This window comes from Gouania willdenowi, chromosome 14 (assembly GCF_900634775.1).
Source record: "Gouania willdenowi chromosome 14, fGouWil2.1, whole genome shotgun sequence".
Classification (NCBI taxonomy): domain Eukaryota; kingdom Metazoa; phylum Chordata; class Actinopteri; order Blenniiformes; family Gobiesocidae; genus Gouania; species Gouania willdenowi.
Window position 1 is genome coordinate 18,165,355 of NC_041057.1, and position 60,948 is coordinate 18,226,302.

The 60,948-nt window shown below is 38.3% G+C and overlaps 5 protein-coding genes across 10 annotated transcripts in view; 1 reads left to right on the plus strand and 4 right to left on the minus strand.

The window, feature by feature from the left end:
• Positions 1–1,781, minus strand: part of LOC114475516 (Down syndrome cell adhesion molecule-like protein 1 homolog) — a 75,267-nt gene extending 73,486 nt beyond the window's left edge. For all 5 annotated transcript variants that reach the window (XM_028466391.1, XM_028466390.1, XM_028466389.1 and 2 more), the window contains exon 1: positions 1,340–1,781. In XM_028466391.1, coding sequence (XP_028322192.1) covers positions 1,340–1,595 — 256 coding nt within the window. In that variant the 5' untranslated portion in view covers positions 1,596–1,781. The remainder of the gene's footprint in view (positions 1–1,339) is intronic.
• Positions 1,782–9,594: 7,813 nt separating this feature from the next.
• On the minus strand, positions 9,595–17,636 carry scn4bb (sodium channel, voltage-gated, type IV, beta b). 2 transcript variants are annotated; one of them, XM_028466676.1, is made up of 6 exons: positions 17,310–17,636; positions 16,920–17,135; positions 12,862–13,025; positions 12,576–12,795; positions 11,990–12,119; positions 9,595–11,825 (listed from the first exon to the last, which is right to left on the minus strand). In XM_028466676.1, the coding sequence occupies exons 2-6, from the start codon at positions 17,002–17,004 to the stop codon at positions 11,729–11,731; spliced, it is 696 nt and encodes a 231-aa protein (XP_028322477.1). In that variant the 5' UTR covers positions 17,005–17,135; positions 17,310–17,636; the 3' UTR covers positions 9,595–11,728. The 2 variants fall into 2 exon arrangements, with proteins under 2 accessions (XP_028322477.1, XP_028322476.1); XM_028466675.1 differs by having other exon boundaries at positions 16,920–17,159.
• Positions 17,637–21,330: 3,694 nt separating this feature from the next.
• Positions 21,331–31,832, minus strand: mpzl2b (myelin protein zero-like 2b). The gene is made up of 5 exons (XM_028467534.1): positions 31,617–31,832; positions 26,902–27,071; positions 26,348–26,558; positions 22,984–23,158; positions 21,331–22,154 (listed from the first exon to the last, which is right to left on the minus strand). The coding sequence occupies exons 1-5, from the start codon at positions 31,675–31,677 to the stop codon at positions 21,956–21,958; spliced, it is 816 nt and encodes a 271-aa protein (XP_028323335.1). The 5' UTR covers positions 31,678–31,832; the 3' UTR covers positions 21,331–21,955.
• A 2,328-nt stretch (positions 31,833–34,160) lies between these two features.
• Positions 34,161–42,455, plus strand: pafah1b2 (platelet-activating factor acetylhydrolase 1b, catalytic subunit 2). Its single transcript, XM_028466576.1, has 6 exons — positions 34,161–34,455; positions 34,743–34,824; positions 36,071–36,160; positions 36,910–37,026; positions 37,534–37,656; positions 40,822–42,455. Exons 2-6 carry the CDS (start codon positions 34,744–34,746, stop codon positions 41,104–41,106), a joined length of 696 nt encoding a protein of 231 aa, XP_028322377.1. The 5' UTR covers positions 34,161–34,455; position 34,743; the 3' UTR covers positions 41,107–42,455.
• Positions 42,456–51,814: 9,359 nt separating this feature from the next.
• On the minus strand, positions 51,815–56,447 carry LOC114475953 (transgelin-like). The gene is made up of 5 exons (XM_028467177.1): positions 56,120–56,447; positions 52,887–53,076; positions 52,633–52,804; positions 52,458–52,560; positions 51,815–52,344 (listed from the first exon to the last, which is right to left on the minus strand). Exons 2-5 carry the CDS (start codon positions 53,067–53,069, stop codon positions 52,200–52,202), a joined length of 603 nt encoding a protein of 200 aa, XP_028322978.1. The 5' UTR covers positions 53,070–53,076; positions 56,120–56,447; the 3' UTR covers positions 51,815–52,199.
• Between the last annotated feature and the right edge of the window lie 4,501 nt (positions 56,448–60,948).

Genomic DNA, 60,948 nt, shown 5'->3' on the forward strand with positions numbered 1-60,948 from the left:
AACAATCAACTCAGGTTTGAGGGAAAATCTGGCACATTATATTCCCCCAATTTAAGTTCTCATTAATGATTTTAATTGATAACAATTAAAAAGCCGAAATGATAAATAAACAGAATCCAATCGGGCTGAGGCCTATTTTAATCACTGGCGCCGAACGCGCCATATTTCCTAATACAGAAAATCCATAATCTCTCCCCGTGTTTTACCATTTTCTCTATAAATAAATGATCTCCTTCATCAAGCCTGTCTTGATCCGAATGAAAAACAACACCATGTAAACATGTTTCAACAGGCAGAGGACACAAAGGCCAAGGAATTGCCCTCATGTGGAGATAGCTGGTGATTTCTTGTTATTTTCGACGCAGATTTGTGCAGGATTATTATAATGCACTGTAATAGCACAAGATCAACTTTGCCTTGGGATCAGGGATTTGGTGTGTACACTGAACAAGACATGGGGAGAAAAAATAAATAGAAATTCAATAATACTAAACAGTCCAAATTAACACAGGATATTTCAAGGGAGATCAAATGAATTAAACAAGCACCAGGAATGTGAATGCACTAATTATGGCCTTTATGTGGCTGTCGAGCAATTAAACTAATAAGGCCTCTGTGTAGGAAAATGGGGGGCCTTTTTGTTACCTTTCAAATTAAATTGTAACAATTTGTCGTGAAAGAAAGAAAGAAATAACGTGTTTAATCTCGTAAAACGTAAAAGCTTCTCCGTTGAAGCGATGTGCCAAAACCAGCCCATCAAAACAGCTGCAATTAGCCAAGACTGCACAATAAAAATATTACTGTTCAAAACGACAAAAAAATAAAAATAAATAAATCACCTCCAACTTTACAGAAGGGAAACATTTCTGTCCAGATTTGCTCCAAAATTGTCGCCCAATTGATATAATTAGAGGCCGCGACGTGTTACGTTCCTGCAGCCTCCCTCAGTGTTTGCACCTCATTCTTCCTATTCAGCCATTTTACATATTCATAACTGGAGTTGGTAATGCGAAAACAATCGGTGCCAAGAGCACCAGGGTCCGCTGCGTAAAACCCACAAACACCCAGGTGCATCCTGCACATCAAGCTACAGGCTTGGACTTTGGCATTTTTACGCACGAGAAGAGAAAAAAAAAAAAGATTTTAGACTATTTGATTTTTTCCAACCAAATGTGCATCGTTCGGTCTGATGTCCCATCAAAGCAGAATCCATCCTTTATCCACCACTCCAAAATTAACGACACGCGGTCAACAAACACTTTCTTCTCAAACTTAAAACACAAGCCAACCCCGTGCGCAAAAGAGGGTGAAATGTGTCAAGCGTTTCTTTCATTCTTACCTTCTTGGAGAGAGTACAACAGGAGTAAAGTTACAAGCCACATGCCATAAATAGCAGGTATATTTTTCAGGAATATTTGGCAATCCTGGCAAGTTTGAGCCGCGTGTTTTTGGCCAGGCGGGTCTCCGTGCTGGACTGGCGACTGTGCTCCCCGGAGGTCTCTCCAGCCCTGCTGCCCCGCTAAGCATGGAGGGGGAATGAGAGGCGCCTCAGCCCCGCCCATGTCCCCTTCTCTCCTCCCAAGACTACCGTGCATACAAACGCATCCTCCATGCACTAATCAAACACCGCGGAAGGATCATTCTCAGGCTGCAGCGTTGCTTTGACCCGGTGTGTGTGCGCGCCTCTTCGGTCCACTTGGTGACCAAACCTTCCCGCTGTGAGGACGCTGGATCTGTTCCGTTGGCACCTTGGAGAGCGCGCCCACCTGTGCGCCTCTGATCACCACGATTCTGTGAGCAATAAGGACCTCTATGAGCCACTCAGACTGCACAGTAGTGCATTTGGTTTTTATCATTCACTGTAAATGTAAGATTTAATCTCATATGTACTACATGGACACGCTGCAACAGTTTCTCTTTGTCTTTCGGAGGCACGCACCGGACACGTTTTGCGCACAGATTATATGCACTGCAGAGGAAAATGAGGAGGGGGAAAAAGAGTGGCGGTATTTGGGACATAGGCATTTAGCACAGCAAATAAAACCAGGCCAAAATACACAATTAAAAGCCTCAACAAAGACCTTAAAATCCATGAGCAACTTTGCACAGCCATGCTTTCCCCTTCACCCTGTTTTTTTTTTTTTTTTTTTTTTTTTTTTTTTTTAAATCTGTCTGCTGTGGAAGCTTCTCTGCATAAATAAGCGTGAGCACACAGGGGAAGGCTGCTGACAGACACTCCCTGGTCGTGTAAAGATTTAAAAATCACTATGGATCCTAGTAATGAGTTTGGGGTGTGATCCGCTGCTACAACAGCACTTAAAAATGTATTTAGAATAACTTTCAATGTGTAGATCTGTTTTATGGAGAGAGAGAGAGAGAAAAAAAAAAGGTTTTAATTCTCACCACAATGGCTTTTCAAAGTTCTCCAAAGTTTTGAGACATTTCATTAATCAGGCTTCATATCATGGAACTAAGTTTAAGTTCTGACATTCTCTCTATACATCTAGGAGGTGGAAAACTTTCTTTTGATAAACATTATTAGTGAGCTCAGATAACCATGAACCTTGTCCTTTTTCATGATTCTCTTGATACATTTATTCTATATATATATATTTTTTTTATTAAATCAAGCTCATTCCACACTTTAATACATTTTACTCACCTCAAAGCTAAGAAAAGTTACAGTATAAAACTTTTTTTTTCTCTTTGCTTCCTAAATTTACACATTAAGGACTCTACAAGGTCCACTTGTGAAAAAGTTCTGCTTTTATGCATAGCTTAACATCCCATAAAGTTAATTAATAAACAACTAATATCTACAATATCAAGATTTTTTTTTATTTTTTTTTATTAGGACTACTTATTTTTGAATTCTTGCGCACACCATCTTAGCAGTCATGGTGTAAACTACGTGGTAGTGAAATAATGATGTGTTTCTCATTCCCAGCATGAATCAAAGCGACATTAACGTTGTTGAATTCATATGTACAAGTTGTGTCAGACTCAGGGGTCAGAGGTCACTTTGGGTTTCCTTAGGGAAAGGTGAGCAGCAGCTCAGTCTGCTGATGGCTGCAGGGCTCACAGCGGAATAAAAACACTTTTGTTTGCACATTCAGGCCAAGGCTGACACCTGCTGGCTGACATTGGGATTGACACGTGTGTACAAACTAAAGAAAATCTGCCCTCGTGTATCAAAATGTTTGGCGAGTTGCTTCTTTTGTATTAGAATAGTTCAAATTAAATAATAATAATGATGACATCTGAAAACCATACAAATATGTCATACATAGAATTCTGAACTTTGCACTTTCAGTGACCCATGTTCAATTCGAATTCAATTATGATTACAGTTACCAGCATATTTCCCAATTACAATTATTTTTATCCTAAAAAAGTAAATTACAATCTCAATTACTAAAGTTACAATTACAATGAATCACAATTACTGAGCCTTAAATAAATAACCTAATAGAAGTTAACTTTCCTCTTGTGCTTGCATCTCTTATGATAAATACACTAAAGACAAATATCATCCAATTTATTTCCTATGTATTGGTTACAATGTTAAGCTTCCTAATCAATGAAAATATAGGGTTTAATACATTGGTAAATTGTAAATTGTGGAAAAGTTTGATATGAAACAAATTTTAATATTTGTTAGCTGCATACAGTATGTGTGCATAGAACTGTAACATGATTCCCCAGTTTTGCATTGAATTATAATATTTATAGTTTTTTCATGGCAATTACAAAGTACAAATATCTGAACTCAATTGCAATTTAATTACGATTACGACAGCAACAGATTTTTAAAATTACAATTGTAGTGGTGGACAGTAACAGTACGTTCTATAGTTCCAGAAATGTCCTATTTTTTACTCTCCCGTCAGGTTGCAGTCTTTTCATTGCTCCAGTGCTAATATAAGAAAAGTTTCTGTTGATCCTCATACGCTTGACCCAGGTCTACTACCAGACCTTTAATATGTCATGCTTATCAGTGCATGAGCAAATGAGAGAGAAGTGGGTCACGTGCAAGTGTTGTTGTGGTGAAGACAATTGCTTACTAGAGATGGATCACAGGAAAGATGGGAATACTCAACCTGAGCCTCCGTGGTCATATTTTAGGCCCATATTCCAAGTTTTTGAAACAAAATTAAATTTAATGTTAGAAAGATATAGTAGTGAAACTAAATATGCACTGAACATTGCTTCATTAGTTGTTCAGCTTTTATTAAATGTACCTTCTTGTGATGCTCTAATTTTACTACTAGTAATGGATATATTTGTTGTGATAATGCATTATTATCACAAAATATCATGTTTTTTTTGGTTGGTGAACGCAGCTGAGATTGTTAATTGAGACTTGTCTTTATTTGTGATATGTTGAGTCTCGTAAACAGCTATGTGTTCAATAAATACATACATAAATGTGATGGCAGTTAATATTAAACGCCTGTACTCAGTTGTACAACTATAAACGTGTTTTCTAAATTTCACACGTTGATTCATTCAAATTCTACTGACTAAGTTATTTTTCTTGTATTGAAGGAGTATATGTATTTTTTCTTGTGTAATAAAGAAAAGTACTTTGTATTGTCTCTTTCAGTGTGTGTTGTTTCTTGGCAGTGGCTATCCATACATTCTATCCGTATGTAGCGCCCCTATTTCGGTCACTTGCCTAAGACTAAACCTTACCTTAAAAATTGTTGCGATATTGGGTTATAACCCAACGCTAACACGCTACGTACTTGTACATCGGTAACCGTAACAATAGCACCGGGGGTTGTACGTACACCAAGTGTACAAATTGACACTTTTTTGTTTCTTCAGTGGTTTCTGATTGGAAGTGGGAATTGAATTCCACTTTTGTCATATAGATTTTTTTTTCATTTTATCATATTTAACACGGTAAATTTCACCTTTAAAAATACATGTACAAAAAAAAAAAAAAAAAAAAAAACATTTCAGGGTATTTGCTGGGTTAGGGTTAAAATAAAAGCGTTAGCGGGGTAGCTAAAATATATATATGAGCTAAAATAAAACTGACGGAACTTTAAGTCACGTGGTGCACCTATCACGTGACCTAAATTAGCCAATGCGGGGTGCAGCATATGAATAGACTGGCAGTCTTTTCATATGTTTCCGTATCAATAGCCACAGCCAGTCTGATTTCCTCCTATTATACAGAAAAGCACCACAGCCTGGTGAGTGAGTGCTGACACGCACCAAACAGAAAAACCACTGGAATTCTGTGATTGTCACAGCCTTGAAATATAAAACAACTTTAGGAAGTGGTGAATCAGTGTTACATCTGGTGCCTCCTGACCTCTCCACCTGATTACTGATGTGAATCAGGTGAACGCCAATGAAACACTAAATCTACAGAAACACCAAAACAGGACTACCACAAATCTAAACTAAAACAACAAACTTACAAAATGTCGAGTGGGGAAGCTGAAGAACTCTCCCCACATGTCTGCTGCTGGACAAATGTTGTGTTTCCTTCCTTCTCCTCATAGCAGCCCTTTAAGCTCCTCCTCCCTCTCCACCTTGATTACTGATGTGAATCAGGTGTGTGTTAGGTGAGAGTGCGTTAGGTTGAGAGGCCAGGAGGCTCCAGCCGTAACAATCAGGAATATTAAGGTTGATGAATATAAAGGAACAGCTTTCTATCATTCTGGTCTGCTGAATTTTAGATGCTAGTTTTAACAAGAATATTTGCAATTTCCTGAAGAAAATGCAAATGAAGATGCAGGTGCTGGCCTGTATTGCACTGCTTTAGCTTAGTATTAGCTTTAACCTAGCAATGGCATTAGCCTAGCATTTGGTATAAAGCTAGCATTAACTGAGCATTAAAAAAGATTGAAAAATGTTGAATTTGGTTGAAAAAGTTTAAAAAAAGGTTGAAATGGGTTGAAAAAATTTAAAATGGGTTGAAAAAGTGAAGATGAAGGGATTAAAGGTTGAAAAAGCTGAAATTCCCAATAGAAATGAATGGGAAAGAAAAAATGTAATGAAAAAAAGTTTAAAAGTTACAAATTATAAAAGTACAAGCATAAATCTTGGGAACTTTCAGATTTTTTTGATGGCTTATTTATCAAAATCGGACAGACGGCGTTAACGCAGATGGAAGAAAAAACTGGGATAAAATTAGTAGTTGAAGCAACTTGGAGGTGCATCAGAAATGAAAATAATTAATAAATAATAATTATCTCAAAATTTGGCAAGAAAATATTTTTTTGGACACAAACCTGTTTATTTTGATGACTAACACTTTAAAGTTATGTTTTTTTTATTTACAAAAACATGACAGACAAAACATCCTATTCAAAATTTTATTTCATTTCGTGTGTTTTGTTTTTTTTTTTCTTTTCTTTTTTAAAAAGGAGAAATGCATGAATGGGAGGCTGAAAATACAGACATCATGGGGGTGTGTCTGTGTGCAAAGGGCTGCCATGGAGCATGACCTGTTCAGTCTTTCTCCAGGCTCTGATTCTGATCCTCCACGTCCATCCTCCATCCCACCGTGTCAGTTCTCCAATCAGGTCAAATCTTTATCACCACGGAACCTTTTTACATACAGTAACTCACAAAAACAACTCAAAACTCAAGTTTAGGCTGTTGGTGGACTCAGTTCTGCTGGGGTTTGCATAGAACAGCCTGACACAGTGTTCGCTTCCTTTTCTCAATGACACATCGAAAGAAAACAAATAAATACTGACAAGACAAATAAATATAATAGATGGACTAAGGTTTGATCAAACAAAGATTTTTCAATGCAGAAACAAAGCAGACAATAGACTTTAAAAAACAAACAAACAAATAAAGTGAAAACACATTCATCATTTCATTCGGCATAACATGACGCTAAACCACCAGCTTTGCACACTATTTGTTTAAAACCAGTGGAAAGTCACCAGAAAACCCTGCAATCAATCACCACTAACAACACGACTTGGCATTTTTTCACTTTGGTTTCCACAGGAATGACAGAAGGACATTTGATCATCTTTCCCATAACGGCAGAGACGTTTGTTTGAAATCGAGTAAATATATGTATTTTTAAAAAAGTATATTCCACTAAGTCAAACTTAAGACTTTAAAATTGAAAATAAGTAATAAAAATAAATATTGCACCATGTAAAGGACCTACATGTTTGATTTCCAGTGTTCTACTTCCTGTCACTATTGGATGAACAGCGTGACTAAACACCCTGCTTTGAATTGAACAAAAACACCATTTTCAAAGTGCACAACTCCATCTCTTTACATTATATTGCTTCAAGCCAGTCATTAAGAACTGGAGGCACATTATTGTTATTATTATTATTATCATACAACACTGAGAGCCATCCAAATGTCACACTCACAGAACGGCATGTTACTTTCACACTTGTCGAGTTGCATGTACAGAACCTGACACGCTGTGTCCTCAAACACACACATGCTCCAGAGGTATTTCTTTTAAAGCCTGACATTCAGAGTCTTGAATGTGCAAGATAATACAGCGTAAAAGTTGTATGTAGCAGCTTCACTGAGTTTGGTGCAGAAACACTCGTCTCCTGATGTGATCATGCTCACAGGATAGGATACACTTCCCTGTTTGGCACAGTCGCTGCTGGGATCACAGGATCCTCAGCAGGATGCCCACTTTAATCTGGGGCGCCGATTGTAAAGTTGTACATGCTAAAATTAACAGCAACATTTAGCAACAAAGCATTTTTTAAAAAAAGTATGTAATTTTTTTGTGTTACTTTTGACTAGATTTGCAGCAATACAATTTGTGAATTTTTTTTCTCGTGACAATGTAATGTCTACATGGTGAATCTAAATCTAAATGGTGAATGTAAATCTAAATGTTGAATCTGAATCTAAATGTTAAATATTAAATGTTAACTGTAAATGTTAAATGTAAATGTTAAGTGTAAATATTAAATGTAAATGTTAAATGTAAATAGTAAATGTAAATAGTAAATGTAAATGTTAAATGTAAATATTAAATGTAAATGTTAAATGTAAATGTTAAATGTTAAATCCAACAATGAAATCTAAATCTTAAATCTGAATCTAAATGTTAGATCTGAATCTTAATGTTAAATGTAAATCTTAAAAGATAATATTAAATCTACATATCTCAATAGTAACATTTAGATTTAGATTTAACATTTAGATTCAACATTTAACATTTAGATTTAGATTTAACATTTAGATTCAACATTTAACATTTAGATTTAACCTTTAAGATTTACATTTAAAATTTAGATTTAGATTAAACATTTAGATTTAATATTTAAAATTTTGATTTAATATTTAAAATTTTGATTTAACATTTAGATTCAGATTTAACATTTAGATTCAGATTTAACATTTAGATTCACTATTTAACATTTAGATTTACTATTTAACATTTAGATTTAACATTGTTGTTATATTTTTACGAGAGGAAAAAAATCACAAATTTCACAAAGATTGCTGTAAATCTGCTCAAAAGTAACATAAAAAATTCTCATACCTTTTTAAATGTGGTTTATTCCTAAATGTTGCAAAAAGTTGCTGTTTATTTTAGCATGTGCAACTTTACAATTGGCGCCCCACACTTTAAATACAGCCAGCATCATTAACCTGTTCTCTTTAATAAACATCATATGGATGGTTAACTGTAGGCATGTGCGAGGTAACCACATTGTCATTCCCTGCTGCAGAGCGACAGGTGGGATTTGCTTCCTGTAACATGTAAAGCAATGACGACTACATCATCCATTATTTGAGTTAAGTGAACAGCTAACTCGAGGACAATAGTGCGCACTAAGCAGAGATTGAATGTATATCGGGCATTCAGTTGTCACCAATAAATGCTAAGCCTTAGCCATTGTTTGCAGGATAAATTTAGCGCAATTTACAGTTAACCTTAAAGCTAAAGCAATTCATGTTAGTGGGCTATAGGATAACATGTGTGTTCCATAAGTGCATCTTTTTTTTAAAAAACATCAGGTCTACGAGGTGAAGCACATGCTGAAATACACAGGTTATCTGAGGGATTTTTATGTTTCTCTGGCTGCTTAAGGTTGCTTTAGGGATTGGACTGTTGTGTCAGTACAAAAGCTCCATCATCTCTTTTTTTATACATTGCACTGCTTTATGTGGCTGACAAGACTGACAGAGCGTAGACGCAAAAACAGGCATCCACGTTTACCTTTGGGTTACACAACTGGGCTGAATCCTCCGATCAGCTGTCAGTATGACATTTTACCAAATAAGCAACGACTATAGTTGACGGATCAATAGCATTTATTGTGTTTCTTGTTTGTTATTTGAGGGGTTGTTAACTGAAGGCTCAGCCCAGCTGGAACTACACTGTTAGTTTCCCTTGTGTCACATGTCTGGGGATTGAGTTCAGATGTAAAACTGACACTTTTTTTTTTTCAGTCAACTCTGGCTGTGGCAAAATCCTGCATTGCACACATTGACAAACTACTGGAAACAGTGGCCATGTGGTAAATAAATAACACACAACCTGATTCACAAGAGAAAACACACTTCACATCATCTCAGGGGCTTGAGTTAGCTCTATTAGCTTTATTAGCTCTATGAGAGCCTCTTTAAAAATCAATGATCAATTATGATTTGCCATTTTTGTTGTGAGATAAGCAACAAGATGTAGCCTGTGTTTGTTTTAATAGCGACCAAAATTTGAGACGTTTGAGTAATTTATTTCTGTCTCTGTATGACAATTTGTGATGGTGAACTTTTATTTAAAGTGTGCTTTTTTGTTTGTTTCGTTGATTACCTAATCAGTGGTTTTAAACTTTGTTTAATTTTAGCGCTACTTCAGGGTTTTTCCAAAATCCGAGCAAGATCGCCTAATGTGCACATAGAATTTCTATATTTGTTTTGGGGGTGAACAATTGAAAAAACAGTTGCAAATGGCCGATGAAATGATGAGTGCAGTTCTAAACGTGAGTGGTGGAACCAAAGTTTATTTATCCCCAATGGAGATAAGGCTCTGGATTTTTGTCACATATAAAAACAGCAGCAGTGTTTTACTTGTTTATCTTTTCTTTTTCTTTTTGTTGATAATGCATTGTTTTGTGTGTGTGTGTGTAATATTTGATTTGGGCATTGTTATTAAGTCCTATCCAGGCCATTAATTTTCAATCGAACAACAGAAACATTGAGGGATCAATCCTTGGCAACCCTGGTTTTCATGGTCTCCCTGTGTGTATGTTGTTTCCTCTAAATAAAAATAATAAGTGTGTTAGTTTAATGAAAGTCTCTAAATGACTTTAGGATAAAGGCTGCACCCTCAGCCCTGCACATCCTTTGATAAACTCCATCACTATTACAATCTTTTAAACAGAAAAAGCATCTATGGATGATGGGAAATATATACCATGCAGCTTTGGGTTGAGTTTTTCTAAATTGGAAGAGAATCGTTTCGACTGAATTGTTTGTCATTCTGTAAAAGTAATTACCTTCAGTTTCAAAAACATTGTTTTAAGTTACTTTGAGTGTTGCGCAGAGCCTTATGGTACGTTCACACCAAACACGTTTTCGGACGTCAAAATCGTGCTACACCTAGTTGGACGCTTGTGCTCAATGAATACAGACGCTTGTCACCAGCGTCGAACATACTCGGAACGCACGTCGAGGGGAGGGGCTTCTCTGTTGCCGGTGGTGTTCATACAATAGATGATAATGTGGCGATCAGTTAGGTTCATAATTCACTCAGTGAGTGTGAAGTGGCACATTGTGTTGAGAAGGCTGTGTTTCTGGTGGGATGTATTTTGGTGTGACTCAGTGTGTGCACTTTAGAGGGTGTAGAGAAGTGTGGTTGAATGGAGGAAAGTTTGGAGTTCTTTGCTGAACACGCCGTCTCCGACCCCCGTTCATCAGCTCTACATTATCCAGAGAGTTGATTGGCTTTATTTGCACCTCGGCGCCGTTTCTGGATTCACCAGAGCTGCGGTTGGACGAGAGTCACTTTCAGCACTACTTCCGTCTCTACCGTGCCCAGTTTGACGACCTGCTGACCCGCATCGGCGCTCACATCTCCTACCAGGACACCAACTACAGGTTCTCTATTCAAGCAGAAGAGCCTGTCCATCCGTCTCCACCTCCGTTTGGTGTTTTTTCCTGATTGGTCAACGCGCAGCAATATGCCCCAAAAGTTCAACAATCCCAACTCCAGCGTCGGGTGTGTTGGAGGCGCCGGACGCACGCCAAAAGCGTCCGCCGCGCTAAAAGCTTCAAACCGCACCACACAGGAGGCACGGGACGCACAGCGGGACCTCCGACACTCCCTAGAAGCATGGTACCATGGTTTGTGATGGTAAATGGGTGTGTCACTGTGTTGTCCTTGTGATCGACTGGTTTTCTGTGCAGGCTGTACCTGGACCTGTGCCCTGTTGGTGATCATGATACTTATGTGAACCCTGTACAGCAATAAGCATTTCATTTATAAAAGATGATTGAATGAACAAATGTACCTCACGTTTATAACTTCCTGTTTTTGTGGTTGTATATAACTTACAGTTTCCCCTGGGAGAGTACTTTTGGTATTACATACTGTGTACATAAAGCATTACTGCCACAGCCAGAGTTTTTAAGCTCTTAACCTGAACCGACTGAAACTGCATATATCCAAACAAATCTGCATCTACATTCATATGCACAGAGGGTGTGTGTGTGAGTGTGTGTGTGTGTGTGTGTAGCGCTACATGCAATTGTTTCACTTCTTTTTTGGTGTAGGTTTGGAATCCGCTTTGGATCCCGAGAGGCCATTTTCTGTGTTATCAATCCCTGATGAAGATACAAGGCACTCCTTACTGTAGTGGGAAAAAGAGAGGAGGGGGTGGGGAAGAGACAGAAAAGTCAAGAGTCCATACAAACTTACAATTTGTAAAAGTACTCCAACATAAAGACTGAACCTAAGAAGTGTAATCTGATGAAATATTTTGAAAAAGTAATGTCTCTATGTTTAAAAACGTACTTTTTCTCCTCAAGCTTAGAAAGAACAAAGAGGGTCAGGTTCTTGAGCAACATGAAGCCAATCAGCAGTCCGATGGCTCCGCCCACAGCAGAGGCTATGATGATGGTCAGAGTGTTGTCCACCACTCTCACTGCGGGCATTCACAGATCACCAAAAGAACAGAGCCATAAGGAAACATTTTAACACTGGATACAATTCTAGTTTGGTTCAACTTTCAATAGTTTTTGGCATTATAACTCCATCAGACCACAAACACACAAAAAAGGCATCATGTCTTAGGATTTGGTCATTTTGGTATTATTCTTGTCAATAATCCTTCAGATATGATTGTTTCTGCAACTTTGAAAGGGCTATTTCTACTCCTTTCAAGCTCCAATTAAAAACCATTAAATGTATGGGAATGGTTTATTGACTTCTAGTTCTAGATTTAAACCAAAAGCTGTGTCCACAATAACATCTCGGGAAGCACCTTAATGAATACGGTGCTTCTCTAGATGCTTTAAAAACAGTGTATTAGTTCTTAATAAAAGCCATGGATGAACAAACTTTACAAAATGAATTTAGGCCAAAGCAAAAGAATACTTACACTCCTCTACCACCATGAGGTGGAATTTGGCACTATGGTTCCTGCCCTTTTCTTTGGGATTGACTCCAAAACATGTGTAGAAGCCTGCATCTTCAAAAGTGATGTTCCACAACAGGATGGAGACATTGTTGTGATGGTTCTTTCCTATAAACGTCACTCGGTCTTCAAAGATCGTCACATCTGGCTCCACCTCCTCGGATGGAATTGTTGATTCACACACCTAAAAAAAACATTTTAATGTAAAAAAAACTTAGGGACATCTCCGACTTTCAAGGGTCTTTTTCACCTTTTTCATTGTGCCGCTTTGATTGAACTGCCAGTTAAAGTAGAGATTCTCAATCCCAATACAGCTAGCGTAGGTGCAAGGCAGCATGACAGTACTGCCATTCACTGCTTCCAGGGAGGGAATCTTCCCCACAGACATTTCAAGAGCTTGTGCAGACCATGCACCTAAGGACACAGAGCAGAGAGCATGATAAACAGAATTAATGGGTCTGTTTATAAAGCTAATATGTTACAAAAATAATCTAATTCTTAATCAAATATTTGTACAAAATTGGAGAAGATCACCTCATCCCATCCTGGTTTTAATCTGAACCCTTTACCTTTGCCTAAATTTAGTCAGAATGTGAAAACATTTAGGGTTGTTCAGATACATTCAACATCATTCATCCAGCGCAGAAACTCCCCTCTCTGGCAGCATCTGCAGCAGTAAAATCACATCTAATCTACTGCAGTTAAGTGACGGAGCCATCTGCACAGAAGCAGCAGTGGCAAAATTTCAAGAGACCGAAAATATTTCATTTTTTAGAAATTCATTCTTACTTTGCTGGCCAATAACAAAAGCTGCCACGAGCCAGTGGGAGAGGACCACTAAGTTAAGATGCTTCAGGTGAGAGTGTGGACCATCAGACTCTTTGTTTATATGTTGGGGTTTACCTCGATGGATGAGAGGGTTGTTTCCCTGCACTTTTAGTTTAGGGCACAAGTACTTACAATTGTTTGTGCCCGTGCCCCAAACAGCAAGTAGAGTACTCGTGCTTTCTGGAGTCTTTCTCAAAGCTCAAGATTGGCCTTGCTGTTGACTTTTGTCAAGGTAGTTGAAACAAGCTGTGGCTACAAGGCTACTAGTACAAATCACTGCAGTAATCCTCAAACCAATTGGAGATCACATATCAACAGAAAGGAATGGAGCAGTCATGTTGAACTGTAGACTAAGCAGTGTATGACAGTCTTAGTCAAAATGGCAAAAAACTCAAGTGTGGGAGGAGTTCCAGCTCGTCCGACCATGCAGGAAGAGTGTCAATTGGTTTTCAAAGAGGTTTTTGAAAGCTATTTGACACATTGAGGGAGAAGCTTAACAACTTGCCCACTCTTTGTACAGTTGAAATGAAATCTGAAAGCTGTGGATGGTGTAGGGCTGTCATGGCTAGGACGACACTGCAACATTAAGTGTAAATCAGAGCCAGTTGGTGTAGAGAGATAAAGTGAGAAAGAGTGTCAAATATAGGGGCATCCCACTTCGCAACCTCTACATGTGGGTGGCAGAGAAATCCCAAGGTATGGGGTGGATGGCCCCTTGATTAAGACCAGAGATAGATATTAGTCAGACATGTTTCCAGTGAGGTTTGGACTCCACCAAAGCTGGTCTTTGTCATCGATTCTGTTTATAAATTCATGGACAGAATAGGTAAGTGCAGCTGGGTGGTGCCAGGGCTTGAATTTAAGAAGGGTTGTGGATATCATCTTCACTATTTGCTGATAAAGATTTTCCTCTGGCCCAGATAACCTCAAGCTCTTGTTACAGTTTTCAGCCAAGTGTGAAGCATCTGGAATGAAGCACCTCCAAGTTTGAGGACAGGTTTCTTGAACAGAGAAGGTTGAATTGCCCAGTCCCTGCTCCTCAGGAGAGTAGTGCTACCTTAAGTGGAGGAGTATCTTGGGATCTTGTCCAAGAGTAAGGACAGGACTGTATCTGAATTATAGCAGACACCCAACCAGCAAAGCCAGGAAGCAAAGTTCTGAAAATGCCTTTGGAAATTTCTTGAAGGAACTGGTGAAAGTGACTAGAGAGAGCTCTGTCTGGTCTTCTATGCAAAGGTTACTGCCTCCTCCACTAAAACCCGCAGACAAGCAAAAAACAAGAGCAGAAAACACACAAGAAGTACGGGGGTGCTTATTTAAATCAATACATTGGGCACAATTACACTATCGCAGTTCGTAGTTTCACTATCCATCTTAGGGATTTGACATAAAAACATTCGATCACAGTCACAGACAGTGAATAGTCCCACAATTATTTTAGAAAATCCAATGACATGCATCATTTAAGCTTTTGGTCTATGGGAGGAAAGTGAGGGGAGAACATAACCCACACAAATGAGTTAAGGGGAAAAAAAACAGGCCTTCATACTGTGAACCAAAGTACATGCCTCGAAACCTAAGGTCTAAATTTAAAAAACCTAAGGTCTAAATTTAAAAAACCTAACAGAAATCTCATAAACGTGAATAAATCGACATCTTGTAAGTATCATATGCAAATGTGCATACTTTCTACGACAGCTCATTACAAATATTGCGTTTTCATTTTCTTATTATTTATTTAAACACTGAGATGAAACAGTGTGCTGATGCCCTCGCTATGACTTTACTGTAATACAGTACCTCTAATGATGTGAAAACTGAAACTGTAAACCAGGAGCTGCAGAGTAAGACAGCAGCAGGAAGTCACGGGGTTCACATTTTAGTTTTAGCAAACAAAAAGCCAAAATGAAGGCATTTACTCATTCAGAGTTTGTCTTTTTCCTTACAGTGTAGTTCTTTGTGTTCTCAGCACTTGGTATGGCAGAGTATTTACTATTTTTGCGATCTGTTTTATGTTGAAAGCTGCAGCTACTGTATCATATTAAAAATGTACTTCACAAACTAAACAGACATAACATTGAACATGATTAGTGGTTGTGAACAAGGTCCTTTATAACCTTGACTGTTCTTTTGTTCACATTGTGTGATGCTGTTGCCATGACACTGTCAAGGTCAAGGTCACTGCTAACGTATAGCACTGCAGTGAAAAGCAGTAACAACACTTTAGAGCAGCGACGGCTTTGCAGATGTGTGTGCAGCACGAAAAAGTATTCAAAAATGGTGTTATTTAAACATTTCCATCTTCCATTTATTTCCTCAGCCGCTTTAAAGCAGCTCATTGAACATGCATAACAGAATTCATTTTAAAATTTTCCCCTAAAAGATTTCTTTTTGGTGTGATTAAACAGTTCCTACAAGGAAATCATTTATTTTCTCCTTAAACACTCATGTGCTTTACCCTAAAACTGAATTCAGTGGGAAATAACCCAAGATTAATTCATATTTGTCTTGACTTTTTGCATTAAATGAAAATAAACTTTAAAAAAAAATGCAAACATGCACCCCAAGGACAAACATAAATAGAGTTGGGCTGTGTTTCCTATTTTGAATGCTGATTTTTTTTTTTTTTAGTTATTCTGCCTGTTTGTGCACTAAATGTTTTTTTTGTTTTTTTTACTCCTATGTCAGCATTGCTTGCAATGAGTTTTTTTGTTGTTGATTTTTTACTTGTGTGGCAGATTTTTTTCTTTGGCCACCTGCAAGTGCCAAGGAAGCCTGTAGTGCACAGTTCTGTAAGAAATAGCAAGACACCTGGACATTAAAGTAGCATTCCTCAGCTAAAAGACTGAAAGAACCACATTGCTGTATTTTTGATGATGGATTATCATCCTCTACTAAGTTGTTGCCTTTTACTTACAACTATATTAATAATGCACACTTTATTCAACTGTTATTCAGTCATAAAGCTTTAATAAATTATTATGCTTTGGATTCAGAATTGTTTCCATAGGAAATAAAAAAAGAAGCTAGGGTATAAAATAAATTGGATAAGATTGTAGTGCATGCTTTATCACTTCTTTTACACATCTGGAACTGCACAATATGCAGTGAACTGCCTGACACAGCTTTTCCCCAGATGGTCACTTTCTTATGCTGACACAGCCTTTTGATTGGCTTGCAATTTCCTTTCCAGACCAATACTGATCAATAAAACCATTACACAGTTTGATTGCAACAACTTTTTCAGCTCCAGTTACATCAGACTCTGTTCCTCTATCCCTTTGTGTGTTCCCACACTGTACATTTGCACTTAAATTAAATTCAACATCAATTTAGTTCACTTTTTACAATGTAAACAATGGTACGGGTCGTTGTAGTGAATCTGATGAATCTCATTAAAAGAAAGAAGGATAGGTGGTAAAACTTTTTGTTAAACATTCACAAAAGTGAAGCGAAAGATAATTAAAAGATGTAAATTACCAAGTATCAAACAGACAATGAAGCCAATCGATCTGTAAGGCGGCCCCAGCCTCAGGGAGTCATCCCACATCCACCGGTCCTCCATCCTAGATCCAAAATGAATGACTCGGCAAAATCCAGGTTCCGACTCGGGTGACTGACAGAGTCTGTCTCTGCTCAACTCCTCCCAGTGCAGTGCAAGCAGTTGCACTGGGATAAAAGTCTCAACAGCTGCACCTGTCAAAAAGAGTGAAAGTGAGACTGACAGAGAGGGATGAAGAAGAAGAAGGACGAGAAAAGGACAAAAGTAAAGAACCTGCCACTTTCCACATGAGCGACACACACAGTGTTGAATATTGAGGTGTGTGAGTGCTGACGTGGTATAGTTTCAGACAGTGTGGTGATGCTTACCTGTTCCTGCAGCTGGTGATCGGTGAGGGGCCGGTGGACTTCCTGCACAGCTGAGTCAGGGGTGGACAAGACACAGGCTACACTGTGCACAGTCAGGGTTCACTCAAGGAGAAACTGCCAACCGGCACTTTCATTGCAGAGACAGCCACAGTGCAGCAAAGGATGAAAGGAAATGAAAGAATGGAGCAAAGGCACGAGCAGGGACACACCGTTGAAAAGACAGGGGAGACATCAGTGTGTGTCCCTTCACTCCTCAGCAGAGCTCCAGAGATGAGGTGGTCCTGGATGCTTCTTGTCCCGTTGGTTATCTTACAACTTTCCCCCCTGTCTCCTTTTGGCCACATGCCACATCACTCTCTCTCTCTCCTCCTCCTCCTCCTCCTCCTCCTCATCCCTCTGTTTCGCCTCCCTCACCTGCTTGTGATGCCCCCCCCCTCAGTCACTGATTCTTTTTGCACCCCCTCCTCCCCATCTCCTCATTCGCAGTGTTTATGCAGACTCAGACCCTTTTGTCAGAGTGTCTGTGAGGATCAGAAAAATGTTCTGCAGTGCAGGTTGAGGAGAAGGTTGTGTAACAGCCTCCAGGACGTTCTGTTAATAAAATAAATATGCTTTATTGTTTTTAAAAAAGAAGTATTAGTGTCTAATAACATCATCACATAAAAAAGTTCCGCTATTTTCCTCCATTTCTTCTCAAATCTTTGATATCTGTGACTTGGGATGATTCTCCAACCACTGTGCACCTACTGTATGTGTATTGTATAGTTCAAGCTATCTTACATATCAAAGGGCAGTTAAAAAATGTGATGTAAGAGCAGGCGCATTATGATAGTGATTTTTTACACCAACAGTCAAACTACCAGTCAACTTTAGCTGAGCCATTCTTTATGTAAAGCTTAGCATTCAGGGAGAAACAGGAAGGAGGCAGTGCTTAGCTCAGAGTTCCCACGTCTTCATAAAACTATAGGATGAATTCACTTGGCTCTGAATGCTTGTCATGTTTGATCAATTTGTGTAAATAAAAGATGACTGCAAAAAGGAAGAGAAAACCTTTGGATGACCTAAACTTCAGAAGCTAGTAGAGGATGGAGCTGAGATTGCAGGATTTGTTGTGAGTGTCGAGCTGCACTTACACAGTGGACACAAGCTCAGCTTCATTATATCCTAAGGCAGTGTTTCCCAACCTTTTCTGTCTCATGTACCCCCTGAGGCCTCTCTTCAGATTAGGAGAACCTCTTTGTCACTCCAATTTAGGAACCTTGTCTAGTTTTATTTACATGTTGTTAACATGTTGGCCTCTGAAATCTCCTACAGCTTGCAAATGTCAACCTGTACGTTTAACGCACACTAAATATCAATTTTGTGTATTACAATTATTGTATGTCAGAGAATACATTGACCTCAATTTTTAATAATGTGCATAACATGTTTGTAACAATTTAGTGGGATATTAAGGCCACAATATTGTTTGTTCCATGAATGCAGTTTGTCAAAAAGTGGAAAAGATGTTGTATGAGCATGTACAGTGTCTGAAATAGGCTTAAACATGACTCAGCATGTTGGAACTAGATTCATCGATGTTTCCCCTGCAATGTGTTCAAGTACCCCAAGGGGTACACGTACCCCTGGTTGGGAACCACTGTTCTAAGGGATAAGAACAGGAAGTTAGTTTTGAAAGTGTATTTTAGTGCTGGGTGTTTTTGCTTAATTTACAGTTGATTTGTCAATACTGTCATTAGAAGTTAGCCTACATATCATGTAGTTATAGAAGCCTGTTCTTAATTTTAGATAGTTACTTGTGTTTTACTTGCTGCACTACAATATACATGCTTAAGATAATTTACACCTAATGGTAAACATGAGTCCAAAGCCATGCATTCTAAGGATCTCCTCCATGAATGCTGCCATAATTCTCTGGGTGGTGGTATTATCCTACCATTGCTGACTCAGCAAAACCCATCAGGAGTAAGCCTGACTCAACCATAAGAAATAAAACTCGTAATAAGCCTTTGTGATGAGAAACACATGCAGGTGAAATGTGGTGCAACGTGTCAATGAGGGAGAGATGACTTCCTGGATGTGCAGCTCCAGTGGAGGGAGAGATAACATAGCCAGACTGCGGGCTCATTGCTCTCCTCTCCAGGCCCCTCCACTGGAGTATCAATGCAGCAGTGATGGGAACCCTTCCAGAACTGCAAGGGGGGGAAGAAAAAAAAGAGCAGCATTTTGCTGCAGAAAGATGGGGAGCTGCTGCAGACCTGTGTGGGACAAATAACTACACACATTACTGCTATAGAACATGCACTGAACAGATGCTGCAATCATTAATATGTGTTCCATGTCATTCACTGGTGCCATGAAGGTGTACCCTTGGCTTTTAATAGCCCATAAGTGTCATCTGGTCTCGGTTACTGCAGCAAAAAGCATCAATGCAGCCTGAAACGGAAGACAAGGACAAACACTATCTGTGTCCATCTGTGACTCAGAGCGATAACTGTGCACTTACAGGGAATAAGTACAAACACTTCTATTATTCAAACACAATGTCTTACAGCAGGGATGCAATTTTAGCTGTAGATACAGAGTAGAATACATTAAGAGAGGTGCTTCATTGACTTGTCTTCAAATATTGTTGTAATCGAGGTAACTTGTTCTGATTAAAGAGTTAGTGATGCTGCCTCTGACATTATAAGAGCTCTGTTGTGTGTGTGTGTGTGTGTGTGTGTAGTCCAGTTTTCTCCCAGAAGTCTGTGAGAGACTTGATCCTTAACACATTTTATAAAACAATTTTTTTTTCCCTCGTTGTTTCACAAAACCCAACAAATACAATCAGAAAATAAGAGTGTTAAATTGTCCATTTGACTAAATTGTCACTTTTAAAATGGTACCTCTCTGAGCCCGGGGTGTAAGCCTCAATATAAATGTATAGTTGATCAGAAAAAGGGAAGAAAATAAAGGAAAAAACACATAACACTTATGGAATTGATGATATATTTTTTTTCAATGTCTTTCTGTTAGGTTCAAATATTTTATTTTATTTTTACAGTGAGGTATTTATTTATTTATTAAGGATCTCCTTTAGCTGCAACCGTAGTGACCAACTCTTCAATATAAAAAAAATTAATACAAGACAATCACATCATCTCTACAATGTGAATTTAAAAATACAGTATATTAATTATAATATAATATAATAAAGGTACCAAATTGAATTAAAAAAAAAGTTTTTTTAAATTTAGGTTTATTTAGATCGAAATCAGTCAGTCACACCTGAGTTTTGGGTAATTATCTTACAACTTTTTAAGTATGCACTGGAACATTAGAAGAGCTGGAGTAGACCCACAGGCTGAATGTGTGACACTGTTGTCTTTCTTGTGTGGTTGTCATTATCAAAACCTGCTTTAGCCTAATGAGATGGATGGTAGGGGTGTGGTCTGCCTTCCATTCTGACTAATATGGGATTGGCTCCAAAATAAATATGAAGCTAAATAATATAAATGAGTGAGTAGGTGACAAAGAATTATGATCACAACAGTAGATCTTATTGGATCCCTGCACGGCTCCTCATCCAACAGTAAAGTTCTACTTAGTTGTATTGAAGCACTGTCCAATGCTTAGGTTGTTTTTTTTTTTTTAAATTCTGTCTTTGATTTGTGTTAGAGCAGAATGAGATTGATCTATATAAAATGACTAAAGGGCATCTAGGGTGTCTTAGTTTTTCATGTTTTACCTCTGAATACATTTACTTTGACATACTTGGACATGTTAAACGTTACTCGAGGGGGGAAACAAGTGACTACTCCCTCCGTCACTGTAATGTGTGACATGCGGGAGTGGCTAAACTATGGAATGCTACACTCACCCTCCTCATCAGTTCACTTCAAGACCTGTTCACACACGCCCTGAAACCTACGCAATGAAAGTTACAACACAAGACTCAGTGATTCAGAATGAAAGCTGTTTAATTCACTTGTTCATATAAAGATTCATCATATCTTACACTATACACAAACTCACTATACAAAAACATTTGCTCACTGAAGTAAACACTTTTTTCATTTTAAAGGCTTTAAAAATAGACTTTTCGGCAGCATTAAAACACATGTTAAAAAAAAAAAACATTGTAGCGTACATAAAAACATTGTTTGCTCTCATCTCATGTGTTTAAAACATTAGTTGGATCAAAATACAACAGGTACACGATATGTGCTGGAATGTTAGTAAGAAAACCATAGATAAACTATAGTCTTTGGTTACATTCTAACTCTAATTGGCATGAAGAACAGAGTCTGATGCAGCATGTCACATAAATGTCTTTCCCTAGAAGAAAATACTGCGTGCAGGAGTGAAAGATCAAGATCAATAGATTTTTCTGTCTGAATACTTTAAAGATCTGGAAAAAGTGTTTTAAAATAAATTTTGAATGCAGGTTACGACACAAAGTTTCTCCTCTGACAAGGAAAATAAAGACTGAGGGAGTGGAAACATCCTCATCTCATCACTTCCTTATCTTTTGTAGAGTGAGACCAGCAAAAGTTTTAAGCTCAGCAGTCAGTGAGCATAATCTTTGACAAATAATAGAAGACGTAAATAATTTAGATGACATGTAAACACCTTAACACTGTTCCAGAATTTGATCTTTGTGTTCAATCATCGCCGCCGCCGTCATCATCACCAAAATCATCATCATCATCATCATCATCGTCGTCGTCGTCGTCATCCTCTTCTTCACCATCATCCTCCTCCTCATCGTCTCCACTGCTGGCCTCGGACTCTTCATCATCCGAACTTACAGATTCTTTTTTCTTCTTTACCAGTCTCAGATGAACTGCCTCTTCAGGTGCACTGATGCAACCGCCCCAGCAAACAAATTCAGTCATACACACAAAAACGGTGTCAACAGTAAGATGGTGTTTTTGTGCAGAGTTACACGAGTGGAAAGTGGTTGAAAATGATCAGAAGGCACAGCTTTACCAGCACAGAAATACACGTTCTAAAACAACCCAAGAGGAGATACCCACATCCCAGCACGAAGAATGATGGCACAGACCAGTTTTTTTCAGCAGTTCCCCACTTAAACCAGTCCATTTGTTTGGTGACTGAATGTGAAAACTCTTCCCCCCGTTTCCAAAAATCAGACTTGAAAGTGATGAAAAATAATTAAAATTCCAGCATTTACCTGCCACAAATCAAATACACCCCAACAAAGGCAACAAGGAGAATATGTGACTCAATTAAATGCAGATGAATATGGCAAATTAACAATGATTTAAAATTAGAAGATTTAGTTTCATTCGAAAAAACCAAATCAAGGCTTTTTCGTGCCATCGAAACCACTGCAGTGAATTGGTCATCAACAAGCTTTAAGAACCACATTTAGAAACATCCATATTTACATCTCCTAGTCTATTTAGCTTCTGCAAATGGTGGTACATTTTGGTTAAAAACATTTTTAAAAGTACAGGTTTGGCATTATACCAAATTGGAAGAAAGGTGAAAATATTTCTAATACTGAAATAGTGTAAAAGACGTAAAAGTGGTTCACAATGGAGGAGCAAACATGGAAGAAAAAGATGTCTTTCAAATGTCTCTTCCAGACAAAACAAAACAAACCCAAGCAGCCAATCAGAGTCCACACCTGTCCCACAAAGAAGATGCACCGTGGTCCTCTCACCACACGGTCGGATCCTTCCGCTTGCTCTCAGACTCTGACGGCTGCATTTCAAAGTCGTGTTCCATTCGTCTTGCTCGGCAGAATCTCACCCCGAGAAAGATACCAAAGATGAGCAGGATCACTCCACAGGCACCCCCAACTATAGCTGCCAGTAGACTAATATCAGAGAGGGACGCTGGGGGTCATTGAGCAGTGGGGGAAAAAAACAAAGAAAGTAGAGTAAGCAGTGTACATATGAATAGATGTAATTCACACAGTATTGTTAACTTGGCCTATAAGAGGACAAAACATGTAGCTACACTGTCGTACATAACCTTCTGGTTTGTAATCAAGGCTTTTACAAAACTGGATTAAAAAATGTGGGTACTATTGTCCATAATTTATTATTTGTAATTAAATATCCATTGATCCCACTTCTATTGATGCTTATTACTGAAAGCAGGTTTCCATTCAATCTGAGGTACAACAAACACAAAAATAATGCCAACCACACACATCTTTCCTACTTTAATATATATATAAATATATACACATATATATATATTTTTTTAATCTAAAAAAGAACTGCAAAAGTTTAAGTCTAATTTACCTTGGTTTCTAAAGGACTGATATGTACCTACTTCTTAAACAGCCTAAAAAATTACACCTTATCAAGAAAACCCAAAGTAGTGGACAATTATTCAAAAGGTGTTTTTACAAATAAATATTATATGCAATATACAAAAATTCATTCATCTTTCTAGCATTGGTAATCTTTTCTCAGAGTACTCCTGAATGTTCTGCATCAGTCTGCTGTCACATACGCCTATGGCAGAGGACGGCAACCACATTTTGACATTTTTTTCCCTGCTTCCACACACCTGTCCCAAATGATGTAATAATAATCAATATGCTTATTGCATCAATCGGCTCTGCAGAAGCTATAAAGAAACAACCACTGCAGTCAGGTATATTGGCCATAAAAAACAACTAAAACATGCAAGACAGCAGCTATCAAGGACTGGAAGTACCATTAATGCTTTGTGTGGGGGTGTGTAGCTACTAGCTTCTTGTTGGTGGATCATGCTAAGGTTGCAATGATTTGTCGATATAATCGATAACGTCGACTACAAAAATGTGTCGATGCGGATTTTATAGCGTTGTTACTCCAACTTTGTGCAAGTAAACAGCAAAGAAGAACAACGGCGGAGAGAGGAAAAAAGTGACGAGACTTAATACAACCTAAAGTTTCTAAAGCATCAGAACTTTTCACAACAAACAAACCAGTGAAACACCTTAAAGGTCCCGTATCATGCCATTTTTATCTCCATTTGTTCTAAGAACCCCAAAAACATAGTATCTGAGGTTTATTTTCCCAAACTCGCCTGTTTTGCAGAGTTTTAGCCTCTGAAAAGTCACTTTCTAAGCAACTCTACACAAACAGGCTGATTTGCGGCCTTCTTATGCATAATAATGAGTGGGCGTGTCTATAGACGGGACACTGACTTCCTCCTCCCCGCACGGTGACGTAGGGCCAGAGGACTGCCCACCCTCCTCTCACTCACTCACTCTGAAGCTGAGCTCATGCTGCTTTATAAACATGAGACAGAGCATGGGGGCGGGGCATTCACCTGTACATACATAGACTGTAGAAAATACATACATAGCACTGCACGAAGGACGCTGAAATGCTTATCTTTGAGGGCGTGTCTGTTTACATGTCAATCACGGCAGAGAGCTTCCTGGAGGCGTGGCTTCTCCAGCTCAGTGTCGCATAAAATTCATCATCTTTAATTTAATATCAACTATGTGATTTGGATAACATTAATTATTCATTTCTTAACTTCAAACCAGATGTTATTGTTTATTATTTTATTTTATGGACTCTATGACTGGTTCAGAACTCTGTGACTGGTTTAAACCTCACTACCTTAGAGCCAGCTTTTTAAAGTTACTTATTTACACTGTTTACTACTACTACTTTGTTCAAAACAACTTACGCTTTAAGTTTGTGATATTTAAATTATTCATGATTTTATTGTGATTTCAATGATATTTTATGTGTTAAATATAACACATGCACTACAAATACATGTTTTATGTCATTGTGTTGATTCCTCTCTGTAAAACATGCTGTCACAGTACAACAGGGACACGTTCACAGGTGGATAAATTTAAGCAGGTGCGCTAAAAAAGCAGTCCAAAATATGTGCTACAAAGCAGAAAAATAATCTTTACCAGTCGACTAATCAAAAAAATTATGGATAATGGATAGATAGTCAACACATTGCATATTTACTGTTAAATTCACATTGCTTGTCAATAAGTTAGACATTAACATTTTATTTTCATTATATATTTTCTGATAATTTCTCATGCTCACTCATGTGGTTTTCTGGTATTCACTAATGACTTATTAGACACATTTATTACAGACTTTGCATCCTTTAACACTTTTATAAAGCAGTGTATATTTGTGGAGCTTGTGATTGGCTGATTTTTCATGGTGACTTACATCATTCCCTCCGCTGTGATAAACGCTCAGTTATTAATCTAACAGAACGTGTAACATCCTGCTGCTCTTTATGAAGATAAAACTCTCTGTTACCTTTTACACCGTGACAGTCTTCTGCCTAGTAGGGCCTGTTTTGTCTTTTTCGTGGTGTTCGTTTTGCAGGTACCTGACTGGTGGGCGGAGCTTCGTTAGACTGACTGGGAGCAACTGGCCAGTCACCAGTGGATGGACTATTTAAAAATTCGCTGTCACCTCCTCAGGGGTTGTTGATTTACTGCTCCATTCTGGTGGCTCCTTGTTTTTGCTTGGTTGGCATTTGGCCTGCTTTTGGTTTAGTGTGTATGGTTTATTGTGATTAAATCCTTTAAACTTACTTTACTGTGTACCTGTTTTTCTTTGTCATGGCTCAACAAGCCAGGTTGTGACAACACCAGTTCTTTTCTTCATTCATCATCTCTGTTCTGAGTTGTTTCCGGGTTTGTTGCCGCTGTCAGCACTAATCTCACGACAACTGTCACTCAGGCCATTTCAGATGGCAGTTCTCGCAAGGCTAGTGACGGCGTTCAGTTTATTAAGGTATCTTTTAATTATTACTACATTAAAACACGGGATAATTACGGGAAAATAATAATACGAGAAGATGGCGGGAAAGAGGGGTAAAATACGGGAGTTTCCCGGCCAAAACGGGATACTTGACAGGTATGAAGTAGGACTGTACTAACCCAGTCCTTAACGGTCTCCAATCCAGCAGATTTTACATACACCATCTTCCTCAGGGGCTCATTAGCAGACTTTCTACAAAGACTTTCTCACTGATGATATTTGTTGTCATTGCTTTAGAATAATAAATGTCTGTGAACATGTTCTTACATTTGTTGACGACTTTGAGGAAAATCTCTCCATTTTGGCCATGCACGTCCGGACGGTTGCGCACCTGACAGATGAAGGTACCGTTGAAGTTCGGAGGCACCTCATGGAGGGTAATAGAAGCGTCACCTCTCGATACGTCTCCTGACCATACGGCATGGCCTTTGAAACGCCCATGCTGGGGAGGATATGGCGTCTCTTGGAAGTAAAATACCTGGTATGTATGCATGGTACAAAAACAATCAAAATGCAGAGATTGAAACATATTTTACAACAGCTGGTGTTGTTCTATAATAGTTTCTCAGAGACTATCACTACTATCAACACGAACCAGGATTGGACAGGTTAGCCTTACACTATTGATAAAGTGTTGTCATTAGTCATACCATCAGAAATATCTTAACTCAAGAATGTTTACTGTAAAACATTTTATCCACTAACCATTTCACAGTATTGGCAATATTAATTAAACATTAAACTTATATTTGGATTAATTTGTCCCTTTCTTAATGAACTAAAACAAAGCCATGTATGCAGATGATACAGGCCATGCTTACCGACTCTTCATGTTTTGAATCAAGAGGGCGAAAGTTCCAGGACACGGTGACGGACTGAGATGACAGTTCGTGAGTGGAGGTGAAGGTGCACTTTAGCTTCACATCGGTCCCATTGACCGCCTCCACCTCACCTGGGGTTTTAATCTCTATCGCCATCACGTGTCGCACCCCTGAAATAAAGCCAAAAGTGAAAAAAAAAAAATGAATAAACTCTGCCCTCATTGATAAACCTCTACTGACTCATTCACACAGCGTCAAAAAGGGATTTAAAATATAAATGTAGGACACAAACAAATTGAATGAATGAATTAAACAGTTTTGAATTGAGCCAGTTCAACCTGCACTGTTTGTAATAACAGTAAAACTTATTTGGTTCTGCTGCAGATTCCCAACTCACTTTCTTTTCACCTAAACACCCACAGTTAATAATTAAAGTCACTACAATGAACTATAATCAATTGAATTTATTTACAAGTTTCTGCCTGTATGATTTGTAATGTGTCATAACATTAAAGCTCAGCTAGTGAGTGCACTTAAATCTTTTACTAATGACAAAGTTATATTTTCATAAATGTCACACGTCTTTGATTTTCATTTACATTTGAGCAGCTACACAAAAACCATCTTTCAGTTTGGTAAATCAGGTACTAAATAATTGAACTCACAGTGACTGTCACTACTATGTATAGTGGTGTTCCTTTATGTTGATGTCACGGGTCTTTATAATCTACTTTTTGTGAAATTTAATACAATGCCTTCAAAATTCAGCAGTATTAAAGTAGAATATTATGCTTTTTTTTTTACTTCCGATACGATACCAATATTGCAGCATTGATTATTGCCTGATATCGATACGATATCAGCACAAATCATACATACTTTTATTACTTATTTTGTAGTGTGGAATGATAGAAAAGGTTTGATCAAGTGATGTTACTCAAACAGAGAACATTAGTCAGCAACAGTAGGTATGAGAAAAACTGACCTATTTGTTTTTAACCAATTGGTTACACATACATTTTAACCTTCAACATAATATCTAAAGTATTCTACAATTGAATGAATATAATATATTTATCGGAGATTTTAGATGCAGTCCGATAAAATTTGACATTTGTTTTCTGGCTGATATCGGACCGATATCATTATCATATACAATAATCATAGCTTGATTAATGGTACTTTCAAAATCTGTTTGATTCATCGGGTTTCAGGTAAATTAATTTGTCTCACCTGCTTTTTCACTTCTTTGGTAAAACTCAATGATATTCAATGACCCAAACCAACAGAACAGTCCAAGGCTTACTACCCACTCTAAACACCATCAGGCTTCCTGATTAATAGTGACTCCTCTTCTACAAAAAGGCTGAGAAACGCTGCAAATGAACCTGCTTACCATTCTTACTACATGTTGACAACATGAGACTGCTTATCAGTCCAACAGCTTTAAAAACATGACTTGGTTCAAACATTAACACAAACTCTCTCATAGCTGGTCCTCTACGACCGACTGGAACCACGAACCTGGGCACAGGGCCACGTAAACCATGCTGTGTTGCATGATTATGCGTGCCTGAACATATTCACCAATCAGGAAGATATTTGAGCAAAACAACATATGCTGCCAATGTCCATATAATTCAACATTCTATAATAGTAATATAAATGATGCATGCTGTTTTAACGTCACAAATCTTATCAAGTGTGAAGGAATGTATGAGTAGGTTGGGACATCATGACCTTCAGCATTGTTCTTGCTACTTCCCTATCAATCTGGCCTTCAATAGCAGATAATATACTAACAGCTTTCTCAGACACCTCCAAAATTTCACATATAAAGAGTTCAGTTTTCTATCTGGGCAGAACTACAAATACAATAACAGAGACAGAAATATCAGCTTGAATGCACACAATGTCAGTGAACTAGGGATAGGCGATATGGGCTAAAAAAAAATTATTCCGATAATTTCTGGTATTTATCACGATAACGATAAACATCACGATAAATAAAAAAACCAATATCTTATTGAACCCCACAAAATGGGTAGTTAGGGGTCATTCCATATAATTTCAACTAAATTTCAGGACATCCCCCGTACAAAAATTTGAAATTTGTACCAATTGTTGCGTGACTGTTCAATAGATAAACACACTGTAAAGTTTTAGTTTGATGAATATTTTTTGAGATTTGGCCAATTTAGTGAGGGGGGTATGTGTCGACATACGTGCGTCCTTATTTTTCTTACATTTTCAGTTTCCATTATCTCAGGAACTACATCACATAGAAAACTGAAATGTGGTATAGTAATACAGCTCCACCTACAGGTGCTGGTCATAAAATTATAATATCATGAAAAAGTTTGATTTATTTCAGTAACTCCATTCAAAAAGTGAAACTTGTATAATGTATACATTCATTTCACACAGACTGACATATTTCAAGTGTTTATTTCTTTTAATGTCGATGATTATAACTGACTAATGAAAACCCCAAATTGAGTATCTCAGAAAATTACAATATTGTGCAGAGGTTCAATATTGAAGACACCTGGTGCCTTGCAAAGGCCTTCAAATGGTATCCAGTCTAGTTCTGTAGGCTACACAATCATGGGGAAGACTGCTGACCTGACAGTTGTCCAAAAGATGACCATTGACACCTTGCACAAGGAGGGCAAGACACAAAAGGTGATCACTAAAGAGGCTGTCTGTTCACAGAGCTCTGTGTCCAAGCACATTAACAGAGAGGTGAAGGGAAGGAAAATATGTGGTAGAAAAAAATTGCACAAGCAATAGGGATAACCAGACCCTGGAGAGGATTGTGAAACAAAACCCATTCAAAAATGTGGGGGACATTCACAAGGAGTGGACTGCAGCTGGAGCCAGTGCTTCAAGAACCACCACACACAGACGTATGCAAGACATGGGTTTCAGCTGTCGCGTTCCTTGTGTCAAGCCACTCTTGAAAAAGAGACAGCGTCAGAAGCGTCTCACCAGAGCTAAAAACAAAAAGGACTGGACTGCTGCTGAGTGGTCCAAAGTTATGTTCTCTGATGAAAGTACATTTTGCATGTCCTTTAGAAATCAAGGTCCCAGAGTCTGGAGGAAGAGAGGAGAGGCACAGAATCCATGTTGCTTGAGGTTGAGTGTACAGTTTCCACAGTCAGTGATGGTTTGGGGTTCTATGTTGTGCTGGTGTTGGTCCACTGTATTTCCTTAGGTCCAAGGTCAACGTAGCCTTCTACCAGGAAGTATTAGAGCACTTCATGCTTCCTGCTGCTGATCAACTTTATGGAGATGCAGATTTCATTTTCCAACAGAACTTGTCCACAGAAAATCTTTGGGGTATTGTGAAGAGGAAGATACGAGACGCCAGACCCAACAATGTAGAAGAACTGAAGGCCACTATCAGAGCAACATGGGCTCTCGTAACACCTGAGTAGTGCCACAGAATGATCGACTCCCTGCCACGCCACATTGCTGCAGTAATTCTGGCAAAAGGAGCCCCAAGTAAGTATTGAGTGCTGTACATGTTCATACTTTTCAGTTGGCCAATATTTCTAGAAATCTTTTTTTTTTTTTTTTGGTTTTAAGTAATATTGTAATTTTCTGAGATACTGAATTTGGGATTTTCATTAGTCGTCAGCTATAATCATCAAAATAAAAGAAATAAACATGTGAAATATATCAGTCTGTGTGTAATGAAAGAATATAATACTCAAGTTTCACATTTTGAATGGAATTACTAAAATAAATCCACTTTTTCAAGATATTTGAATTTTATGACCAGCACCTGTACTCTCTCAAAATATACAAAAAGATCTGCTATACATCCTTTCTGGTCGACATGCCAGCACCTCAAAATTGGAAAAAAGTTTGTTGAGGTTTTGGGCTCAAAGATTTTTGGGAATTCAATAAACAACTTTGCATAGATCCCTGTAATTTTATCATCTTATAGCTATGTACATACACTGTTCAGATTACTAATGATTACATTGGTTCTTGGGTGACAGTCTCTTCAAATCTGAGAAAAAAAAATATTTCCTTTGGCCCAGAACTGCATGTGGGAATGTATGAAAAATCTGATCTCTGTTCGTAGTATGAAAGTTACCCTTTTTTGGGATATTTTTTTTCCCTCAATGCAACCTCTTCATTTTTATTTTAGAATCTAACTTTGGGGTTATTTCACCACTCACGAATATTGAAAATTCTTGACATTAGGCCATTGTAGCTATATGTTGCATTAAATAATGTATTCCAATGTGTTTCCCTTTTAACAAGTGTGTTTCTTAGTACAGATCATTTTCTGAAAACTTTAATTTCAGCCCTAAACAGCATCTTTATTCAGAACCCAAGACAATGGTGTTGGGGCATTTGCAGTATTACTTTCATTGAAACTACCACAGGCCTAAAAACAAATGCATTCGAAATACAATATAATGAAAATACAAATAATAATATTAATATTATAACGAAACGTCACTACTCCTCGCACATTCCTACAACTACCACCAGCTGGTATTGATCCACGCTTTACCTTCACTGAACTTATAGTGACCTAAACCGAGCTCTGTGATGGTCCCACACATACCACAGCGGGTCATGTAAAACTTAAACACACACACGGTGGGTTTTTAACACATTTTTACTCCATTTTTTTAGCGCAAAAAGCACACAATAACAAAGTGAGAAAAGTTCCGGAAGTGGCTGTCACTCACCTGGTATCACGAGCCCTCCCAGGAGAAGAAGAGGCCATATCAGAAACACAGGACTGGACATTTATAAAGTTGGTTAAGCCTTCTCTATCACTCCCTTCAGGTTCGTTTATCGAAGGAAACCATGGACGCTACAGTCCCGCAGACCTTCGGCGTGAAAGGCCGCACGTAGACAGTTTAGACTGAGACGGTGAAAATAACACCAGCCCCCGCACACACCTGGTGGGCGGGGCTAAGTCGACCCAAGCTTGCATAACCTGTTCAGCGACAGCAGTCATCAAGTTTGTCTGAGGGGGACTAATGAATAAAGCTTGAGCACAGGTCATCATATAAGAAAAATAAGCCATTAATGATATGTATTCCTGACATTTCTCTTTCTTTCTGTCTTTAATTCTTAATTAATTTTTAATTTCTTTCTTTTATTTACCGTCTGCATACGTTGTCAAAGATTTATGCAGTGTTTTTCAACCTTGGGGTCGGGAGCCCATGTGGGGTTGCTTGGAATTAAAATGAGGTCGCCTGAAATGTCTAGTAATTGGGAAAAAATAAATAGATAAACGAAGTAAAAACTGCTTACAATTATATATTGTAGACAGTGTATTAAATTGATCAGTGGTCAGTTATATTGATTAATACTGTATTTTTCGGACTATAAGGCGCACTTAAAATCCTTTAATTTTCTCAAAAATTGACAGTGCGCCTTAAAATCAGGTGCACCTTATGTATGAAATTAATATGTCAAAATGTTTTAGTACAACTTTGGTAAACTATGAAGCTGCACTGCTTGATGGATTTTTGGCACTTTAGGGCTACCGTAGTGATATGTACAGTACTGTGCTTCAACGTACTGAACTGAAAACGTGAGTGTATTGTTCTGTATTTTATGTGTTAAACCTGAACAATGTTGGGAGTTATTGTTAATGAGTTGAATAAAGTTTGACTTATCTGACTATTTTGTTTCGCTTAATGCGTCTTAATAATAATAATAATAATAACAATCCGGTGCGCCTTATAGTCCGAAAAATACGGTACATGTTTACAATCTGCCCATGTGTTTGGGAAACACTGATGTAGCCTACTCTACAAGTCAGTAGTCTTTTTTTTTTAGTTTTTACAAGAATGAACACAATTTTGCTTTTCAAGAAGTACATTTATGTATTCTGTTTTCTTTCCACACACCAATAATCTATTCATTAGATTCATTTGATTCCCAGACGGGCATGGAGGGATAAGTCTTATTGACTAGACATCTGTTGAGGAAGTATTCTGCTTTGCTAAAGACCTGAAAAGGCCCCACCCTGAACAGGACAAAACAGTATAAGACATAGTGTGAAACATTAGGCTTGCAAGCCAATACCTGCCCGCCAGAGTGTTTAATCGGACCTACAGAGATGTTTGCGATGCATAATAACAACAGCAGAGATGCTACTACAAATTACTGTACACACATAATATAGGGAGTTTATTCTAATACTGTTCATTAAATATAACAACAACACTCATTGAGTTGGACATTGAGTTATCTTAAGTTAAAACTCTGCATTTACTTATATTCATATATATATATTCATTTTTAAAGTATTTTTTCACCTCTTGATGGTTTTTCTAGAAGTAATGTAAATAAACACCATCAAAACCACACCTGTCAAACATAAGGTGCACAGCCCAAATCAAGCCCTTCAAAGCTGTCAAAACAGCCCATAGTAGAATGATTCTGAACAAGTAAAAATTGCACTGAAATAATCATTAAGCAAACCACCTTATTATTGAGGTACGGATATTGTGCCATTGTGCCACGGCACAATGCAGAAAGTCCAAAGGTGGAAAGAATCAGTCGAGTTAATGCTTGTAACCAGATAAAAAAAGGACGCTTTGATTGTGGGCAAGAAAAGCTTTATTCTCTTTATAGTAAATGTCATAAACTGTTCAGCTCAAGTAGTCAAGAAAACTGAAAAAATAAAGACAATTGTGAAATCGGCGGTAAAATTCCTGGGGTCTGGGTTGGGAAGAAGTTTGACATTTCTTACATCAAGATGTGAGTGGTCAGTCTCAGTCAGAGGCTGGAGAAAACTCCGTTCAGTCATAATAGTTCATTAGATGTTTGTTTGTTTTGTTTTTGGTTGTCTCAATGTAGATTTATTTTTAACAAGTGCACATCCATAACATTATTCACATCCTTTTCAACAATATCAGCATCTACACTTATCAATGATAAAGGATTTGATAATAGCACAATCAATTTTTTTTTTTCATGCTGCTCATAAAGATGAAAAAAAAAATCATCATTTGGTGGAAATTGTCACTATATAAAAGTGGTAATTTGTGAAAACAACAGAACAGTTTATAACGAACAATAAATAGGTATAAATTAAATGGAGACGTGATGTACCGCTATCCTTTGATTAGTTTTACGTTATGAAACAAATAAACCTTTTTTATTCATCATGGTGGCAAATGGCAATGGGTCCACATGTTTTGGTTTTTGTGCTTACCTGTTGCAGTAGATGGCGCTGTCTATGATAAGTGCTGTAAACGTGCGGCCGTAGAAGAAGAGTGCAGCCCTCTATCTGCAGCCCTCTACGTGCGGTCTCCGGCTCTGCAGTGCAGACCATAGACATATGCACTCTCCCCTTCTCGTGTACTTCGGTGGGAAGGGCTCGAAGTGTGTAGGGCGTAGTGCGCGATTTGGAACACAGCCACTGTCTCTGCTCTGACACACCTTTTGTTGTCTAGCTGGAGCCAGCTAACGGTGGCTAGCTCATCATCTACACCGACTCCCGCCAGCGGTGAGGACAAGCCGGGAGCAGAGAGTAGGCCGAGGTGACGCCCTGTCCGGTGGAAGGTAAAGGAACGAAGAGGGCAAAACCTCATATTTCTACTGTTGACCAATGCTGGGAATACATTTAGGAATGTATTATTGACAGACATCAACTAGCTGCTGTAGTAGCTAGCTACAAGCTAACTTCAGATAACCGAGTGCAGTTCATGCTATCCATAAGGCTGGAAAGAGAAAGTACACCAGATTAACAGTGTAAATTCCGCTACCAAATCACCACCATTACCACCATTACCCTACATGTAATGTAAATGTAACTATGTCTTCCTGAGTAATATGAGCTATGCCTCCAGGATGAACGGTGCAGAGGGGAACCCAGCTGCAGAGGCCAAGCCTGTGGAGGATGTCCAGGGCGACATGAGGTGGATGTCACAGGTATGAGCCCCACTACAACTGAACACTTATGCATCATAATTCACGGTGGGCCAAAATCAGGCCATCTTTATCTTCCTTTGGCCCATGAAGTGTCCACAAAGTAAAAGTTAAACTAAATGTTATGTTTAGACAGCAGGTTTTAAAGTGCCTGTGCCACTACCAACACTAAATACATAAAGAATATCGACCAAGGATTTTTGACGCAAATTGTCACACAAATTTTGAGGCCGACACCCAACATATACAGCCTGAAAAGCAGAAGCGACGTAATGCATACAAGCCACGCAAAAGTTCGACATTCTGCCGTAATCCTGTACAAAAAGTGAGCAAGATGCATTACTGATAGGTGTAGCAACACCTAAACGGCATCAGGAAGTCAACATCAATCCGACTGACTGGCAGATACAGATTAGTGCAGTTAAACTGAGGAGAGTTTGTTTCCCAATGCGTTGTTTTGACGACCCTGACATTTCTGATTATAATAAATGATATCTAAGGCTGAGACCAGCGGAGAGCACTCAAACACTTTGTTGTTGTCATTCTCTGAGGTTTCGTGCAAATGCAATCCGTAGACGGATGCAGAGAAGTGATTTTACTTCATTCTTACTGTTTTTTCTTGCCTATGCCCTCCAAAAACACTGCTAAAGTGACTTCGAGAATCAGATTTTTGTGTGTGCTCGTTAATATTGCACATTAAATGCAGGCACGCACTGTGTTTACGAATCTATATGGAGGCGTCTCGGCGTGTGTGGCACAGATAATATGTATAATATATACATTTGTTTTAATTTGACCTGTTCAGCAAAGTCTAAATGTTTCACAGGCTATGCTTGTAGTTTAAAATTTGTTTCAATGTGCAATCCAATTGTATGGTAGGCGTATACTGGCATTTTAAAGACATCATTGCTCCCCTCTTGCCTGGTGCTGTCTAAAGTTAAAAACAATGCATACGTCTATGTTGATGAACGGTGACTTGCTTTCACAGATTTAGTGTTTGTCAATAGCTTTTCATAGTGGCGTCTCCTGCCAGGTTTTAGTTAGGTTAATCCTGCAAAGCCAATAGGAGCGAGACCGTCTAAGGGTGTCTAGACCATGAGTGAGCACACAGGATTTGGACTTACTCTGATTGGCTTGCTTGTATTAACTTGTTGCAGAGCAACCGTTGAAGCCCAGAGTCACTGAAATACCAGGTGAAGACAATGTCTGTCACATTTATTTACTCGATTACAAACCTTTTGTTCTGCAGCACATCAGATTCGTACAGGAATGCAAGGATGCAGAACCAGATGTGCTTTTTGTGGGGGACTCCATGGTCCAACTAATGAGGCAGTATGAGGTGAGACAGGAGAGGTGCCCTTTTTTGTTTTATTTACTTGAATGATTGTTTAATCAATGCATTGACTTTGTTTGATTTGTTGCAAACTATTAAATCTTAAAAACTCTGTTTTCTAAATCAAATCAAACTTTATTTATGTAGCACATTTCATACACGAGGCAACACAATGTGCTTCACAGTCAAAAACAAGTCATCTCAACGATGGCTTGCAAATTAAAAACACAATAAACAAATTCAGAATAAAAGCTCAATATGTACATAGAAATTATCCACATAAAGTAGATCACATAACACATGCACACAAACAAACACACACTGAAAGCAGGCATCAACATCGAACCATAAAATGTTACAAAAAGTTTTTCATTTGCCTTTTGAAGGTGTTTAATGTAGGAGCTCCTCTCTGATCTGCAAGCAGGACGTTACATTTACTAGGGGCGTAAAAACAGAAAGCAGCCTCCCCTACCTTGGAACGTATACGTTAAAAGGCCACTACCTGTAGACCTGAGAGTTCTATCTGGTATATAACTCATTAACATGTTTCTCATGTATCGAGGAGTAAGGCCATTCAGTGCCTTGTTCTACATTTGCAGTTGCACACTGGTTCTGTAGGTCTTCTTCTAAACAAGGGTGTCGTTAAGGCAAAAAGCAAAGGAAATGTTTGTAAAGGGGTGTAATTCTGTGTAGAATTACAATGAAACGCTTTAAAAAAATATATATAAACTGATGCATGTTTTTTTGCTGCACAGATATGGACAGAGTTCTTCTCTCCTCTTCATGCGCTCAATTTTGGCATCGCAGGTGACACCACCTGTAATGTGCTGTGGAGGCTGCAAAACGGAGAACTGGACAATATCCGTCCCAAGGTGAGACCTTTGGACTAATAATTAATTTGCAAAAAGACACAATTAAACCGTCTTTTAATTGAAAAACTCACTTAAATATTATGCCATCATAGTTTTATTTCATATGTTAAGTGGCTCTATTTTTGAGTTTGTAATTATTCTTTTCTTGAGTATCAAGGCCTCGGAGAACAATATTTATATCAGAACACATTTTATTGTTCATTCTTAAATTTCTGTTTTGTGTTTCGCTCTCATACATTTGTTGTAAATAAAATTTAGCATGAGTGGAGAAATGTATCCCAGTTTCTCTTTTGCTGTGCTTAAACTCTGATAATGACATACATTAATTAAACATGCAAACAAAAAGGTACATTTTTCGAAGCGTTTTCTATCACCACACGTGCCCATAATGTTGAATATATAATGTTACGATGCTCTTTGAATTCCTAGTAGTCTACCCTGGATGGTTTGGTCAGCGCTCTGCAGACCTGGTGTTGTTCAGTAAGACGTCTCTCTGTTCTGGCCCAGGTGGTGGTGCTGTGGGTTGGAACCAACAACCACGAACACACGGCTGAGCAGGTGGCAGGAGGAATCCTCGCCATAGGACAAGTGCTGATCTCTCGTCTGCCCAAGGCAAAGTTAGTCGTACTGGTGAGTGGACTTACTTTTTATATTGTCAATGAGAATTCATCACTGATGTTTAGGGATGTAACGATTAATCGTAAGGCACTTAAAAATCGATTCATAGGTATCACGGTTCACATCGATATTGTGAAAATTGAATCGCAGTACTTTTTTTGAACAGCAGAAGGTGCTTTCCAGAAGTGTAGGCGGCGGGCGGAATCTGCTACTACTTTCTGTCTGGCCGCCTTCTACTCTTAAACATGTTCATAAATGATTCCTCACCCCTTTAGCACCGAAATAATATCTGTAATATTACGTGAATATCTGTAAAAGTCACGTTTTTCTAGTAGCTCTCTCTGCTAGCGCATAGCATCTGGGTTACCAGCGCCCTCTGCTGGTCCAAATAAATATCTGACGTAAATACAGTGCAGAAGTCCAATTGTTAAGGGACAAAATACATTTTCAGTTGCACTTTTAAAAAAACCAAATAACTATTATGCAGTTTTGCATTGTTTACTATATAACCAGAATTTAAGTTAATAGGCTTCTTCATTTGTATTATTCCTTTATTTATTTCATTCAAGATTTATTTTTAGTTAAATTGCATTGTTTTGAATAGTTTATCAAGGGATTCTTTGAATGAAAAATAAAATAAAAACAGTACAGTATTTTCACAGAATCGTATTGTGAACCCAGTATCGTGAATCGAATCGTAACGGGAGTTGAGTGAATCGTTACATCCCTACTGATGTTGGTCCAATATTTTTGTTTTTTAATTGTACTCGATTCAAGAGCTACTGAGGCACATGGATTATTGTGTTTAAAGTGAACTGCCTTCATTGCAATGAGACCACACACATATTAATTAGCAGACGTAAATCTATTTGTTAGATATTGAGACAAGTAAGAAAAAATCTATGACTGGAGCATGTAATGTACAAAGTCACTGGGGGTTTTTTGACTTTATTTCATTTTTTCAAACATATCCAGAATCAGTGTATTGATCAGGATCATTTCTACAATCTAACCGTTTATTCCTTATTCCTTATTCCTTATTCCTTATTTCCTGGAAGTTTCATCCAAATCCGTCCTCTAGTTTTTAAAGTTGGACTGTTCACAGATGAATTGATCAAATAATGTTGGCAAAACACACAAACAAACAGTGTTTCCCAAACTTTTCACGATCCCGTACCCCTTCAGATATTTAACCTGAAACCATGTCCCCCTACTCTTGCAAACTTTAAAACACAATAATGTAACGTCATAATCAATTTAGCCCTAGAGTGAAATTTGTCTGACTTTAACTTATCCTGTTGAGAAATAATGTATATTTAAAAAAATAATAAGAATCTGTAAGGACACAATAAAACATCTCATTTAGAATTATCACTCGATTTATTTAATCAGCATTTTCTGTGATAAAAATATCTTTTTCATCACCCTGAAACTGAAATACAACTAGCTACAACTTTAAAGAAAAGGCTGAGGTCGACAGGATGCACAGAACTCTGCAATGTTTGAGTGAATTAGAGAGAGTACAAGTCTTAAATCTTTCTCCACGCAAAGTCTTTTTCTGTATTTTGTTTTCATGTTCATCAAATCTGAAAATCCACTTTCACACAAGTACATGGTTGCAGAGGGCATCAAAGTCTTGATAGAATCAGAATGAGTTTTATTCACCAAGTCCAGTTTAAAAACAATACAAGGACTTTAACTTGAAACACTATAATAATAATAAATATAAATGTTATACAGGCGACCGGTGGTAGAGGGGTCGTCTTCTGATCGAGAGGTTGGAGGTTCAATCCCAGACACCTGTCTATGTGTCGAAGTGTCCTTGGGCAAGACACTGAACACTAAGTTGCTCCCAGTGGTCGACTTGCATGACAGCTCAGTCCCATTGGTGTGTGAATGTCACTGTGAATGAGCTGATATTGTCAAGCGCTTTGAGACTACTTCAGTGTAGGGATGAAGCGCTATATACTGTAAATCAAGTCCTTTTTACCATTTACCACATAGCGCGTTGGGTCAGCGCAAACATTAAAACTCAACATCACAACTCAACATCACAAACATGAAAACAACGGTTTCAAAACGTGCACTTTATTATTCAATATAAACATTGGTAACTCTTAAACAAAGTATAAAAGTGTATCGAGCGGACTGTCGACCGCTCCTGTCAGTATTTTTGGAAGGGTGCACGTAAGGTTACGGTGGAGGGGGTCTACGCCTACGTGTGTCTATGGCAGGGGATTTTACGCAGAATCTTAAATCAGGCGTTATAGAGGCCATTGCGTCATTTGCAGTGTTTGGAATAACGGCGTAATGGAACGGCGTTTGTTTTTCAGTAACGGGGTAATCTAACTAATTACTTTTTACGCCGTTACAATGCCGTTATCGTTACTGAACGTTAAATGTGGTGCGTTAAATGCATTGATTAAATAAACTGTGATCCGAAAGCATCCCTGGCTTCTTACTCAATGTAGTGAGGAGGTGGGCTAAAAACAAGGTGAGCGATTATGATTGGCTAAGGCGACGTCATGTTTCATGGTAGCCAATCAGAGCCAGTATTTTTACACGTGCCAGCAAGAGGAGGCGGCTTAAAAACAAGCGATTATGATTGGCTAAGGCGACGTGCCAGCAAACACACACACACACTACAGATTTGATGAAGCAGCAGAGATGGTGAGCGTGGAGCAGTCTGATGAAAAGTCATTTTTAAGGTGACGATACAAACACTACTTTACATTAATTGTGGTCAAAAGCAAGAACGTGCATGGGAAGTGTTCATTATATCCAGGAGTGAAGACTTTGTCCACATCCGTTGTAAGCAACTCAAATTTAATGAAGCGCCTCACAACGACACACGCATCTAAAAAATGTGAATTATTGGACATATAGCAACTTTTTTTTTTTTTAAGAGTAACGCAAATAGTTACTTTCCTTGGTAACGAGTTACTTTTATTATAGAGTAATTCAGTTACTTTTTGGAACAAGTAGTGAGTCTCTATAACTAATTACTTTTTTAAAGGAACGTTCCCAACACTGGTCATTTATAGCAATGCATGGAGGCCTCTGACTGCTCATCTTATATTCTAGTTTCCAATTTTTAGGCATTGAAGAATGACTCAGGATTTATTTTGAAAGCCAAATGTCGAGCAAAGATCAGCGTAGGCTGTTTTGTGTTTTTAGGGCGTATTGCCTCGAGGGGAGCGTCCCAACCCGCTGAGGGCGAAGAACGCAGCCATTAATGGGTTCCTCCGCCTGTGGCTGCCACAGCTGGGCCAGTCCAAGGCTCAGCTCCTGGACGTCAGCAAAGAGTTTGTACATTCTGACGGAACCATCAACCCAAGAGACATGTTTGACTTCCTCCACCTGACAGCGTCGGGTTATCGCATCATAGCCAAGCCCCTCAGCGACCTGTTGCTTCAGATACTGGAGGAGACACCAGAGGAGAGGCGGGCGTCACTGGTTTGAAGGCTTTTAGAGCATCAAGCATGTTCACCCAGAGGTATGGCTCACCCACAGCCAAGGGAGAGACATGTCCCTGGTACCTGGAGGAGGAAGAGAAGGTGAAGGAGAGTCTTCTAGACAGAGTGATGTGCGTGTCTGTGTGTGTGTGAGATTCTGGTTTCTTCTACAGCATCTATTTTCTTTTATCTCCTGTTACAGAATCATACCAAGAATCCACTTCATAGTAACTGAGTTCCTTTGGGAAAAAAGTTGAGCAACTCCCAGAAAAAATAGACAGTTAATATGCCACAATATTTCTAAAATATGATTATTTATGCTGACACATCAATCTGCAATGCCAGTGGTGTATTGATTCTATACATACATATACTCAGCCATGCTCTTAATCAAGTAAAACTTATTGTATCTGACGCTGCACCACAAGTGCAGCTCACGCCTCATGTTGGTATGTGCATGAAATAGTGAAATGATATTTTGGATCATTAAAGTAAAGTCTTCCTAATACAGTAATTGCGTTATTGGAAATTTGTGGGAAGAAATTCAAGTGACAATAGTTTAAAAGTGTTTATTAATTGTTTTATTGTCCTTCAGCATCCAGAGAAGAAATAATTGGTAGGCATGGGAACCACAGACCACAAGCTTTTTCTTATCAAGTTTCTGATCAAATTTCTGTTTACATGTCAATGCTGGTAATGGTTGTGTGTCACTCTGTCTCTCTCCTTGATGTGAAGGTAAATGTATTCCCAGGATATTTAAACTTCTCACCTCTCGTCTTTTTCTGATCTTGTTAATAGTTGACACTCGCCCTGCCACGCCCACTGCCTCCTCTACCTGCTATAGTCACACTATTTTTAGACATAAAGTGTAGCACGTGTGGAAAAGCTGTTCGAAGCACAGTAAAGCTTCAAATGATCACGCTAAATGCTAGAAAGCTCTCACATTTTTGTAAATAAAAGCTGTCATCCATGAATCTAAACTGATGCTGATGGTTCATGGTTCAGTTCTGGTCAAAGCATCTTTTTTTTTTTCTTTCTTTTTTTTTTTTTACACATCAAGTTATTGCTGTCTTAAACTGTGCATGTGTGTAATGTGAGAATTATCCATTTTGTTTGTGTGCTTGTGCCTTAAATATTAAAGAGGAGGGATTGTGTGCAGTGTGTGTGTGTGGATGGAAGTTGGCGTGTGAAGAGATAATTGTGGTTGTACATAAGATGTGAGAGTAGAGATCATGTTTGATAAGGGTTCAGATTGTGTGAGTCTGTGTTTTCTGTGATATTGTATTTGCACTGTTTTTGGCTCATTGTCATGTTACTGAGGAAAAGCATTCCAATAAAAACAAGAAAGTCACAGTATGTCTTTGATTCCTTTTTATTAGTAAATGATGACGTGTGAATCAGATTGGTGCTTTATCAAAGGAACATTTCATCTCAGATCTACACATTTTGAATGTTGTTGGACTTAATTATGCTTTCTTTAGTATCAGATAAAAACTGTTGTGCATGTGTCTTAAATAGAAAATTATGACATGATAAAGTCAATAAAATAATGTGTTATTCCACCTTGTGTTAAAAAAGTAGAAGCGATTTAGTAAAAGCCACACCCTGTCTCATGAAAACACAAAATGGCAGAAAAATACCCGAGAAGAACACAAGAATTCACGAAAAATCAACAAACGACAATAAAAACACTAAATGAGAAACGTGCAAAATGACGACGAAAATGAGTAAAAATATACCAGAGGACACCATAAACATTCGAAAACGACACCAAGGTGAGGAAAAAATAAACCAAATGATATGAAGAACACAGAAAATGTCAAAAACACACAAAAGGACAAAAACACAAATGAAAGAATACATAAATGACACTGAAAACATACGAAATGAGGGAAAAACGCAAAACAACAAAAAATAAAATACAATAATGCCAATAACAGTGTAGCAATAATGCTCACATTTGTCATTATTCTAAATGCTGATGTGAATTCTCATAATGTGGCCTTCGGATCAAAGTTAATCTCTGCACTAACATAAAACACATTGGTCTAAAACTCTTGGCATATTATAGCTGAGGTCATACATGTGATACTAATACAAGTTTGGTCACTTCCTGCAGAAAATTGTTCAACTTTTTTTAAATTATTTATTTATTTTTGTTATTGCTCTATTAATTGTAGGTTAACTGCTATACCTCTCTTTATATTCCGTATCAAAAATGCTAATTTATTGAGCATACATGTTTTTATTAAAATAACGACACTAAAACTGATGTTATTAACTGTTAATATTATTATTTTCCTGGATCAAAGTGTTGGATGCAGTGGAACAAAACACACACCTACTTGTTTTGTTCAGATAAATAGGGGAGCATATTGGTGTGGACCCAGTTAGAATACTACAAACGACCACATTTATTCATCACTTGTTGACAGCAATGGGTTTGCACCATGAAATAAACACGTCCCCACCAGTTACCACCAGTGTGAGTGGAAGCCTTTTTACAGTTTTCTTTAGCTTGATGCAGGGCTTTCTCCAACAGAGGGAGGCATTTCTTTACAGACCTGAAAACAAGGTTCACTACTTTATTTCCCTCTTCATTCATCATGGAGTCTGTTTATTTCCCATTTACTTTGCCCTTTAACCAAGGTTACCTCTACGAGGTCGTAATGAATGATCAGCAAATAAAAGTAAATGTGCTCATTAAACATTTAGCTGCTAAAAGTCAATATCACAGATGGAGACAGTTGTAAAATATTCTAGAAATAAATGTTTTTTTTTTTTTCATCTTTAATATGATTCATCACTGTAAAGCGTGTCAGGTAAAAAACCAATAGAGACAATACAAACTAATCAGATTTCTAGAAGAGCTTTGTTTGTTAAATGGTGAAAATGTAAACGTATCCTCCCACTTTCTAATGTAATTGTCTCATTATGAGTGTAGTTTAATGTTCCCTGCAATGAAGAGATCAATATTTGACTATTGCCTCTAATCGGTGCCTGAACACAGGAAACTGTAACGCTGTCACACCGCACTGACAGGCCAAAGTAACGATGAAGGCTTTTATTTTGTAATTCACTGATGAAATGACCCTTTGCTTTACTCACCTGTTTGTCACCTGAGATCTACAGCAGCTGCAAAGACTCATTTATAGAAAATGTGTTTATTTTCTGTCATTTTCATTTTTAAAGAATTTCATGTAAAATTCCAATTTGACCCATAGTGAATAGCACTTTTTGTAAGGCAGAGGTTCACAACCTTTTTTGGGTCATGACCCCATTTTCATATCACAAATGTCTGGCGACCCCAGAGACATTTTTTTCTTTCTAGAATTAGTCTTTGATCGTGTTTGTTCAAACTTTATTTGATTGTTTTATTGAAATAGGATCCCCTATAGTCTTCATCCTGGGCTCCCAACAAAATTCGCAAGAAAATTAACAAAATTCACAAGAAAATTAACAAAATTCACAAGAAAATTTACAAAAATCACAAGAAAATTTACAAAAATCACAAGAAAATTAAACAATGTCCTTCATAAAAATTAAAATATATATAAATTAAATCTTTCATCGAATAAACATCAACTAAAACAGAATAACATCATTCAACATCCTAACAGCATGTCACACTAACATCAGATGTTTTCTTACAAATACATATTTACAAAGTGATAAATATAATTTCCTTTCTAATTACAACTTTTTTCAAAGTTTATTTTTAAACCAAAGTGTTTACAGAGTAGCCAGGATTTGTGCACAAAGTCACAAGATGCACCACCTCAGATATTTTTATTTGAGAGAGTTTAAGTATAGAAAACTGTTGTTTGATATTCATTGTATGTGGTGTGTTAATTTGAAAAAAAAAAATATAAATAAAAAAATAAAAAAAATGTCAATCTAGTATGTAATACCTAATTTTTATTTATTTTTTAACTAATTACTAGACATTTCCCCACAACCTTGAAAACAGTAACAAGCAACACAAACTATTATTCTTGATAATGTTAGCCCCAAAATAGACCTGTTAACTCAGTGGTTCCCAATCATTTTTGGATCGTATTTTAATATAAAAAATTTCTGGCGACCATAAAGACTTATGTTTTCTAGTAGTCGTTTTTGATCAAGTTTGTTATACTGTATTATAAATACAGAGTTGCCAGTATTAGTAACACATTGTGCCAGCTCAGATATTTTTATACTGCATTTTATTATTATTATTATTATTATTATTATTATTATTATTATTAACTAGATTAATATTTGACAAAGTGAAAGTATAGAATACAGTTGCTTAAGATTGTGTTGTTTTAATTCGCAAATTCACCAATACATTTTTTGTTTTATTTTTGATCAATTGCTCGACATTTCAGGTTACCCCCATTTTAATTACAGGCGACCCCACATGGGGTTCGCAACCCCAAGGTTGAAAGACACTGTAAATGATTATTCTTCACATGCAAATGTTGTTTTTTGTCTCTGATCTTAGTCCATTGGTTAATATTCTCTTTGAAAACAAAATCAGATTATGATTTGATGAGAAAAGTTTAAATTTAGCAGTCACATTTTCATTGGATGACTTCCATTATGTGAATGTTTTAACAGTGTCATGTGTTCTGACCCGATGTGACATTAAATCCCTGTGACAAATGCGACACAAGTCCCTTGTGGGTCCCCTATTTGTCAGCCTCCACGGTAACACAAGTTCATGTTGCATAAAGTAACATGAAAATAGATGTTGAAATGAAGAAAACAGAAGTGTTTTTACTCAAAACATCCACATCGTGTATAACTGATATGTGTTTATTTTTGGAACAGATGGAACAGATGGTGGTGATGGTGAATGATGGTGGAGCTGCAGCAGCCATATGCAAATATTGGCATTTTTCAGACTTTTAAATGCTGAGCCAATGTGTAATAATCTCCTTCAGTCAAGTGAGGGCGCTCTAGAGTCTTCTCTCCTCACCAGACAAAAAAAAAAAGCCACTTCACTTTCTCTGAGATTTGCTAAAGAGCACTTTGCACCTTCATAGCTGCAGACGAGCAGGTCGAGTGCCGATAAGGTGATAGAATAACGCTCTTCAGGACAAAACGTTTGTAGCAATGTGTGACTGCTTTACAGCTGACTGTGCAGTAATGGTCGGGGCCCGGCGAGGCAAAACAGGCAGCAGCTGTTAGTGTGTAAAGGCAGATTTCAAACAGATGTCAAAGTCTGAAAATAAGCATATTGCCTCTAGACAGCATAGAGATGTTGGTCATTTGTTTTAACAAAGATAAAATGACTTGACATTGAAAATGTACTTATTGATAATTTGCAAGTGTTGATGCTCTATTGGCTCAGTTTTCAGTATAACAATGATCTGTATGGATCGTTTGTATTGGACAGACAAAAACATAATAATAGCATTTTTGGTAATGGGGCTACATTTTGGTGAAAATTGCAAATACGGAGCACAGATTGTTGATTTGTTGTCAATTTTCTAAAATCCAGTTGGCATGGGACTGGACCTTTATGCAAAAGTTGCTGATTTTTCACTCATGGGAAGTTGGATTTCCACAGAAAAAGAAAGAAAGAAAAGCAGAATAGCGTATCCTACACCTGTCCCTAATTACCTACGCTGTCAGTTTGATCGCATTCAGATTCAGCTGCACATTTTTGCCTTAAAATCTTATTTTCGAGGGGGTCAAGTTTACTTTTTATGCTCCAGATCTCAATATTTGGCTTCAAACCAACAGCTGTGGAAACACCTGCTTCCCACTCATATTACTCACCATTTCCATCTGGGCCGGCACTGACCTGTCTTTTACACTTCTGTCTTATTATCCTGCCTGTTAAAGAGCCACCATAACAGCTGGACTGCTGCTTTTCTTTTGGGGTTTCAATCAATCTCTTTCATCCACAGGAACATCAGGTTGATAGTGATCTCACGCTTCAGATTGATGGGCCTTGATATGAAGTCTCTGGTTATGAAGCTGTTAAACAGCTGCCTGACCTGCACAAAGACAGTGGTATCCATACTCATTGACTGCGGCACCGTTTTCCTCAATAACTGCTCTTATCTGAGAGCTTTTTCAGCGGCTCTATGGTCAGAGTCAAGCTGTCCCATTTACTTCTTCAGCCTTTCAGAGGACGATCCTTTCTTCTATTCAGTCTTTTGTGACTTCACTTAATGACCTTATATTTTCATTTCATACAATGGGAAACATTAGTGCAATTCCTCTGCTGTCAAACATAGCTGGTTTCATTTGTTTTGTTTTGTTTTCTATTGGAAAATCAGTACATGTGGTCTCCATGACAGTTTTGATTCATCAAAACCTCCATCCCTCTATTGTTTCTTTCTTTTTTTTTTTAAAAAAGGAAGTACAGCATATGGGGGCTGACACTGCGGATCTCTCCTTTCATTGTGGACAAGCTCCAAGAGACTAAGGGGCAGATTCACTAAGATGGTAAATCAGTTGCTTCCCAAAGTCCTTTAGTGATGCAGTTTCCTCACCTGCTGAGTGGAATTCACTAAGATTGCAGCAATGATTAGTGCACGTGCAGAACTGGCGCAGACCGCCCTTATTTAAATGAGCATTTCGTACGTGTTGAAACATGGAGGGTGAACATGAGTGCGCCGAAGCGAGAAAAAAAAATGTGAAGCAGAGGAATTGTAGGTGTTGGTAGAGGAAACAAATTTTAAAAATGGATGAATTACAGCAGATAGTTAGATAAATGGATATTTTTTATTCATCCGCAGTGTAGAAATGTGCGTGGATGTGACTGTGAATGACAGATGAGTGCATGCGCGCGGCTGATGGCGTGCGTGTGTGTGAGACGGTGACCCGCGGAGGAGAGACTGACGCACGTCCAGCTTTTTTTTCTCTCTCTCTGTCTCTCTCTCTCACACACACACACACACACGCACACACACACACACGCACACACATGCACACACACACACACACACACAACTGGAGTTTTTTTAAATCTCTGTTGTGTTTTCTGCCCACATATACTGCAGCGATGATCTCTGCGTGTGTGTTTGCACCTGCTTGTCAGTCGTACTATTTTCTGGTACTATAGCTATCACCGCAAACAGCTCCAGATTTCATGAATCGCATTGCTCCCCTTGCATAAATGTATTTGCATTTCCTCCTCCCATATTTTTGTTCCCTCTGGCAGATCCGCCTACTATGCATATTCATTAGGGGGAACCGCGATTAATGGATTGAGGGTGCTTTGGGAAGCGCAACGGCGGCGCACTCCTGATTCTTTGGTCTTTGTACTATTTATTAGTGGATTGACATTTGCACATATTTTAATATCATTAAACCTTTAGTGAATCCGCCCCTAAGTACTGCACAAAATTGTGTTTTCCATGTCAATTTTCTATTGAAAATCCATAAATGTGATTCCAAGATGTAAAATGTCTGGATCTTGAAGTATTTGGTACAAAGTAGTAACTCCTGGCTGTGCTATATCTGCTGTCATGCATTAGGCTAAAATGAAGGCATGGTAGCCTGCAGATAACACTGCAAAACCTTTTTAATCCTTCACTGCCTTTACTCCCGTTTTGGCCAAATCCAGAAAGCCCGCCTTTGGAGGCTGGAGCCAGCTATCCTTAGTGAAGTGTGACAACTTTTTCCACTAAGTCATTTCTGCTTCACACCAATTATACTTTAGAGATTGTTGGATTAGTTCCAGCCTGATAATCACACTGAAAGCTCACGTGATTTACCTTGGTACTGTGGTTTGGTGACGGGGTTTTGAGCTTAGAGAGGCTGACTGAAGGAGCTTAAACTTCAGGGTTTCTTCTAAGGGCACAAGTCAGTGCCAGTGGTGCGTCATTTCCTCTTGGGATACAACTGTAAAACACTCCTCTCACACAGCAAAGGAGTGAGAGCTCCGTCTCTAACCGCGGTGGAACTCTTCAGCAGCACATGGGTTGCCTTTGAGGGCAGGGAAGGTTTTAAAGCAGCTGTTTCATTCACGTTTTCCCATTTCATTCAAACTGGCTTCTGTCCATTCAAAGTGTTTTCTGACCTTAAGGCCGTGAACAGGCCTATCATACCTGTTAGGGCAGCAGAATATAGAGGCCAACATTCCTCTGTAGTGTGGAAAGGGATGTGTTACTGCAGTTATGGACAACAATTGGCAACAATTTTGTCTGGCCCCCAAATCAATTGCACAAAATGACTCCCAAAAACCACAAAACGGCAACAAAAATACAATAAAAAAAAAATAAAATAAAAAAAAGCTCCAGAAACATGAAAAAAATCTGAAAACACAGAATGAAAACAAAAACACACAAAGTGTCTCCAAAAATGCACAAAACAACAACAAAACAGCAGAAAATGGCTCCAGAACCACATAAAATTAGTCCAAAAATACAAAAAAATGGCAAAAACAGACACAACATCATGATAAGCAGACCATATAACTCCAAAAACACATAAAACAACAAAAAATACATAAAAAAAAAAAAAAATTAAAGGAAAATATACAAAACAATCCCATTGTTCTTTCCTGTATTATTGCTTAGATTAGCCAATATTCTAGCTGTCAAGAATTCCAATAAGGTGACCTTTGGATCAAACAAGCACATTTTTGTGGCCTCAACTGTGATAACAGCTGCCCATCCCTGTATTATTGTTTCTGCATTTTGAATAAAGCATCAATGAACATTAAAATAAAAATACTTATTGTAGGTTCTGCCACAAAGTAGTTATAAGTAGTTATCATAACGCTGTGACTGTGATCAATGAAAGAATACCAAAGAAAAAAACTTTCCGAGTGACGTGTGCTTTGGCGTGTTTGGGGAATAATCAAATGTGACAAGAGAAGGCAAGAGTTTGTCGGTGTTATTATTTGCAGCGGCCTGCAGACACAACATGTCAGAAATTATTATTATGGATGGAACTTTTACTTCCATCCAGAGAATACAACATCTAACTCAAGGTAGTTAGATTTCAACATTTAACCATGGTCATTTGGAACAAAAGAGAGTGAACCATCATCCATCCATCCAATGATTCAGACATCTTCTGGAGACTTGAGGCAGGTGATGTGTGAGATGACACAATGCTAGATTGACATTGGCTTTGAATGGGAAAAACTAAAGTCTCCTAGACAAGCAATGCACGGTTCAATTATAGAGAATTACAGCTGAAAACTATTATGGAAGCAGAATTTGCAGTATTTTAAGGTTAATTTCATTCTATTCATATATATCCAGATAGACAGTTGAGCCCCACTCATGCACATCTAGAGTTTTGTGGAACAAACTGCACTGAATGTGGGCTGAAGCAGGGCTTTGGTGCTTTTCATGAAAACAACGTGTGCTCCTTGAACAAACAATAACTAGACAGATTGGGATGTAGCGATAGTGCAAGAAACCATAGAAAAAGTAGGTCATGATTGTTTTTCTTGCTGATTGAGTTATACATTAAATGGGTAAACATAGAATTGAACATTGCTTTAGGATTTACTCAGCTTTAGCTGTGAGATCATCTGCTGTTGTAAAGACACTCTGAAAGCCTCCCGTAATTGGTGGGGTGTACATTTACAATATGGGACGTTTCACTTTATTTGAAGCATTTAACATTATACAGATGTACTTATTGTGTTTTTTTAATAACATCTATTGTGTTTAATTCAACATTGAATAATGTAAATATTTGTGTCTGTTATGTTGACAAAGTGAAAAGGAGAAATAAGTGTTTATAATAATGTTCTGCAGCAGTTTATTCCCCAGTAGGAAAAGCTTTGATCTGTCTTTGATGTTTGGTGACCTTTATGACCTCAGTCACCATCATCTGCAGTGTCTTGCTGATGTTTCTTCATTAGAAATAGCAATTCTCTCCTTTGATTTGTCATATTGTTTGTCGTTAAACCTACAGTAACTTTCCACTTTTGCTACTTCTGTTCTGTCTCTATTGCCTCTGTTATTTTCCTAAATCTACTCAAAGTGAACTGCCAAATTTTGGTTATAATGCACTTCTGTTTACATGTGGATCAGACGTATCAAAGTATGATAATATAAAGTATTCTCTAAAACCTCATAGTACATTTTAATTTAACGACATTAGCTCCTGTTTATTCTGACCACACTTTCCACACATTCCAGCTCCCATCACACCCCTATAATAATCACACTAAAGAAATATTTCAAATTAAAACAAAATCAGCACTAATAATTCATTTATGTAAGTATTTATTTAGAATTCCCAACATTCCTTTAGAATGCATTGAAATGACATCAATTACTTGCAGAATATGTTGAGAACTAAAACATACATGTCACAATAACGATACTGTTTTCTGTAACATTTAAAAATCTAATAATAAACTTATGGTTACCTTTTTTCCAGGACTCAACAAAGAGGCTGAGACACTGCACATGTGCTTGAGACACAATACATCACACTGAGTAACTGTTACCATTTATCATTTTGATGTACGATGGCAGAAAACAGAAACAGTTTTGGGTTGTGCATTCAAAGAGATTTAAGAAGTGGCTGCGGCACCTGCAGTGCTTCCACACAGGCAGAGGAACAAAAACTAATCTACGTATGTGACTTTCATTGCATGAAGAACGGAAATGAGTATGGCGCTGTTGGATGTATGAAACAGGGCAGGCTTTGAAATGACAAATTGCACAGTGATGTGAATTTTAAAGCTAAGATGGATTACTGCTTTCACGCAGCTTTGCAAGTTCCTGTAAGATCTTTTCCTGTGTTGAAACAATCTGAACTCTCATTTGTGTGCAGTGAGACATCCATCACTTATTTTTTTTTTTTTTTCATTTGTAGAAACATAAGTAAAACAAAGACAACTCAGAATGTTCAGGGGGTAAAACATCCTTACCCTCAAATAAAAGCCTTGTGTAAAGTACGTTATCAAACTAATTTGTTGTAATCTAAAATCTATATTTCTATGTTATTGTTAGTGTAAAATGTGCACACAGTGTGTTGGTCCCTATAAAGATCCAGTTTAATTGGGTCATTTTCTTCCTCATGGCCCAGGTGAGAGTCAGGTGGTCTCCCTCCTGGTTGACTGATGTTCTCGAACAACAGAACTCAGGGGGGTTTAAGTGCCGCATGGTTTCTCTAGCTTGACAGTTATTTGAGAATCTGTCTGGGTTGTCCGTAGGACGTCATGCCAGATTGAGATGCTCCTTTGTTTGTGCCCATTTGCAGGCCGATGACATTTTTGCCTTCAGTCAGCTGCTCCTCAGAGAACTCCCTCTTGTTCTCCTGTGCTTTTCTGCACACAAACAGGCAAAATGTTCCTCAGTAAATAACTTCAAACCTCAACCTTTTTGCACTGCCTTTGGAAAAGCAATGTTCCCTGAAATGGAGAAAGATGTTCAGACTCACCTGGGGAACCAGTTGGGGTCCCCTTTGTAATTCCCATCATCCTTTGTGACAGCCAAACAACCCAGAGCCATCAGGGCCCTCTGGACAGCAGCCAAGTCTTTGCCTGCAGAAATACACACAATAACAACCCAGTCCTCCCAATGCTGCTCTAGTCAATTTATCACTTCTACGCTACCTTCGTAAAGGTCTACCGTCTGGAACATGTCCATTGTGCTGATTCCATATCCTTCAGCCGCTTTCAAGAACAAGGAGATCTGCTCCATCTGCTTGAAGGCCATGCTGGAGGACTTGATTGTCCTGATTGGCTTGTTGGCTCCATACAGGCTGTTAATGAGCTCACTCAGCACCTAAATGTACATAAAAAGTGCAGACTCATCTCAGTGCTGACACTCAGAGACATGTTGAACTCCATGCATGACAAACACTTACACATCCATCCTTGAGCCAGTTTTGGAAGCCTGTCCGATCAGGTGTTTCTGGCTGGCCAACTCCAGAGCCACACTGAGCAACAATCCACTCCACTAGCTTTTGTTCCAGTTCTGGGTCATACTTCTTATCGATTTTGTTCTGGACCTCACGGCTGTAACCATACTTGGGACCCTGGTTGGCCATATTGATCCTGTTCAAAGGGAGAGAGATGCAGATTGTGCAATAAAAACAAGATTGGGATCAGTTCCTCACAGTCACTTTATCATCAGTTGTTGCTGCCGTCTGATAAACTCAAAGAACTGCAGAGATTCTGAATATCTATGAGAATGAGAACCCTCCAGTCCTCAGTAAGTACTCGTGCTTGTTGTCCTCCTTGATTTATTTATGTGTATGAGCTTCCTGTTGGCTTTGCAGAGCCGACTCACTCCCTGCATCCTGTTTGCTCTCTCAGCTGTCACTTCCTTCCTGACAAAGGTATCGAGGCATACACAGGATTCTGAAAACAACAGCCCACCGCTGCTTACTGGGAGAAAATGGTTATGATTGAAACACACCCTTAAACATGACTCAATATTTTAGAGTGTGACATAGCAGATGGATGTGAAAAATGTATCACTGACAATCAATGTTAGGCTTTTCCTCGCACCCTGACATATACAAACTACGTCTCAATAAAATCAACAGATTGGTGACAACCTGCACTTTCTTTGAAAGGCAATAAAGGATAAAATCTTGGAGGAATATTTGTTTTTCGCACAGAGAAACAAATCTCTTTCCTGGCCTGAGAACCAGGGAGCTCATTCCTAACAATGTGTGGTGACAGTCTGACAAATGATCATTGTGTCTTAACAGCTTTGTGCTGGACCATCTGTAGATCCCCATTTCTCTGTCCATTGTCTGAGAGTCTAATGCTGTCTCAGGAACACGGAGGACAAGCATCTTCCTGTTGGTTACACTTGTTCCAAAAATAATTTCTAACAGAGACGGAAGTGAAACAAACGCAGTCCAACAAGATGATGACGGTTTTGTACGTTTGAAATTACAAACCACTAATTGGATCACAGGCAGGATGTCTGTTTGTTTCAGTCAGATGTTCCTTTGAGGTGGATCGAGTTCACGACTTCTGTTCACACCCATGTTCAATCATGGGTGTGTGCGTTTTTGTTTGAATGCAGGTTTTGGAAGATTACGTAGTGATGTGTACTTTAAGAACATTTCATGGGAGTGTCCTAATGGTTACTGTGAACAACTTAATCATATTCAAAGCAACTCTGTTGTCAAGGTTGCTGGGGTGATCTGTAAATATAAGGTTAAAAATGAATCATATCTATTATTTTATGTTTCTGTTCTGTTTGGTCTCAGGACGTCAGAGGTCTACTTGACCTGTTTTATTTACAGTATCTGATCTTTGATTACTCAGCTTAGGACTGCTGTGATCTACACGTCATTTAAAGGAGCTGAGAGGTTTGCAGCCCATGTACATAAATTAGCTTTGACGTGATTAAAACACATCACGAAAAAGAAAATGAACCTATATTGTAAATGTTACATGTGGATATTATAAAGCGCTGTAATAAGGTGGCTTTAACTATTTGGCCCACAGGCACTGTCCAGTGGAAACATTTGCTTTTTAAAAAGGCTTTAACTCATATTGAGGTGATCCATGTAAACCAGATTCACCAACCTTTCTAAAACTTAGAGCAACTTCAAAAAGTACTGGATAATCCAAAGGGCTACCAGAAAATAACTTCTTAAATACAAAATGTTCACGTTTTCTCTTTGATTAGACGTAAGATAATGAAGGAAGAGTAACAGCAACATTTTCATTACATTAGAAAATCACCTATTTTACTATCCGATACGTAACAACTTTTAGCTAATCGTGAAACATGTAACATATTTGTACAATATAACAATTGTCTATTATTTATTATTTAAATCCCTTTGCATCTTTTTTAAAAAAAAAAACAAACAAAAAAAAAAAAACATATCTTATCCCAACCCACACACCAAATCTGCAGCACTTTAACTAATTTGTCATAATGTTATAGTGAAAAAAAACATTTATGCATGATTGATTTAATGCAAAAAACTGTATTTAACTCTACCAAGACACTGCTACATCTGTCAGTCATCTGTATTTTGTCTTGGTGAGTTTGAAGTCTGTTAAGGTAATCAGATTACATCAGATTGGTGACTAGTGCTGCGGTTGGAACACGCCTGAGGGCGCCATGATGGTGATAAAATGAGCATTAATAGTCATTATTGTCTTACAGTAGATAAACCATTCCACCAACATTATCAAATGTGTGCAGGCTACTGACCATATTTAACTTATGTATTCACTTTCAAATTTACATTCACATAAATGATAATGTTTTGGTACTGAGGTGTCTGAGCCTCAGTGACTTTTCTCAACATGTGCTTTCCTTCACTCCTCTTCCCTTTAGCTGTTCCCATGACTGACATTAAACTTCATTTTTCTGATCAGTTTCCACGGGCTGTTTGAGCACCTTGTTTGACTCCTTTGCAGTGTTATTTTCCACGCACCACCCACATTCCCAAACTTCCGTATCCCTCTTGAGTTATCTGTTGGGAAATGTTTCACAACTATTTTTCTTTTTAACACAGTAATGTTTCAATAGCTTATACAGTATACTTCCATGTTCATGTTTTTTTTTTTTTTATATCTGTTACTCCTCATATATTCTATTTCTATTCTTTTTTATGAGTGAAGGTTATGCACCACATATGCTGCCATTCAGGCTTTGTATCAAGTTTAGCTGTCATAGTGTTTACTCACTGTCGTTTCAGGAGGAAAGAACGTTTTACAAGCCAAGAACAATGTTACAAATAATAAACTTTGCAAGAAACTAAACTCGTTAACAATCCAGCTGAATGCCTCACATGTTGTTGCTCCCACATGTGGGAGTGCTGGGAAGACTGTAGATAAGAAACTTGATTTTTCAGCACAGGAATGTACAAGCTTAACCAGGGGGCTTCTCGCCTGCTGCGTAATATTTAAACATTAACTCTGGGGGTTTTGCCTGAAGCTGTTTGTGATCAAAAATGAGGAAGAGAGATTAAGTTAAGGTAAAGTCATGTAAAAGTTTGATAAGTTTTCCTCAAATAAATATGAATCAGCTGTCCAAAGACAACATTTTTGTTTGCTTTTATCCCCACAAAGAATGCAACACCAAGACAAAACAAGAAAGAAAAGCGAGTTTACTTACTGTGTGAATCACCGTATGTGCACAAGCTACTATTTCTCACAACTCAGGACAGAGTTGAAAGCTCAGGACTGAATGACAGATAACGCCCCGTCTGAATTATATGTCCTCACCACATTCAACAGAAAGAAGGAGCAAGAGAAAGCTACGCCTTCTGGCCACCGGCCCACCCCTTTGCTTTTTCTCTGTTTCCACACTCAGACATTAACTCCTTATTTAGCAGAAGGATGGCAAGAAAAAACTTGGGCATGTGACGCCAGAGTTTGGTGTGGTCACAGAGGAATTCTCCAAATTTCTCCCTCTTACCGCTGCAGAAGCATTAGACTTTCTGTGCTAAGGAGAGCTGCTACAGAATACAAGCTGGAAACAGAATCCCTGGAATGGTTTTTCAGGTTTTGTGTTTGTACAAACTGTTGATCAGAGAAAGTGCAGGCAGTTTATTTGACAATGAGCGGAGACGCTCCCACTTTCAGCCCAGCCTTGGCAGACTCATGGACAAGAGCAAGTCTGGACCTGGCAAAACATTTAGTGATGACATCAGTTGTGATAACATGGTTAGAAGGCTGCTAGTGTGTGGGATTTATGAAGTTTTCTTTGACTGATTTGGATAAACAAACAAGCACCATTCAGACTTTTAGAGGCAGGTACAAATTCCCTATTTCCACCGATGGTTATTCAGAAACAGGCGGGTATTTTTCCTGTCAGGCTTATTCTTTATACGTTGTGGACTATCATTAGGTAAAGCCTAATGTTAGGGGCTTTGGCCTGCGACAAAAATGAAGGTGGTTCCAACCTGTGTTTCAACAGGCCTTTTTTCACAGGTGTGTTAGCAACGTTGAAGAAGATGCTCGCATGCACACCCTGGAAAGGATGAAGTCAGGTCTCATCTGTTTTTTGTCCGAATTAATTGACTGTCGTACAAATGAATGGTTAATGGTTGCAACAAAAACGTCGATGACTCATTTCAAACTACTGTATGTTTTTATGATAGCATTGGGAGCAGTAGAATGTGCACAGGTGGAGTTCTGATGAGGCTCGGATAAAGTGGAGGAAACATAATTTCAAACATAAATCTATGTATTTGCCTGTGAGACAAGAATTTTAAAACAGGCCTGTCAAAAGAAAATTTTCTTTCAAAATAAAAGACAAGTCCAACCCAACATGAGAGACATTAAATATTTATTTATTTTTGATCAGCTGTCCGCGACCCACCCAGTACAGGTCAGTGACCCACTTTTGGGTCCCGACCCACCAGTTGAGAATCCCTGGTTTAGACTTTAGACAAACCCATTCTCTGTTTAGAACATCCAACCACGGTACTGTTTTTTTTTTTGTTGTCCTTTTATTACATGAGTTTCACAACAATTATTTCTACTTTCACTTGTTCTGACACAGCAGCAACATGAAACCACTGCCCAGCAAATCTAAGGCGTGAGAAGAATACACAAATATGACAGATTTCACACGTGGTGAAGCCCTGAGCAACAACGTGTATCTTTTTCCAACTTCAACGCTGGCAGGAGACACTGTTTCTTTTCCCCTCTGGGTTTGAATTCTTCACACTGAAAGGTGAAAACCGAGCAGGTGGTGTAGTCACATTCCGAACAATAGTCAGAAGAGTGATTGTTTTTAACGCTTCATCTGCAGCCCGGGGGTTGTTTAGTACCTTTGTAAAGCTTGGTATTCATTTGTTAGCATGTTCCAAGTGTGATTCTGCACTACAGCAGCATCTGGTGGCTTTAAGTGGCAGATGGCAGGATGCAAACATCTCATCGCATCATCAGAATCCAATACTGTACAGCCATTTGTACGAATGTGGGGATTTCCTTAAAAACAACTGGAGTCTCATCTTCATAGACTTCTATGGATACGCTTGGTCTGGGATTTTATTTAGTTTCTAGACACACTGCTGCTAAGTGAGTATTAGCTGCACAGAAACAATACTGTAATGCAGGGGTGTCAAACTCATCTGAGTTCAGGGGCCAAATGAGCAGTTTGATCTCAAGTGAGCCACAGATTTTATGCAGGAAAACGAGTAATTTCAACTTTATTGTGCCCTGGTTTGCACTTCTACGTATACATAAAATACTAAATATGTAAGAAACCGACCATATCCAAGCGATTGTAACAAAATTTGAGGAAAATTTAAGGATTTTGTAAGAAATTTGCATTTTCTTCACTGTTTAACATGAAAAATGACTGCAATCATGCAATATTGCATTTACACAATGATTCATGTTTTCTCTGTCATTTTTACTTTCTCCTGCGGGCCAAATTTGATGCTCCAAAGGGCCATCAAATTTGACTCCCGGGTCACGAGTTTGTCACATATTGTCATCCAGATCTAAAATCTGAGGCTGCTACAACTCAACAAAAGAGGGAATTGGTTGTTTCTCTGACTCTGCGATCATTGGTTAAGTTATGATATCATTAACTTGTGTTTAAAACACACACACACACACACACACACACACACACACACACACACACACACACACACACACACACACACACACACATACACACAATCTAGTTTGACACCAGTTTTCGGACTTACATCCAACATCATCCAAGTTATGTGGTGGTTAAACTAAAGGGACACATTTTAGAGATACATTATTTCCAAGATGATCAATAACAGCATCGGAAAGCCAATAAGCCTATAATTAAAGACACACAATGGTTTTAATTCCTGATCAAATCTGGAAGCTCTGCTGCTTCTTCATTCAGCCGCTGCTTGTGTGTTTAGCTTCCTTTTTTGTGCTGGGAGGAACTGTAATGTCTTCATATCACTGTAATGGGTTTCGTGGCCAGATGCCAGATTAAAGTTCCATCTTAACATGATTGGGCCCATTAGATGTACAGAGGAGGGATCCTGCATTTGAACTAAACAGTAAAAACATGTTTTCCATGAAAACATTCTTGCAATTTTCTTCAAGGAGAGATTATAGAAGCCGTAAACGACCTTGCACTCCCTGTGAAGCGAACATGTCAATGCAATCTTTGGATTAACGTAATGAAAATGCTTTATCTACACATTGTGTGTGTACACAGCCACAGATCATTGGTTTGGTGGTGGTAGTGGTCTGAAAGAGGTGTCATGACACATAAAGCAGCCTGGTTAAGGACAGCAGGTGTTGGGTCTAGCCTGATCTGTAAGGACTGTTAACACCAGCTTGAAGTCAAATTGAGTTGGTGATGGTACACTAGCTGATCACACAGCAGGAGTTGTGCTGTTTCATGTTGGGCTTTACAGTGTGACCTACAGGATGTGTGGAGGACACAGGATGGATGGACGTGCTCATTCAATCACAGGATTATCAGATGGAATATTGTTTCTTCTGCTCCAGCTGCAGTGTGGGCTTTGGTCCTCTTGAAGGCACTGTGTGCTTTCTATTTATTGTACATATTCACTGTTCCGACTCCCACGCTCACCAAACAGTGACCCCTAAATGTCCATATAAATCTTCTGCTCCCCACCACCTCCTGTAATAATGCTTTGAGGCAGGAACCAGTTGTGCAGAAAATAATGGCTCTCCAATAGACACGTTCAAGGTGGAGGTGCTGTGTGTTGGTCACAGAGACACCTATTCTTGGTGACAATCCAAATCAAAACATTAGGACCTTCACATGTTGGAAATGTGACTGCGTGATGCCTTTAGGACTGATTAGTGATGTCATGCCTCATGCATCTTCCTGACTTATCTGCAGAGAACTGTTGGATGCCCACTGTGTGATTTATCATATCATAGCACAACATAAGATTAGACTTTAGCCTTAATTTATGTGACCTCTGTTTATTGATCCAGGAAAGGAGGTGCTTGAGGGGTGGGGGATGGGTTCATGAACACCTATGCTCTCAGATCAAGTGCATCAATCAAGTGTTCATTTTGTAGACTAGAAATATTCGTCAATTAACAGTTTCTCAAGTGACAATAACTAGACTGTGAGTAATTTGAAAGAAATGTTGGAGAAAACTATATCAAAATATGTTTACTGGTATTCCAATCTTATGCATTTCATCCAATATCAGGTTAACAAATGTTACATTTTATTTACATTTTAGTCAATTACATCTGTTACAGATTTAGTTGACTAAAATAATGATGCCATTTAGTTGACTAAAACTAGACTGTAGGTGAAATCGTCCCGATGACTAAATTTAGACTAAAACAATAATGCATTTTAGGCAAGGTCAGGCAAGGCAAATGTATTTGTAAAGGGCATTTCATACACAAGGCAATTCAATGTGCTTTACATGATTAAAAAGTGCAACGGAAAACATTTAAGAGTTTAAAAATCAATACGAACTTGATTAAAATCATCAGAAAAAACATTAAATCAACAATAAGATGATTAAAATCCCCCTCTCAGTCATATGCGGTAAAGAAACAGAGTACCTTTAACTTGGATTTTAGTCAAAAGACAATGACTAAAACTAAATCAAAATTTAGTAAAAAGTAACACCGCATCAGGTGTTATACACAGAATGTACTCATGAATCAGCAGAACGTCAATCTTTCAACCTGGGATAGACACATCCCATAATAATCATGTCTTTACTGGAAAACACATTGTAGCTTATTTTATCCCTGACTTTGTGCTGAAGTACCCTTGGGCAAGATGCTGAACCCTCAAAGTCGCTCCAATTTGAGGATTATAAGCTTCTTACATGGCAGCTTTGGGTGTGTAATGTGGTTAACAATAGGGGTGGGAACCTCTGGGTACCTCACAATACGATACGATACGCCACGCAAAGCTCACGATAGCGATTATCTCACGATATGACGATACTGCGATTATCGATATACTGGTCAGAAAGCAGTCTACCA

What these genes read in the sequence shown, in the direction of transcription:
- scn4bb (XM_028466676.1), bottom strand. Translation starts at nt 17,004, where the DNA reads ATGGAGGACCGGTGGATGTGGGATGACTCCCTGAGGCTGGGGCCGCCT. An exon ending in AAAGCGGCACAATGAAAAAG is followed by an intron (nt 12,796 to 12,861) that starts GTGAAAAAGACC and finishes TGTTTTTTTTAG; the next exon opens with GTGTGTGAATCAACAATTCC. An exon ending in TCTAAGCTTGAGGAGAAAAA is followed by an intron (nt 11,826 to 11,989) that starts GTACGTTTTTAA and finishes TTCCCACTACAG; the next exon opens with TAAGGAGTGCCTTGTATCTT.
- mpzl2b (XM_028467534.1), bottom strand. Translation starts at nt 31,677, where the DNA reads ATGTCCAGTCCTGTGTTTCTGATATGGCCTCTTCTTCTCCTGGGAGGG. An exon ending in GGGAGGGCTCGTGATACCAG is followed by an intron (nt 27,072 to 31,616) that starts GTGAGTGACAGC and finishes GCTTTATTTCAG; the next exon opens with GGGTGCGACACGTGATGGCG. An exon ending in CGGAAGGATCCGACCGTGTG is followed by an intron (nt 22,155 to 22,983) that starts GTGAGAGGACCA and finishes CGGTTGCATCAG; the next exon opens with TGCACCTGAAGAGGCAGTTC.
- pafah1b2 (XM_028466576.1), top strand. Translation starts at nt 34,744, where the DNA reads ATGAACGGTGCAGAGGGGAACCCAGCTGCAGAGGCCAAGCCTGTGGAG. An exon ending in ACATGAGGTGGATGTCACAG is followed by an intron (nt 34,825 to 36,070) that starts GTATGAGCCCCA and finishes TTTGTTCTGCAG; the next exon opens with CACATCAGATTCGTACAGGA. An exon ending in AGGCAAAGTTAGTCGTACTG is followed by an intron (nt 37,657 to 40,821) that starts GTGAGTGGACTT and finishes TTGTGTTTTTAG; the next exon opens with GGCGTATTGCCTCGAGGGGA.
- LOC114475953 (XM_028467177.1), bottom strand. Translation starts at nt 53,069, where the DNA reads ATGGCCAACCAGGGTCCCAAGTATGGTTACAGCCGTGAGGTCCAGAAC. An exon ending in ACTGGCTCAAGGATGGATGT is followed by an intron (nt 52,805 to 52,886) that starts GTAAGTGTTTGT and finishes ATGTACATTTAG; the next exon opens with GTGCTGAGTGAGCTCATTAA. An exon ending in GACGGTAGACCTTTACGAAG is followed by an intron (nt 52,561 to 52,632) that starts GTAGCGTAGAAG and finishes GTATTTCTGCAG; the next exon opens with GCAAAGACTTGGCTGCTGTC.